The sequence below is a fragment of the Necator americanus genome, chromosome III (assembly GCF_031761385.1).
Source record: "Necator americanus strain Aroian chromosome III, whole genome shotgun sequence".
NCBI lineage: Eukaryota > Metazoa > Nematoda > Chromadorea > Rhabditida > Ancylostomatidae > Necator > Necator americanus.
The window spans coordinates 1659640-1720587 of NC_087373.1; the positions used below are offsets into that span (position 1 = coordinate 1659640).

The following is a 60948-nucleotide window of genomic DNA, read 5'->3' on the forward strand; positions in this document are numbered from 1 at the left end:
ATCTCTAGAAATGGAAAGGGCCTTATTTTAGGTGTATTTTTTAATTTAAATCATATGGAGCATATATATATATATATTTTCCTTTATATTTATCTACATTCATTTATGTTTGTATTTGTTTATTGATCAGTACGCATACACGCGTCAATCGAACACTTCTGGTACGGCTGTCCTCAGCCGTTCTTTCTCGGTTCATCTAGGTCATAGATCCATAGGTTCTCGGGTACGTATGTACGCCTCCTCCTCCTTCGTATACGCAATCACTTGCATAAATCATTTCCGTTGCGTTCGTCGGATATGGCAGGAGAATTTCTCTGCCCACAGCGTATCTATCTGTCGCATCGCATCGACGTCGTCGTCGTCGTCGTCGTCGTCGCGAGAATGTGATGACTTCTAACAGGTTTCTCGTGGATAAAGTTCTATTTCTGTTCGCTGTGTCGCTCAATGATTCATCCAATGATCGTCGCGCGCTCTATCATCCTGATCCTTTCTTCTCTTCTCTCTCTCTCTCTCCCTCTCTCTTTTTTCTCTCACCCTGCTCTCCTCATAGCGTTGATTCGTATCTGTCGTATTGGCCTAGGTGGTCACTTATCAACTCGCCGTCTCACTCACTCTCTACGTCTTTTAGAACCACTCGAACACCTTACGCGAGGCGCCCTTAGTCATCCTTGCTAATGTCGGATCCCGATAAAGAATCCGGGACACTAGTCATCCGATCCGAGAGACGACCTTTACTTGAACTTTCCTGGTAATCTACAAAAAATGTGCAGAAAAGTGTGCAGAAATCAAATTGAATTATACAAGAAATACCGGATGTACACATTTTGACTAGATCATTCCTTTTTTTCCAGAATATATGTGTCATATGAAGGTATCGCAAACAAATATATATCAATATAAAAAATATTCTACGTATTGAAAAAAACAAGCGGAATGAGTACAGGCCAACTAAACTGATAAATTATTTTCATACTGATCATTGGAGATCATTTTACTTCTGCAAAATGTTTTCCCTGGATCTGTCGAAAGCTTGAATTCTGTTGAAGAAATCTCATTCCATTTGTTTTTTTTTTCAATATGTAGATATAAAATGAGATAATCAGTATGAGATGTTGTAAATATATTTTATATTGAAATATAATAATTGTATAATTGCCTGCGATACCCTCATATTTTACACATATTTTTTGAAAAAAAATGTTCACACCACAACATATTTAAATGCTTGAAACTATGGAACTCCACTTTTTTCGGGGAGTATTAGTCAATGAAGAATTCTAGAAGCGGTGGGCGTATGCGTGTTGTAGAAGTTATTTCATTGTTCAATCACAAAATCAGCCAACTTCGCCAAAACTCATATTTGCAATATTTTTGAATTTTTTTTTGGTGTCATTAATCTGATAGCTATTGTCTCATGCGGGAGGGAGGTTCTATCATAACGATCGAAGATGGAATGGAGTCTTCATAGCAAAAATTCCAGAATAAGCGATGCAAAAGGTGGCAATACTCCAGAAAAAGCGAGACAAAAATGTTCCAGGAAGCGTATCCGCGGGCCTCGTCTACGCGGGCCTCGTCTACGCAACCGGCAGGAGATGCGCGAAGTGCGGAGACTGAGCCAAGAATTAAATCCCCCCACCAGCTCTTTCGGAGCTCATCCCGCATTGAACGTTCAACATTAAGTGTTTACTGGTTGCCCAATTGCACTATCGTTTCGTTGATGAAAACGGAGCACTTAGGACATGCATTCGCTGAAATTCTTCAAAGTACACATCATAGATCATAGGTAGATTTTTTCATTTTTATTCTAAGGACATAGAATCAATCAGTAATAGATGAAGTGAGAGAAATGGGAGTGCCATAAAAGTAGAAGCACAGATTTTCTTCGTAATTTCAAAGTGTAAAACCCTAAATAATATATGTTTTTAGATAAAAATAAAAAAAACCGCTATAATTGAGTTTACCCATTGGCGACAGAGCGCTTTTTTTACATATTTGACCTAATTGCGTATCCATGTTGACATTTTTCCTAGTCCATTTTGATTATAATATTATTCGAAGATAATAAATCCTTTGAATCCAAGGAAAAAGCTTCGAAAAATCTGAAAATCATGAAAAATAACCGTTAAAAAGTGCGTGATTCACCGGCGAGCAGCGCTGTCGTCAAACGGTTAAAAGGACAGGTACAGAACATATTTTCCTAGAACCTTTTGGCAAATGTTTCCCGGTAGGACCGAATTTTGAATTGGAAGTAATTGAACTGTCAGAAAAATAATCATAGAATACATAGATACGTGGATTATATCGATAATGAAATAATAAAAAAATAAATAAAAATAAATTAATAATAATAGTAATGGTAATAAATAATAAATAATAATAAATAATAAATAAATAATAAACAAATAATAAATAATAGTAAATAATAAATAAATAAAACCGAATATTGCATATTTCTCCACCAGTTTTTTTTACATGGAGTTGCTCCTGCTATGCAACTCCAATCGGTGTTGCTTTGGAAAAGCAACACCATAATTTTTTTCCTTGCCATTGCCAGGATATTATTTCTGACCAAAACCACACGGACATGCTTTACATGCCCTATTAAATTTTTTTTCTGGGAATTTTCTGGGAATAATCTTTTCCAGAAAAAAAATTAAGGCTGCCAGAAATAATTAATTTATTTGTTATTTGTGTGCATAGCTATTTTTTCCCAAATTTTCACAAAATATTTCATTTAAATGGTCATTGCTTAGGTGTTGATTAATCAGAGCGATTATAAAAGTCAGTGAAACTCGCTTTAATGACGACCTGTTCTCTCTCTCTCTCTACGATAGGTTTTTTTTTTGTCTCCGATGAAAAACCTTCGTAGAATGACTCACATTTCCTTCGGAGTCCATCAGTAATTATTAATGATTTATAGACTCTACTAATGATTTATTAGGATCGGACATTTGCACTTAAATGGACGTGCTTTTCGCTCCTAAGCGAACATCTCAAGGATAATTTGGATTCTTGTTTTGAAATATCTCGAAAAACTTTTCTTCCGGTTTTTTTAAGGAAGAAATACATTAATTATGAAGATCTCTTAGGTTACCAGTTCTGGAACTGGGAAAAACTAAAACTGTCCTTTAAAGGCATCACCCCACGAATCTGGGATGGTGCGGGTTTCAGGTGGGTTATGCCTCTATGGGGTCGTAGACAAGGAGGCTGATTCCGGAGAGGAGGGTGATTCCGTCCATTTCTTCCTAACTGCCGTAAAAAAACAGCCTGGAAGATGCGGCACGTGCACAAGGCTGGCGCGCTCCAATCTAACTCCCTGTAGAAAATAGCGTGCCGGAACGCCCGAAGCCGTATCTTCCGGGCCGTTTTTTACGGCAACTGGGAAGAAATGGACGGAATCACCCTACTCCTCAAAATCTACGACCCCGTATAGGCATAACCCACCTGAAACCCACACCACCCCAGATTCGTGGGGTGATGCCTTTAAAAGGCTAGTTAGTGTCACATGAAACTGTTTGTTTGAAAAAAAAACTTTATCTTTGATTTCACTCTGTAATAGTTTTTTCCCACTAATTGGCTACCACATCAAGTTGTTCTTGAAGGACAGTGAGTTTTTTTTCCCCTCATTTTAAAGGGTAGTAACCTAGGAGACGTTCGTATTTAATGAACCGCTTCAGGGAGATAAGATATATTACTATTTCATCTATAGTGCTTTTCTTCTCAATTAAAATAAATGCAATTCGCAATTCGGATCGTCCCTTTTGAGCTTCGTGTTCCAGAATGAAGAAAAAAATCTCTTCGTCTCTCACGACTTCTGATCATTTCTCTTCTTCGGCTTCTCGCGTCCATATTAATTAATAGTATCGTTGTATGAAAAGATATGGATGGTGTAAAGTGCAAATTTAACACTGTAACATTTAAAGCTGCGCGTTTTTAAGCACGTTTTTTGTCACGAAATCTGACTGCAGAAACGTTACAGCCGTTTCGTGCAAATTCTAGAAAGATCCAGTGGAGTATAAAATAAATAAATAAATAAATAAATATATATATATAAGAAAATGGAAGAGGAAGAGGAGAATAAATAAAGGAAAATATATTATGTAGTTACTCTACTACTATTTTCAACTTGTATGCTTATTTTCTTTGTTCTCTGTGGCCAGGAAAAATTTTTCACACATATTCTCGAAAAGAAAAGAAAGTTTCGCACCACAACATGTTTAAGGAGGTTGGAAATGTGGAGTTCCATTTTTTTTTTCGAACAATATCGGACCATGAGAATCCCCGAAGCGGCGGGCACTTGATAATGTAGAAATTTCTGCCTTGGGCCAGAAAAAAATTTTCTTTTCTTTGATCTCTATCTTTAATTTATTACTCTATCTTTATTCTTCAATTCAGATTTCTTTTAATTTTAGTTTCTTTTTTAATTTAGGATTAAGTACAGAAAAATTGGTAACAGACGTGTCTAGGATGTAAAAAGCGCTGCTTCGTTTTATCGGCTAGACCCCGTAAATCATTGTCTGCGCCAGACATGCGTTTTTTTTTCCGCCTCCGAGAATGAGTCCGAGTTGAATTGGATCGCGTTGGTGGGTCTTGAACGGATTAACGAACGCCGGTCGCGTTCTCCTTTATCGTTTACGTCGTCGATACGTTTTTCCACAATTTTCTTTTTGCCGCGTTAAATACGTAAACCTATGCGGCTGCGGGATTTGCTGATGCTGTTCTTATCTATCAACTTTCATTCATTAGTGCCACTATGTTGCTGATTACAGTTATCAGCGATGTGGTCAACACAAACCATTTTATCTCTTCTCTACGTCTCAACTCTCTCTCTGCCACCTTTTTCCACTTTTTCTAATTGAAAAATTCAAAAATCCCTACCCAGGTCAGAATCCAGGATTTGTCACGGAAATTTCTGTTGGATTTTTCCTCATAAATAAATCCCCATAGTCTCGTACGTGGTCCTAAGTTGAGGATTCCACTATATGCACTGTCCTATTGCGTCATTCCGTGATTCCCTTCACCTCGTGTCGTTGGCTCCGCCCTGTCGCCGTACGAAATTTCGTCACTCGACGAGCATCGCGATGGTTCTATGAGCGGGGCTATATAAACGCCAACGGAGAGCGCAAATATCATGTTTTCTCATCTTTGCAGAAGTGTACGGTATCCGTCCGTGTCGTGCTAGCTACGGTATTCTCACTTCCATCTACATTTTTTTCAGAGGATGGGAGGGGGAGAGGGGAGCGGTTCATTTCCGCTTGTGTAGGGTTTCCTTATTTGACTAGTAGTCAACCTAGTAATTGTTTATTCCTACGGCTCCGCTTATTTCCGAATTTATCTCCTCAAAATAACTTATAAACTTATAGCCTGGAATTTGATACTTTCTTATTCCCGTGGCTCCGCATATTTTCCCTATTTTTCTCCACAAAGTTGGTTATTCTATAAAGTTATAGCCTAGAAATGAAATCATTTCCAGCCCAATAATAAAGTTTCACCTAAACCTCATTGTCATAACAAGAAAACATAAATACACTTCTAAATGCCGTGGATTCAAGAAGAGAGGACTTGGAGATTGTTGAAATGATCTCTATTTTGAATTTTGAAAAATTCCACCCCGAATACAACGATTTATCGTTGAGAACTTGCTGAATTAAAGCGTACCCCATTGATATGCTTTGCACTTCCTGGATCCGCCAACAATGAATCCAACAACTCGGCGGACGGGGCGGCGCAAAGTACAAGACAAGTCTCATTTTTGTCTACGAAATAGTGTGGAATGTTCTCGTCAACTTCTCTGAATGCGTCTGATAGCTTACACTTTTTTTCGATAAGGACAACAGGTTTCGGTGATGAATGTACTATTTGAAAGTGAGAGAATGTGAACACCAGTAGACATTTATCATGTAGTAGTCTGAAAATTAGAGCAAATGTGAGTATTATCGTGGGTAGCGGATATTCTGCGTAGTGTAGGGAGTGCTTGTACTCGGAAAATTTGCTTGTAAATATTTAGGGTGTCGTAATAATGCATTTTTATTAATTTATCTTTCCAGCTACCGTACTAGAGTTACCGTATTAGGAGTAGCAATGGAGTTGCATAGTGGCAACTTTACATGGTGTTGCATTGCCAAAGTTGCTGTTGCTTTACCGGGCGCAACTCCAAACGGTGTTGCATTGCCATAGTTGTTGCGGTGAAGGGGCAACACTCACCCCCACCACGGTGTTGCTTTTTTTCCTGCACCCCCCCCCCCCCCCCTTCCTCCGGGAACTCCCCCTTATCGTAAAGTTGTTTTTTTTTTTGTTTTTCTCTTTTTTTTCACGGCAATGACCCCCAATTGATTCAGCAAACATTCGCGTAGTAACAATTTTTCCCACCACCTAATTCCAGTTTGGAGGACGCGAACAAGTTTGCAGAAAGTTGCTGCCTGGAACTGTTTTTTTTTCGCTAAAATCCTCCAGATGTAGTTTTTTTTCCAGCAACTCAATTGTTTTGCTTGATCAAGTCATTCTTTTTTTTTTGCTGGTAAAATGCTGCATAGTTTTTTTTCCCAGCAGTTTTCCAGAATATTCATTTCTATTCCGCATCATTTAAATGTTGCATGGATTTATTGTAGGAGATTAGTGGGTAATAGCAGCAGCAGTTTTTTTTCCTTCTCACTCACGAGTGTATCCCTCTTCCTGGCAGTGTATTCTCGGCAAACTACGATGTGAAAAGTGCGCACAAATCGGAGCAGTCTATTCTAGTCTTGAGTTTTCTCAGAAAGACTCAATCAGACTCGTTATCGCTCGTATTGTACTAATTCACAAGGGCACGAGCACTTTTCACAAATTCCATACCGCTTTTTCCGGGCCTCTTGGAGTATCCGGACTTCAGACAAATTCTTAGAGGAACTGTTTTTGTACGCTTTTTACTCTTTTTTTAAACCTAATTGATTTCCTCTAGTAATTCTTCTCAGTCGACATTTCCGTGGACTCGATCCTGTTTGATTTATGTGAATTTTTTTTTAGAGAAAGGGAATTTTCTTTTTTCTCTTATCGCTCGAATATAATTATGTGTAATCACCTATAATTAACTTCTCAGGTTATTACTGTCAGTACAGTATCAATTACTAGAATCCAAGAATCTATAAATCCTTATAGTTTCCATATAATCTATAATTATAAGGAATTCTAAACTCTTAGATCGTCCTCAGTGACTGTGAGAAGTGACGAATAGAGTAAGGGCGATTATCGTCGTCGCGCTGTAATCTCGGGTGCGATGCGATTTCCTCCACCCCCCAATTTCCCGCTCAAAACGGTCGCTTACAACGCTCCGCCCATCAGAGCAGCTCATAACGACCGGAGACGTCCGTCGCCGGTGCGATTAATCCGCTCGTGTCTCGTGGGGCGATTCACTCATTCTCTTCGAGACTCCTATCTGCTCCTCAACCTTACCTCCACAATGGACTTAGACTTCCAACATTTTTCACCAGATACTACTCATATTTTCCTTAATTTTTTTCTTTCAAAATCACTTTTTCATTTCGGCGAACAGCACCAGCACGAAGTCCGTCCATGTCGGATTTATGTATCTATTTCTACTGTTTCTTAGACCCCACGTTGTCCTAATGAATCTGTGCACGTTTTTCTTCCCGTTCTTTTCGTTCCACGCTTTCGAGAAATTTCTCGTCCACGTGCTATGGATTCCCTTGATTATCCTGTGTGATTTTAGATGTCACGAAGACGTGCTTCCGATTTTGCTCACGATCTATTCCGATCGATATTTCATCGATTTCGAAGAGATGATACTAAACGATCCCTATCAACTGGTGATCTAGTTGATAATTATATGGAAATGGAATTCACGGAGCCGACTACGGTAAGTGCTACGCGCCTAGGAGCTAGGATTTCAGCGTTTTACGGATGATCGAGTAACGCTAGAGTTTCAGAGTACACTACCGGCACATTTTGACGATTGTGATCGTGTTCCTATGCAGTTCTCCTCATCCACATATCCACGACTTTTATCACAACACGACCGTACAGCACAGAAACTGCTCCGATGTGGAAGTGATGTGGACAGCAGTTGTGGTTAGTTCATCCGAGATCATACTACGTAGGAAGTTAAGGTCACTCCCCCTCTAAAAAACCTCAAATATCTGGAATTTCGAAATAGGTATTTGAAAATTCGCGCCGTTTTTGGGTCCAAGAAGTCTCGGGTCACCGATGACCTGACTTAATTATGATGCGCAATTGCGTAAGCGATTACGTTTCAAACGTCGCGACCTCACTCGGTACCGCAGCGCGATTGGAGCTCACGGACGGAAAGCGCAACAACTTACGCAATTGCACCACAAGTCAGGTCAGGTTCTGATGGGACGGGAAATTCAAAAAAAAAAAACGTGGAGATTTATCTGCATCCATTAGTGGAAAATTGGAATAAAATTGAAATGTCCCTCTAGAATTTCCCTCTGGAATTCTTCCTTACTTTTCCTCTCTGGATAGAATTTTTCTTAGTTTATTGTATTTTAGCTTCTATTGCTGATTACAATCGTTCACAAATATGGTTCTATCAAGGTATGGATTCAAAGAAAGCCGAAAGATTATTACAAAGTGCTGGATGTGGTGAAGGGTTAGTCGATTTTAGGATTTATTTTATGCCTATCCATAAATTTACCAATTATTATCGTTTTTTTTTTCAGATCATTTGTTGTCTCGCAACAATCGATGCAGTATGTATTATCGTTCATACATGCCGGTACCGTACACCATATCCGTATCGGATATTCGGTTAAAGAAAGTGGTGAAGCGAAATTTCGACTCGATATTGATCGCAGTTTCAAGTAGGTGTTAACTTTGCAGAGTGCATAATCTTACGCATTTGATCCGAAAATCAATCGATTGATTCACGTTTTCAGAAATCTTCACGATCTCATCGCTTACTACACGAAACACAGATCATTCATATTACCGATGAAATTGAAACGTGGTGTCGCTCGACCGCTACGTATGCAGCACGAACGAACGCGAGCTTAGGCTCCCCCACGGATTTATTATCTGATGATACTGTAATAGAAGTGGTGTTCGGATAGTGGATCTAATAATTATGTAGTTAGTGAAGGTGTTAATATTTAAGTACAACAATTGTGCAAAAATTCACATCTTTCTATGTATATTTATGGTTGTGTTTGTATTCTAAGCATCCGGATACTGTAGCTCATATACAGTAATCGAATTATTATATTTCCTAACAAGGTATGGACATATTGGTATTGTTTATTTGCACTTGGTGATAATAATAACTGTACATATACATTTGTTTTGAAAAAAAATAAATCTCTAAAAGAGTTGAACATTTGTAACTTCAATTGTATGAATATCACAGTGAAGTGCAACCCGGAAAAAACGAATATATGCTCTCAATAGCCAATTGGACGGGGAAATTGAAGAATTAAGCAAATTAATACAGTAATTAATACATATATTAGCATTCACCAATAGCGTAAACGTCTTGCACGCATTCCGGAACTACTGGATGCAATACATTCGGATAATGATCGACCATATTCACAGTTGAACCTGCAAAACTTTCACCATCACAGAATCATCCATCAACAATTAACTGAAATCCTTGAAAGATTGACAATTTTGCTTAAGAACGAATAAAATACGTTGCTGAATGCTTCAAACTTCATTTTTTCCACTCAAAGGCATGCGAATGGAGAGAATTTCTGTGCTCTCACAAATCAAATGACATCATTCATATTATAAATCATAAGTTTTCACTGGCGATAAGGCTATAAAACAGGTTTTCCAAAAAATTTTTTTTTCATAACACAAACCACTTTGTAATAGCATCACATATTAAACCGCTTACTTCAGGAAATAGATGAGAGAAAAGAGAAAAAACAAAGTCACTTTGGAAAGTTCATGAACCTGTAGACAAGGGAATCCTTTAATATTAGTACCACTATAAGTATCACCTTAGTTAAATTATTTGTTTTTTTTTCTATTTCCTCCTTCTATTTTTTATTTCTTCATTCGATGTACCATCATTAAAGACGAAATGTTAAAAAAGTTTGTCACATTCATAACAATTATTTGATCTAAAATAAATCAAAATTCAATGGCAGGTTTAGTGCAATCGGTTAGAGGTCCATTGTAGCCAAACGGTCGATGGTTCGAAACTGCCTTAGTGCCAACTATGCCGTTCATCCATAAATTGGATAAATGTCGATAAATTGGTACCAATCTTGTCTGCGATGATAAAAAACACTGACTTGATCATCGGGGATTGTATACCCAACAGCGCCAAAACTCAACGACCAAATTGTAAAGTTGGCGCATCCCAAGTGGATTGATACGCCAGCGATTTTATCCTTTACTTTAAAGTTTAATTGCTGTAATTCGATGCTCTTAACGAAAAGTATTATGGTATATCATATTATATTACATCATATTATGTCATATATTATACTACACTTATCATTACATTACACTAAATTAAATTAAAAAATATAAATAAAAATTTAAATAAAACTAATCATATTAAACCATACTTTATTATATTGTACTCATATTTATATTATATTCATGTTATTTTCGTATAAATAGGAGATTATACTATAATGTAATATCATATTATATTATTATACTATTATATTATTTTAAAAAAGAAAAAAAATTACATTGAAACCGCAATCGTCGATTTTGTATTGGTATAAAATCGTACTTTGAATGATGCAATACCAAATTAGGGATCATGTTCCCACAAATAAGGATCCACGACCTTAACTTTCAACTGATTCTCCTAATTTACCGCTAAACAGTTCTCTTCTTTAACACTTACACTCCTCCTACGTCTGTACTGACAAACGTGAGTTCACTAACAAGTGATTCGAACTTTCTTCCCAGTACGAACTATGTATAAATGTACATTTATAGTAGTATAGATATATAAGTTCTGAAGAGGAGATTATTCAAAGTCACTTACAACTTAATTACGACTCTATAACTTGTTCGTATTCTTTGGATTACTAGTATTACGATAATGAAGCTGCCCTCAAGAAAAAAGTACTCATTCAGCTTCTGAACAGCAGACTTTCAAAGAATCAGAGTTATGTAGTGGTAAGTTTCAAGTTCTTGAAACTTACTACTAATTACTTTTTTTATATTTTATTTTTATAAATATACACTATAGAATTTACTTAGTAAGTTTTGGTTTTTGAAAAATATAACACATAAAAACATAAAATATATAATACATGTACTATAGGATGAGTATGTCCCGGAAATTGAGAAAAGACGCCTCAGTTTCTCAAAATGAAAAGGGAACGAAAGGTCTTGCCCTAAGGGGCAGTGGCCCATGGCCAATAATCAATAAGTCATCAATGATGTGATCAATAAGGAAATACTAATACTACTACTACTACACAAATGGAACTTCGTTATTCTCAGAAGAAAAACGGAAAGGGTGTAGTGTAGCTGATAAGAGGCTGAACTATGAGTACATGAATCTATGGCTCGATTCCGCTTCAGACTTGACCTTTTGCGGCCTCCACCCACCGGAGTCGATAAATTGGTATCAGACTCATCCAGGAGGAGAAAAACACCCAGCAAATACTTCAGCTCGCCCCCACAAGTCATCGTAAGACCGCACACGCGTTCAAAAACCACAAACAATTATAAATTGAAGTTTTATCCCACGTGAAGCAAGTCTAAACTATAGAAACATACAGATAGTACCCTTATCGACGTGAACTTAAGGTCTTAGCACTTTTTAAAGTGAAATTGAGGAAATTAAACACATTTGGCCAAACGATGTTGAATAAATGCGTAGGCGCATCTCCATAGGGACTGATTAACGCTGTGCCCTTTATTTTTTCCCTTTTTCTTACTTCAAAGAGACCCCAAACAATGTGCCTAATTTAATTTTTAGTCAAAAATAAATCTAATATCAAAATCCAAGTCTATTATTATTTATATATTGTTTTATTTATTATTTATGATCTCAATATTTATATTATTTATTAATTATTTATATTATTATTTATTCTGTTCTTATCATTACTATTTATTTATTTCTTATTTATTTGTCTACTAAAGGAGCTTTAGCCTTTTAATTCAAAACTGATTACTAGACACTGTGGTGATAGAAATCCACTGGATACGTAATGTCTCGGAGGGATTTGCATAAAAATCTGCGGGAGTCTCTTCATCGCTCTCCATGGCGATAGAGCTGATGTTCGTCCAGAATTCCATGCGTTTAGGAAAAATCTATTTCTACTTCTTTGCAATTGCCCTCTTTATTACTGAATGGGATAGAAAACGAAAACGAGCGAAAACTTTACACATCAGCCCTGCCCTTCATTTCCTCTTCTCATCACAGTTAGTTTTAGTTTCGTTTCAATAAAATAATTAATAAATTTAATTTAAAAAAATAAGTTTAAATAATAAGTAGTAAATAATAGTTAATAATATGTTTAAGTTTTTCTTTAATAAGTTAAGATTTTAACAAGTTTAAATTCTAATTTAATAAATTCTTAATTTTAGTAAGTATTCACTATTACTATTACTTGTAGATGAACTAGTACTAGAGTGTAAAATGTGAACACCTTGTGATTTCTAGGAAACCTAAAACGTAAGTATAGTACAACGGGGGCACAATATTTCTTTAAGGTCATCTCATGTAAGGATTAGCCGAGAACAACAGGAATTAATTAATCTAGAGGATATAGGATTGAAGAGCTTCTTAGGGACGGAAAGGTTACATCGGATACACTTAACATTTTCACATTATCCAAATATCACCTTAGGATTACAGCTTTCGTAAATTTTTCACATCGTTTTCAAAAAATCATTTGTTGACATTCTTGAGTAGCCATATTTTTTGCTCTTTACGTATGAGTCTTTAGAGTTCTTTATTCTGATTTTCCCCTTTTTTTAAAGTAATTTTCAAAGTGAGTGAGTTAATGCACCGATATCCTTAAAACACTCACTCTCTAGAATTGTTTTCTGTCCTTTCAAATAGGGATATAAAAAGGACAAGCAGGAGGGGGGAAATTTGCTTGAAAATAGAAAAATAAATCTGAACCTAATTTTGAAGCTGTTTTTTTTTCTTCAAAACATGTCATTATTACTTCCGAAGAAATGCATTTACTACTTAGACTTACTACGGTTCCACTACAGAAAAACTTCCTAAATCAAAATTCGTTCTTTTTTTTTCTCGAATAGTAATCCCAATTATATCGAATGGAAATTTCTCTGAATAAGAAACCGTGGTTTACACAGCATGATTTCTTGATTTTGTGTTTTTTTCTTCTCATCTTTGATGATTTCCATAAAGAAAGGCATTTGCGCAGTTCTTTGATGCCTTTTTGTCTTATGCCCTAAGAAGGGATTCAGACAACCTTTTAAGGAGCACTTTCTGAAAGTGCATTATCGTAAAGTCTCGTGAATTCTGAAAATGTTTGATCATTGAGAAAAAAAAGCGAAGGCGTGATAAGAAGTACGTGTTAAGTTCAAGGGAATTACACGGAAATAAGTGATAATTCGAGGTGCACAGGGAATTTGCTTCCAAGCTATGAAATGGAATAAACGTCAGCTTTACGGCTGTACGAAGACTTCACAATCACAAACTAATTTACAATTTTTTTCTCAGGGAAAATCTCATGTTCTAAAACGTACAATATTCGCCTCAATGAGCATTTTCCAGCCGTTACCGCAACAATTACATTCATGCTATGGGAAGCAAATATCTCCCTGTGGAAAAAAAACCTGGCTGTACAGTTGTTGTGTTAAAAAAAAAGCCAAAATTTCTGCTCTGAACTAAAATCGTTGGGGAGCACAGATCTGTCAACAAAAAAGGAAATCTATAGAATCAGTTTCCATGCACCGCTTTCAACAAATTTTGTCTCTTACTTAAGGCGGACATTTGATTTCGCTAATCACCTCATCCCAGGTATCAAGCAGCAACAGGAGACTCATCTTATCCTAAGATATGACCTACACTTTTACTTCTGAAACTATGTAGCTACAAAGCTATGTGACTCAAACAGAGGACTTAGAATTTTCTTTATTGGGTGCATGGGACGTTTCGTCAGATAAATCACAATCGATTTCACCCTTTCAGGCTCTGAAGAAGGGGAACTCACCGAAACGTTAACCATGAATAAAGGATTATAAGAGCTTTGGCACTATTTAAGAAAACAAATCCATAGATTTTTCACTTTCCTTACATTATTTTCACTTTCTTTTTATTTTTTTACAGTGTAAGCAAACTTGTTCTCTTCGCGATCGCTATCCGTAAATCATATCCACAATCGTAGGCATCTATGGTACAATTGCACTTGGGCTGTCAATCAGTTACATGTTTCCAGTTCCAAACTGAGTACACTCGAACAATTGCCCTTAGGAAAAAAAACTTGAAGCGAATCGAAAAGTTCGCAAATCTTCCGAGAAACTAATCAGTTTTCTTATGATCCTGGGATTCCATACGCACTTAGCGATTCCAAAACCACAAAACCATTGGTTATAGAGTTCAGAGAATGATTATGTGATGCTTAGAAAGTTATCGAAACATCCATCAAACTAATAATCTGTGACAATAAATGAATTTTTTGTTTACATTTTTCAAAGTGCAAAAGTGAGCATGGAAAAGTAGAGCAATGAAAGATGAATTCAAAATATTCGATGGTGCTTGCACTTTTGTTGTGCAATCCGCTTCATTTGCTGTTTTTTTTTTGCAGTATTTGAAATCTTTGAGAATTTAGAACAAACAGCCAGTTTTTCTATGTTTTTGTTTCCGCTAAATGATAAAATGTGGTGTGTTTTCGAGTGCGAGTCAATTCATTGAAATGAGAAATCCTGCGTTTTTTCGTTCTGCGGCTGAAGCGTGCTTTGGTCTAAACAGCGCATGAGAAATTGTGCAGATCTCTGGAGTTTGTGTCGGGAACGATCGGATCAGCACAAGCACATGCGGTTATCGTTTGTCTTATCACCGCCAATGTCAAGTGACTTATACCTTAAAAAACGAAGATCCACGAGAATTTAATCTGTCAGCTGCAATTAGAGATACCTGATCAAAAATCTTCTACGCTTATGGGGAAATATTTGTGATAAGGGAGCAATTTTTGATTCCCGTGTTGCTAATCAGACGATTATCAGCACTTTAGCACACCGAGTCGGCGATAAATAAAGATTCGTTGACCAATTACTTGAAGAAGGTTTCTTTTTTTCAAGAGATAAAAGTCAATAGGAATAGAGAAATTGAAAGAATGTAAATATTTCTCCATGATTCCTTTCCTCCACTCGTACATTCTGGATTTGCACATCCACTTCCCACTGGCGCAAGAACAAATTTTTAATTTCTAACAAGTTCGAAGTTTCAAAAATGGGCCTAAACAGCTTCTATCCTGCAGATTTCTCTGTATACGAACGGTCCACAGTGCATTCGAAAGGAAAATTACGTGGGAAGATGTGAAAAACAGGATCTTATCTATTTGTACGCTGTCACCTCTTAGACAGAATCCAGAAAAAAAAAATATAATAGTAGTAGGAGACTGTTGAAAAATAAGACGTTAAGCATAAGATCCTATTTGTTCATTTATTTCACACCAAAATACGAGAGCTAACTATGAAATTCTGTCGTCATTTCAGCATTTTGTGCAACTTTGATCTCACAATGACCGGTCAGAAATAATAAGGTTACAGATATCTGGTCATCTGCGATGAAATATGCATGATACCACCCGTACTGAACAATAGGTGGTGGCAGGGATTGAAAAGCAAAAAGAAAAACCGAAAAAAAAAACTTTTAAACAAAAATGAATTACTATTATTCTCATTCAACGATACCTTCTTCATGTGATGGCTGTTTTTTCTTCAAGTATAGTGGGACCATCCTGTGTGTACTTGACAAATACACCACCAGTGTTTAATTAAAAACAAATAAAATTTGTTTTAATTAAGCATTGGTGGAATGTAGATGGGAACGGTTGGCTTGCACTTTCTTATTTCAGACGGTTAGTCTGGGTGAGTCATAGGAATTTGTTCGATGAACTGCTTCCAGACACCCTATACAAAGATTTCTTTAAAATTACGAAACAAAAAGCGTTCGCACTATGATCGATGCGCAAATGTGGAATGAAAATGCCACAATCATTAGAAGCAAGACAAATATGTTCCCTTTCTGTTTTTTTTTGTTCCCGAACTTGTAAGCTCTCTCTCTCTCTCTCTTTCTCTCTGGATTCCACAGAAATGACTCAAGAATGAAAATAACAGGAAAAGGTCAAAAAGGTCGTAGAACACAATTCTCTTATTTCTGAACTCACTTGTGATAGAATGTTGTGGTATCAACCTGATAACATCTATGAACCATTCCATTCATAAGTAGATCACGTCCAAGATCCAAAAATAGTCCTTCATCCACACAACCTAAGAATCGTCGAATGAACCTCAGTTTAAAAAAAAAGATTTCCTATGGCTACTGAAAAATTGTGGAAAGTATCATCATATCTTGTAGTACCGTAATATCAAGAATCTGATATAGTATCGTATTATTAGCTGAGTTCTACGACGTCTCCGTTTAGTTAAAACCAAGCACCGAACTCTATTGATCCGCTATTCGCGGTATCGGGATCAAAACGACATGAAGCACGGTGTAGTTGCGTAAGCGGCTACGCTCCAAGCGACTCGATGGAGATAGCGGATCGAATCGAGGTGGGACCATTGCGAACTGCACCGAAGAAAGGTGCTAGCGTGGGTCCCCATCCGATCCTAACCGCTACGCTGCACCGCACCGCTTTAAGCGCAGTCGCTTATGCACCTGCATCGTGCTTCATATCCTCTTGACCCTACTATAAAAGAAGCACAGACATGAATGAAGAACAGCAGTGAATATTTTCCGGCAAAATTTCTTAAGCTAACAAACCTAGTACATCCAATGATCCATCATTCTTGCATTGATAACGCACGTGTTTATCTGTGAACACCTGAGCAATGTTGTAGTGTTGACCTTCTCGAACACAACCGATCACTACAAAAAATGTTGGGTAATATTGCAGTATACTTGGCAACATAGTACCAAGTAAATTTATCCATGAATCACCTTTAACCTGATATCGTACTCTGCCGTCACTAAGAACTTCACATTCGTGCCGTTGTCGACCGACTATACGAGATTCGCCAGCCATTAAATATTCGGCGGAGTTCTGGAGGTAACATCCTGAAACAGTTCACTTAATAACGAAAAAAAAGTCCTATGTATGGGGTCTGGTCCTAACCCACTGAAGTCATTACGACCAACGGGAAGATCATAAGCATTAGGCGTATGGGATAATGTTTAATACGTAATTACACAGAAAATGGATGAGAAACTACGAAAGGCAAGAAGAAAACAGCTAATACAAAAAATCCTGGGAAGAACATGATCCACGACTGGTTGTGGTTGCGGGAGATCAAAAATAACTCCGGTACCCTATTTCACGAGAACTGAGAGGCGCGCGGTTGGTCATTGAGTTAAAAGTGGTGCGGTAATGAAGTACCCAGAACTAAAAACATTCGGCTAACGAATTCTGTAAGAAAATAAAACGCTCCCTCCAAAATTCTAGTAGCACCTATATGAAAAAATCGCGCAGACGACGCATTTAACTTATTTGAGAGAATTTAGTGATGGTTTGTTGCATTCAAGGCACTCATAGTCGGGTCATAACGACGTGAAGCTGGGTGCAGTAGCGTACATGGCTGCACACGAAGCGGTACGGTCCCTGTAGCGGTTGGGATCCATGTGGGACCATCGCTTACTTCACTAGCACTGTTTGCGATGGTTACGCTCGACCCGAAACGCACCGCTTAGTCCCAACCCGACTATAATCATGCATAACTGCCTAGAAGTAAAGAATACGAAAGCGTCCTTCGCGACAATGGCCCCAGAAAATTAGAGGTAATTGAAAATAGAGTTCATACAAAGACTTCCGAACGTCTTTTTAGCCAATTTGAGATCATCGCTAGCTCTAATCGGGTCATGCAGGTGACAAATCTTGTGACCGCGTCATATTTATGCACAGCCGCATACGCAATTGCACCACCTGTCCTTGAATGTTGTCAGGACGTTTTGAGTCTACTGAACTAAAGAAAGTATTCGTTTACGACAGTAAACTAACAATAACATGTCAACAATAATATGTCTTGGAGTGAATAGTATAAATTAAAGATACAGAGGATAAGTACAGAAAACAAAAGTGTAGGAAAACATTGAGCAAAATTAATCGAGCAACAATCAGAGTCCATTTTTACAACTCATCACGGTGTCCACGATATTTTACAAAGAAGAGCGAAGCGAAAAAAAGAAAAAAAAACATGGTAGGATGTACCCACCTTCGATAATAATCCCATCTTGTCCGCATGTGAGTCGGAATGAACCGTTACGGAATGTATCACCGATTGAGTAGTGAATACCATTGTCGAAGCACATCGCTTCTAAAATTATAGCACTAATCCTAAGATATTCCTAAACTAAACCAAGCCGTTGACACAAATCCAAACAATATTTATTTGCAGTACTAGTTAGAATCGAATACAAATCCTCCTTGACTTACCCTGTTCATAAGTAACTGAATCTCCAACTATATTACATTTATGCTTTATTCCATTCTTTACAAATGTCCGGCCAAGTTGGATTACTGATTGATCGTCTGCTATGCAAGCTAAAAAAGTACGTGCCACACGAATCGATCGATAATGGGCATTGATATGTTTGAACGAAGAGGCTTCCTACTTACCTACAACTTCAGCCGTTCCATTCTGACATTGATAGTGGAAATTGTTTTTTGTGAAAGTCTCACCATGTTGATGTGCACCAGCGTTTGCCATTACACACGGTAATGGAGGAATTCGACCGTCTTGTACTAAACATAAATAACATATTTTTAGAAGAAGAAAAACTGTTAATTTTTCGTCGTTCAACTCTATTTCCATAGGCAAAGGATGGAGATCGGATGGGACCCCACGATCTCCAAGTCCTCTATTCTTGAGACCTTAGCATTGGGAAGTGCATTTGGGGTTTAGGTGCAAGTATTCTTGTTATCCCAGCGAGGTTTAGATGAAAATCTATTATTTCCTTTCGATAAAGACGAGTTTGGAAGCTCGACAATTGTTTTCCATCGCGAAAATTGGAATCCGGGCAAAGACTCGTCCCGTCTTGCTAAGGTCAAGTTTTTAAACGAAGTATTATGGCAATGCTTTTATGGATCCGAACGGAGTTAATGACAAGAAAGAAAAAAAAAACTTAATAGGCGCACTTACTTGGAATGACGACACGATTCTCCACATCGTCGACACTCATTCCATGAGCGGTGAGGATGATCTGACGATCTTCATGATCTACCACCGATTGGACACCGGTGGCTAACAAAAGTGACACAAGCGCATGTAGCAGCATATCTAAAGACATTGTGAAATAAACAATAAACGTAAACATACAAACATAAAATGGATGAACAAAAACTGCTCCAATAACAAAGAGAAGGGCGCTGCAGGACCAACAACAACAACAAAGTGAGTGCTTTCAGAAAGAAAAGAGAGAAAGGGAGGAAAGAACAGGTGGTAAATAAATAAGGAAATGAAATATCCTCGGTAAGAATTATGTTTGCGCGCTTTTTCCGCCTGAATCTTCTCCACTCGCTGAACTGCGCGAGTCAGGCGTGCGTCGCGGTCGTCCGGGTAAACATAAGTCCTGGGTTTTGTACGATGAGTTCATTGAATATGAGAACGTCCAAACAACCTTCTCCTATTTAGTATATGCTTAAATTTAAATTGAAACTCAACTAAGCGAAATTAAACAGTTTGGCGGGGAAAGCCACTACAATAACGAGGACATTTTTTAAAGGAATCACAAAAATGACGTAGGAACCCCATTTTGTAGCATAGCTTATATGTTTTTCAGGCAACGACTATAAACGTGAACACTAAACAAAGTGTTCAATAGAATAAATCAATAATCTCGTGTCGATATATCAAAGGCAGCTTATCACGAAATTGACGTAGTGCGGAAACCCCGATATAGTTCGAATTTTAGAACCTGGCGTGACTCCTCTCAATCTCCCCTTAGAAGTCGAAAAAAACGCCGTGGGAACAGCGTTTTTTCCTACGAGGTACGTTAGAACACGTCCCATTCTACACGCCCAGGCCTCATCAGCAGCCTTGTTCATTACCTTCATCTGAATAGGCTGGCGAGAAGTACGGCGTCTTCCATGCTGTTTTTTTTACGGCGATTAGTGGAATTACAGCCTAGCCGTGCTGGGTTCCGTTACCTACATCTAGAACTTCACGGGTTTCCTGGATTTCCGCACCACCTCAGTTTCGTGAAACGATGCCTTTAAATATTGCAATGATTCTGCCTTATCAAAAAGTGACTGGCGCAAACAGCTACTTCAAAGACTACATATGTGCAAAAGATAAGTATTGATCTGAGCAGAGATGCGAGAAAGGGAAAATAGAACAAAGAACAGAAAGCGGTGCAAAGTTATGACATTTCCAAGAAAACGACCCATTTTTACAACGTCCAAGGTCAAGTGAGTGGTGAAAGTGTTGGTGACATTTGAAGAAATCCTCAATCCACAACATCACCGCTAAAATGAAGCAACGTTAGCCGACATGAAGCCTTTTGTGAGCGCTCACAAATGACTGAAGACTCGTTAACTGCGGAAAAAAAGACCCCGTTCTAAAACTGGATCACGATCCGTAAGTTTGTCGAGAATGTTTGGATCTTATCCGATAAAAGCCGGATGTATCTTTAGACAGAATCGAATTATGTAACATCGGAGAATCTCAAAGTCCTCGGCTTTCTAGATCCGTGGATGGATAACCACTGAAGTAAGGCGCCGTTTTTGTCCGGAGACGAGTTCCTTGTCTTTTTCTTATATTTTTAAATTTATACTTGATCTTAAAAATTAAGGTCCGGTGAGGACTGACATTACAGAGCACCAATTTCCATGCAGTACATATAGTAAACGTGCTCCTATAGTAAACGACTGTACTCTTTTCGGGACCAACAGAAGCCGGGAGGACAATATCTGTGCAATGAAATGTACGGGAAATGATGGTCCAGATCGGAAAAGAACCTAGCAGTCAGTACCTATCTCCTATCTTTTTTTTTATCCTAAGGGCATATTAAGAGAGAAATAAAGAAAACCTTTTTTTTTGTTCCCACTCTTGAGGAAGAAAACATTTTTGGCGCTATTCTTGATTTCCAAAAAAAAAAATTCCCGGGTGAAAACTCCTCAACTGAATCAGAGAATCGAGTGTAAAGATTCCGAATAGCGTGTAATGGATCCATAAAAATCGGCCTCAATTTCAACTCGTGAAAATTACCTTCGAACTTTCCGAAGAGGAGGAACTTTTTCTACCCACTAAGACTCTAAGGATTCCAGAGAGAGGAACTCTATTGTACTACTTTTAGGATAGAGACATAAATACATCAAAATTATCTTTATCTTTCCAAGACTACAAATAAGCCTCTTTTGAACTATGCAATATTAAAAGGATAAAGGATAAAGTTTCTGGCGTTAATCAATCCGCTTGGGACCTGCGCCCCCACGTTCACTTCAATTCAGAATCGTTCGAGGTTCACGAATGTGTAACTGCCCTATACAATGACTTCTGGGGGCTAGCCGATGTGTCAAGTCAGTGCTTTTATCCTCCCAGACAAGTCTGGTATCAATTTATCGACCCCGGAGGGATGAAAGGCTTGGTGAGCACTAGGGCGGATTCGATCCTCCGATCGATTGTGCAGTAAGCGGAACCTCTAACCGCTACACCACACCCGCCCCTATGTGATATTACGTACCGTAAAACAAGTAAAAATACCCCACACAATCGGCCTTCGATCAGAATCAGAAGCGTCGGACGTGCAGAGGTTTCATTCTTGTGTACTTTTAATTCAGAATTTTTCCCTTCGTTTTCAGACGTATTCATCCTCTTTTTTTTAGCTTTTTACGTTTTTTTCCAATATCAACGCTTTCCTAGCAAATAATAAGCGGGGGGTCAAAAAGAAAAGAAAAAAAGGAGAGAATAGTAGAACTTGCTCCTGTTCCACTCTTTGGAAAGAACTAGAAGTTCATATAATCATGTTTTGATTTTGATGATAATTTGACGATTATTTCCTGAATTTCATCGATTTTGGTGCGGTGTAGCGAAATCGGTAAGAGGTTCCGTTGTGTCTGCAGCATGATCGATTGAAAGTTGGAATCCACCCTAGTGCCAACCAAGCATTTCATCGCTCCGGGGTCGATGAATTGGTGCCAGAGTTGTCCGGGAGAATAAAAACACTGACTTGATACATCATCTAACACACGTAAGTCATTCCTTGCGTGGACTAGACACATGTTCGTAAATTTCAAAAAAAATCGAAATTCTGAAAATTTAGAAATGAGCGGCACATCTCATGTGGATTGACGAACACCTGACACTTTATCCTTTATGCTTTATCATAGATTTTGCCGACGGTTCATATTTCAGTGAACAAGCTGGGCGTGGAAAAATGCGTTCAAAAAATATCTACAGGATGCAAAATCCAGATGATTTGAAGAAACTTGGCGAAAAATTGGAATTAGGAATTGACAGCGGAAATTTCTATTCGAATTAATTTTTATTTGTAAGAAAAAACTCTTAGATGGTCGGCTGGTTCTTACAGAGAAATCAATTAATTTCATATCAGGGATGAACCGCGTAACCCATATATTATAGTAACCGATGCGCTCTGTTCGGTTCAGAATGAAAACAATCGGGCGGATGACGTCACATGATCTCTTCCAATATCACTAAGGTATTCAAAAGAAGTTATTCAAAAGAGATGAGAATTTTGCTAGCGATAACTACAGTAGTAGCACACTGTATTTGTATGTATAATTCATAAATGAGTAAATGAGAAAAAAAAGACCAAAAAATAGAATGAAAAAGGAGCAAAAAGAAAAAATACAGTAGTGATATGGAAATCAGCGATTTTACCAGATTGATCATTGATAAATGTCGTTTAGCAGTTGAAATTAACCAAATATTTTCAGTTTTTTTTTCTATTTGATTAATCATTTTTCGTTAACAGAACCAGACAACGGACTATTTGATTATTATTGATTGCTCGGTAGTGCAAAAAGTTTCCTATTTCCAGTAAAAATGTCAGTATTTAGGAGAGAATTTAGCGGATTCCTTAAATAACAAAGTAATTAGAGGTTTTCTCGCTTGTATTGAGTACTGTATATGTAACACTTCTTTTACGGTAACAGTACTGTTAATTACTGTACTGTTACTGTAATGTATACGTATGTACTGTTACTTACTCATGTAATATATGTGTACTGTTACTCTCTTGTGGTGTATATTTGTGTTATTTATTCCTTGTATGCTGAATACACACATGAATAAAGAATGAATGAATGAATGAATGAATGAATGAATGAATGAATGAATGAATGAATGAATGAATGAATGAACAAAGAAAAAATAAATTATCCATACTTTAGAAGGGACAACCTATTTACCTACAAAAACCACCTATACTTGTCGCGCAATGCACTTTCAAGTGCTGGTCTGTAGGTTAATCGCTCTGAATGGAAAAATCGAGAAAGAGAAGAAAAAAAGCAAAAAGTCATATTTGGAACGCCAACGACTGCAATTATTGATTGGAGTTTTTTTTTGAATTCGGTAGGCATCGCCCATCGATTTACCTATTTTTAGCTCTATTCTTTTTTCTAAATCGTGAGAATCAGAATCAGAATCTCTCTGGATGCTACCTGATCAATTCGGAAGAAATTCGGTGGCACATACTGCCGGGAAACAAAAAACGAATAAAAACGAATACAAGTAACTGACACTAAAAAGCAAAAACGTGTAAAAAGTCTTCGAAAAACTATCTACAGTGAGCGAAATCCACAATATCCTGAGAAGTTGGTCGGAAGTTAAGAATCATGGATAGGGTATGGTTACTTTAATCCTAACAGAGCATCAAATTAAACCCTACCTTAAACGTGATCGACCAGAGTCGCGTCCTTCAGAGACGTTGGCCGAGACGAAGAAAAAAAACTCGGCTACGAAGTGGACGCCTCACGAATGATCCAATTTATGGGGAATGAAAGATTGAGAAAAACCGAGAGAGCGCCAAGAAATTAGACGAAATGCCCCGAGTAGACTTGGGGAAACGATTCTATCTTAGCATGAATCAGCAGCAGCTACCAACCATAGCAAGAGGGATTTGCTAAGGTAGGAGAGGACACACTGAAACGACTTAGGAACTAAGTATCGAACAACTTCGAACAACTGAGAAAAACTTCGGATGTGATCTTCCAGAGATCCAGAATATAATGCGAATTCTCCTCTTGGGCATGGATTATGAATAAATAAATCCTCATGATCGTCACCGCTTTAATTTCTAAAATACGATTTTTTTCTGTATTCGTAATATTTGTTATATTAGAGGCACTTTTTTGCACATGTAATATTTTTTGTGATATATCCATAACTTTTACGGATTTTCTATTTCTTCTCCAACTCTACAAGTGTGGTGGAGGGTCATCTTTCTTCATTTAATTTTCAATTTGTCTTTCAACCATGTTTTTTTTTCAATTATTTTCATTTTTTGTCGTTTCATTTTATTTATTTTTATTTTTTATTCAGTCATTTTCCAACTATTTCCTCAAATTTTCAATTATTTCTCCAATTATTTTTTCCTTTGGAAATTATTTAATTTCGATGGTAGGATTCGCATGTGAAGTATAGCAGTCGCAGAATATATTCAACCGGACGACCGCGACGCGTCTGTCGCAACGCACTCGCCTAACGCGCAGTTCGTATCCACTCCTTTGTTGTGCTCCAATCGAAAGCGCATCGCGCGCTCCTACTTGAACACATCACGCGTCGACCATAAATACGTTCGTTACGCGACTGAAGTTGACAAATAACTGGTATCGAAAATCGATATTGACATTGATCGAAGCACAAAATAACTATTGAAACTTTTGAAATTCCAGTAAATTCCAGAATGTGGTGGTCATTGAACGAGGAAGGATACTAATTACTAGCGCCAGTTCCCTGCAAATAGTTTGACTTGCCGGACTTCGTTGTGTTTCTCGCCTGGATGTCACTGTCTGTCGCTTCTTTATGAGATAGGATTTAAATCTTTAGAAAATGAGTTAAACTACTACATTAAACCCTCTTAACCCGAATGGACCACAGACGATATTAACAGCAAAGAATAAAGATAAAATGCCTCTTCTTGGCCATTTCCCTTACTATGGATCTTTAGTTCCAAGCCGTAGAGGTTAATGAACGAGTTATAGAATGACTCGCACAATCGAAAAATACAGATGCGATGTCCGAGCACCGATTTTCACACGGAGATTTACAAGTATTTTGGGATACGCACAGTTTATTCCGAGATTCCTCGAACTCTGTGTCAATTCAGCCCCGTAAACTCAAATCAGAGTTTAAAAAAATGAAGTTAGCATCACCAACGACGGAATTATGGTCGGATTAAAACGACCTGAAGCTCGTTGCAGTTGCGTGAGCGGCTACGCTCGAAGCGGCGCGGTTGTAATCGGGACGGGACCCTCGCTAGCACCATTCGTCGCCGCCGATCGAGTGAAGCTAGCGATGGTCCCACCTCGATCCCAACCGCTACACCAAACGCGTTCCTCATAGAGAAAAACCTTACTAGTACATCAACCACCATCCGCCTTATCAGTGTTTTCCAGTGAGAAGCCGTAGCCATTTTCCCTCAGTATAGCCTCATTTTGTAGAATTTGCGGTCACAAATTGGCGGAGTCACTATTTTGATGTGTGTACATTACAAAGGGAAAAGCAAAAAGGTATGCATTTCATGACGGTTTCGAGAACATTCCATCTATGGATCAATTCGTCGATTCAGGAAAAACGGAAAGGTGAAAAGGGAAAACAAGAAGCGCTACAAACACCCGAACCAATCGTTGATCAGTCAGTTACCACTGGGTCCCATGAAGATTTCACTTACGAGGTGTTCGTAATTTCAGACCTATTCAACCGATAAAGACCCCACAGGCAGTAGCTCCATCGGATCTTAAAGGATCAACTGGAAAAAGTAAGCGTCAGTCTGGTTGCCAGTTTGTGGGATTACGGTCATTTGTGAGTGTAAAACTCGAAAAACTCGTTCTTCTTGAGAGATTACAATAATCCACCAAAAAAAGGCGAAGTTTCTGTATAGTTTCCGTCAAATATTGCTTTCTTCCGCGTCACGTGGCCGTCACGTGAAGAGGAAAAGCATGATCGCGGACCGCTTCGCAGCCACAGCGCGTTGGTCGTGACGTAGCATGCGAGGGGACGGAAATCTTTGCCGGAAACGTATCTCCACCTGTGGATTGAAGATTCTATGATTTTCAGAGAAGCGTACACGCAAAGATGAGGACTCGGATAATACATTGACTGGTGTAAGTCATATTTTTGTTATTATTGGAGCTTTTTTTTGTGTGGTTTGGTTTTTGGTTCTTTTCGAGTAATCCTGCTTCAGCTTCCACCAAATATGCCGGATATGGAACTGGAAGAATTTGAATACCGCCAACAATTGATTTTGGACGAACATCTGATGTAGCGTATCGGAAAGATTTACTCGTTGATCGCGTAGATTCTGTCATTTTCGATCTTGTATTCATTTTGAGAAGTAAAAACTCTTACGTTTGTTCTTGTTTTCATATGGATATGTAGATAAAGTGGCCAAGGTAAAGGGACAAAATGTTTGGCGTACACAAATCTGCTTGAGACCTGCGTCACCTCGTTCACTTCAATTCAGAATAGATTCTTTAGAAAACGGCGATCTAAATTAAAATTCATGAACAAATTTAGAAATGGCATAAAATAACCTCTGCAACAATATATAGTACTTTATACAAATGTCTTTCATTAAAGTAAACGATAAATTCTTTACCGTATCAATCCGCTTGGGATCCGCGACCGCGTTCACTTCAATTCGAAATCGTTTGATGTCAACTAAAAAACGTGTGACTAGCCTATAAAATGGTTTGTGTAGGTTATCCGGTGTCTTTGTCAGTGTTTTTGTCCTCCCAGACAACTCTGGTACCAATTTATCGACCCCAGAGAGAGGAAAGCCTTTGATGACACTAGGGCGGATTCGAACCTCCGATCGCCCTGCTACTGCCGCAGAGGGACTTCTTACCGAGTGCGCTACACTACTATCGATGTCGATGGACAATATAATCGATTGTAGAATTCGATATCGACCCGACGAATCGATCAAGAAAGGTCAAGGATCGCGCAGTGTTCACGCCCGGATTTGCTGCATCCATTCAAATTCCGCCGGCAATTGTTTGTTTGTTTTTTTTTCTTTCTTTTGTTTTGTTACTGGACGAACATCTGATGTAGCGAGTCGAGAAGACTTTTCAGAACTTTATCTCATGGAAGAACTATTTTGTAAGAAGAAAAAGTACTTCACAATTAAACTCTACGATGCCAAGATTCAAGGAGGGTCGAATTTGGGACTATTTTGTAAGTCGATCAATACTGATCTCCTATGCTGGATTTATTTGTCGTGTGTGATGAGGAAATCGTTTCTTTTTTGTCGTTACTCGGGCGACATCACTGAAATGAATGAGATTTGTTTTTTTTGTCTTGGATTCGCTAGCTATGTGTAATGATCTCAGCTGCCGTGGACGACTCGGCCGGCCATTCGGGCACATGCGGTGGCTTTGGCGACTACTACTACTATTTTGTACCATGCTAACTATTGGTCGATATCGATCGATACGATCCTAACCTATTTTTCATTCCTTATTTCCACTTTTCATCTCTTATTTCTCCATCTGTGTATCGTTTCACAGATGCTTAGCTTATAATTTAGTTCTCGACATTTTTCTAGTTAAAAGAAAAAGAAATTACACCCGAGTTCAGCATTTCTTTTCGTACTGTTAACGCGTCATGCACGTGCATGTCACAAAAGCAGCACGGTTGAAAGAAGTGCTAGTGTAAATAAGCTCGTTGTTCTGCATATCATTTTTTCCCGTGCTTTACACATTTGTCGCTAGCGGCAAGCTTGTCCACAAATATGTGCGCTTATTGTCAACGTCATTACTGGTCGAAAAGGTCGGGTCCCACCACGGAAAGGTACGATAGGTGTCGTACGTGCTTTTGCGAGGTTTTCTTAGTCTACATTTTGTTATCTGGCTGATCCATCGTCCTATTCTCTCCGTTACTGTAATAACTACCTGTTTACCTTTATTTTTTGTCATGGGTAGGATGTACGTATAAAGAATTGAGTGTAGAGATTCTGAATACGGTGTAATAGATTCATAAACATCGGTCTAAATAGATCCAAGCGATGGTGGCAGTGTATTTGATCCATGTATTTGATCTAAGTGATTGTAGCAACGTTACAAGAACGAATGAGCGGACTTATCTTTTAAAATAAGTAGGATTTCGGAAGGAGGGATTCAGACCGCGTCCCTACGGCGATCGCTGACGGATCTCGTGTTCTTGACGTTAATTTTCATATATCAGTCGCATGTGACATGATGGTAAGTAGTAAAATTCATCCTATCTTCGTATTCGCCAGCTTCTCCATATTTTCCCTTGTGTTTGTTTATTTTGCGAAACTTTTTGCCTTTAACAAACTTAATTATTATCGAATAATTATCGATATTCGAAATATGACCGTATAATGTGATCTAAGCTTAATGTCAGTGGCTGTCATCCTTGTGTAGTTCCAGAGATAAGTATCATCTCTTTTCCTGTTCTTCTCGCCTCAACGAACTTCTCAAATTACAAAGATTTTTGTTTGTCGGCGACAACTGATTGCGGCAATACGACTAAGGTCGAAGAACATCGGCAAAGCATAAAATGTTGCTGGAAACAACGGAAAGAAACCGATGACGTATGACGTCATCGACCCCATAATGTAGGTCCAAGAAATAACAGCTAGTTTTTATAGTATCCCTCTTTGCTTAACTGCTGTATAGTCACAGATGTTCAAATGGGTGCGTGGGCAGAGAGGTGGAGCGATCGCATCACATTCCTAATGGGCAGACATGGGGGGTCTTTCTCTTAGTACTAGCTTTAGCTTCCATATCATGGATCCTCTAGCTGGCGCGCTGCAATCGAACTTGTAGAAAATAGCGCTCCGGAACGCTCGAAGCCGTATCTTCCGGGCCGCTTTCTACGGCAGTTAGGAAGAAATGGACGGAATCACCCCCTTCTCCATAATCTACGATCCCGTATACGAATACTCCAAATGAAATCAGTACCACCTCAGATTCGTGGAGTGATGCCTTTAATGTTTGGGTCTTAGGATCCCGAGTGATTTAGTTACTTACTTCCAGAAATAAGGGCGCAGTTTCCGAATTTTACCCCAGGCATGCAGATTTGGGTAAGAATTCAAGAGCTCGAACTTCTGTGCACTTTGCTCATTATTGTGATAGAGTTCAGAAATCATATGCTGCTTAGATCCACATACCAAAGGTCCTACAACGAAGAGCGGCCTGCACGCTGCATCTCTGCCCTGACGTGGTCTGCCTTTTGCCCTGGCTAGACATAGCTACAGTAAGGTTAAAACGGCATGAAGCACGGTGCAATCGCGTACGCGGCTTCTCTCGAGGCGGTGCGGTGGAGCGTAGCGGTTAGGGGCGTCCTGGAACCTCTGCTGGCACCACCCATCGCTGCAGTTTGCGATGGTCCCATCGCGGTTCCAGCTGCTGCCTCCACCGCACCGTTTCACAACTACAAGCACGGTACGCAATTGCACCGTGCTTCATGTCATTTTGACTCGACTACATCTACAGTAGATTCAAAATCTTCCTGAGATCAACATCGACAATCGGATGCTCACCGATATTTGATCTTTCAAAATCGGTACTCTACGTCTCCCACCTCTTCCCGACTTCTCTGCACCAATCAAAGATTTTGTTGTTTATGTTGATAGAGGCAACTGGTAAACAATGGCTCAACAATAGATCCACTTCCTCCCCAGAAGAAACTTTCTCTTCCTCATTGCTTATTTTCTCATTCGTAACTCGGTTCCTACGAGTTTTCTCGATTATTAGATGGCTTTTCGAACGAGTGAAACGCTGAAACCTTCCTTATCGTATATGTTATATAGGCGGCTCATTTTAACAGTGGAATTTCAGAGGATGACACTAAAACGCTCTTGTACTCTCAACGAAACGATGCTTACACATTCCAAGAAATTCCGATTAAAATTCGACCTGAATAATAATAAAGTGAGTTTTGTTGTAAAACTGTGGCTTTTCTAGAAAAAAAAGGTGTCAAAAAATTAATGGAATCAAGACAAAAAAAAAATTCTGTCAAAGAATCATCACTGATCGAGCCAATTCGCCTAGTTCCTAGTCAGCCTGACTAGGGTGATGTTGGCTACTAGGTTTACAGATTAACCAGATATAAGAGCTCATTTTATTTTCAATTTTTGTCAAAAGAAGAAATAAATCAGTAACAATGAGTAGTTTTAGCAAGTTATTTGAAAAATGTAGGGATTTTAGCCCATCCGCCAGTCCATCGAAAATCCCATGTACTTCCAGGTAGCGGATGAAGCAGAAGCCGACAGTCTTGTCGAGGAACGTTGTTTTATGTGGTCATGGCCGTTTTGTACCGACGGTTAGTTTTTTTTGTTTTTTGACGTCACTGTATTGTAAAGCCGAAATAATGATCTTCGTCCTTTACGCCGATCAGATTTCTTATCGGTCAATCTTACTTATGGAATCTATTTCTTATTTATTTATTTATTCACATTTACCAATTGCTATCACTTTAGGGATGGCTCATGGCGCTTACACGCGAGACAAATTCCTCGTATGCTTACCGTTCAACAAAGGTGGAACAGGCGAAAAGAACGGCACGGTTGGTTTATCGATCGATCGGGTTCATAAATTAATTAAGCCAGAATAAGTTATTAATAGTACCCTTTACATTAACATGAGGTTTATTAAGTCGTTTATGCTCTTCACACATGGTGGACTGAGTCCAGACGGAGCAATAAAAAAAAGACCATTCGAAACGAACATTTTGAACCAGACGGATGTATCCTTCATGACTTTCGTGTATTTTCGATTGGATTTTCGTGAAAACGGGATTCCAAGCACATTTGACCTTAGCAAAACGCAAAGTCAAAGATTCCTGGACAACTGTTACAAAAGTATGCGACATGTGACGACGTTCTTTGTAAAACTGAGAATTTGCGTCGGAAAAAATCGTCGGGGAATGATTATAACGCATATTGTAACAGGGGGAGCAGAAGATCAAAACTCTGACGTGAAGCTTGGCAGCAATCAATCGATATTCATCTACCATTTCAGACGAAGAAGTTTGAACGAATCGCCGAAAGCAATTATAGTTGGAGTATGGGGCTGTCGCATGACGCCGAACTTGGCTCAACGTGTTTCTGGCGACTGGAAATCGAAGTACATCGCAAGCTGAACGCCATTGTTCTTATTGCATCCAGGTATGACAGGTCCGGACGAGCGCTGGCGACACCAGGCGACAAAATCTCCGAGCATAACAGCATAGTCGAATAATTGGAATCCCAGTATATCCATAATTGATCCATTCATTTCTGCGCGTTTTTTGGAGGTTTTTGTTGTGAGCAATCTCTCCTTTGTTTTTTTTTCCGGCGTCACGAATTTTTCGTAGCATGCGTAGCCAAAAATCGATAAATACGACTAGCATCGTTCGTCACCATTGTTGACCCGTTTGAAAGGAAAGCAACTTTAAAAAAATCTTGTACAATTTGTAGTGGTTACTCACATACAGCATAGCAGCACATACAGACCTGCTGCTGCTGAAATTCCAAGCAGTGACCAATAACGTGTGATAGAATCAATATCGCTCTTCTGCATACAGTGCTCAATTCCAGTTCACCCATTTTTTTAAACTTTTTTTTTTCTTTCAGAGATATCAGTCGTTACAACGAGAACACGAAACGATTGAAGCGTATTCGAAAAGTGTACAGGTAAGAATGATTCCAGTAAATTGATTATAGGAATTTAGAGAAACAAAAGGAGAATGGTCATCATTTATACTGTTTTAAGAATCATAGTAATAAGTACCATAGTTTTTGTTGGATTCTTCATGAAGTACTGTAATCCCTTCGCCTTATAAAGTTATAATAAACCCCGCCTATCGCTGACTTTTACGGTATTCAGATTACCGGATCACTACGATGTCAGCACTACCACTACGACCATGTACGATTATGCGGTGATTGTTGAAGCGTACAAGAGGGAACGAGTCAAACCACTAATTCGGCGATGTTCATCCGATCTTTGAACAAAACTTACTGGTAACTAGTCAAGAACCCCACACGTGTACTAAAAGTCATGTTGTAGGATTATCGATTTTCTAGTCGTTATTTCAAAATTCCCGTCAGAATAATCCGTACTTAATTCACAGTTAGCAATACAGAGCCAGAACCATGAACTAATGTTTCTTACCAATCAATACGTCGATTGATTAGATTCACATTAGCGTGGTCCACATCCCCTCTGTCTCTGTGTCTTAAATTAGTGGTTTCTGATACTGTTTTGATGACGTCACTTTAGGATTCTTCCGTTTCTATAATCTTCACACGTTTTCTAGCGTAGACTATGCATGTGTTCCTTCAATATTCATGTAATAATGATTCCTTTTTCAAAGGAAAAATAGATAAACATATTTTTCACGTATTGTTTATTTAGAACATATATTAGACTTCTGAACAAACCTACTGAATTGTATCAATACAACAGAATCACCAACGAAACCAACCAGATATGTGGGATACAACGTATTTCGCGCGCACGTGCAGCAGTTGCCGGTCGCACGCAACTCAACCGCATCACAGTTGTGCCGTAGAATCATTTTGCCAACCAGCTAGTCAACAGCAGTCGAACATAAATGCTCGATCAGAATAGTAAAAAAAAAAATGATACAGTGAACAGAATAATCAAAATGACACAGACTCTTGAAATAAAAATGACATTTCACAGAAACAGAAACTCTACCGGAAATGAAAACTGAAACAAGTGACATACATGAGAGAGGGTTGTCAATGTCATCTGGTACTATAATGGAATGAATTCCTCATGCTTCACCGAAGATCACAAAACAAATTCCCGACATTCTAACAATTGTCATCGACCCTCCACCCCAGTGGCCACAAGAAGAAAACAGTTCAAATATCTGCCTTTTTCCATTACTCAACAACAAACAGATTACACATTCTTTGGATGCAAAGCGAACAAACGCAACTATGAAAATGATAATAAATACATCATGTTGTGGACATTGGTTTGCACACAATCGCTTTTCTCACGGGAAAAGACTCACAGTTGATCCTGCTGCTGTTCAATCATCATCAACAGCTCCAATATTGTCGTCAGGATCTGACGGTGGATCCTCTGCACAATCGTCATGATCCAAAATTATCTATGAATAAGGAGTATTTAGTTCTATTCTGGAAGTGCTACGAGTGAAACCAAAATTAATCGTGATTAGCAAAGGAGACAGTTCAAAGAAGGTGAAAATCGCTATTATACTTCTCGTCACATCAAACATTCCAAAGAGATGCAAACAATAACAAAAGAAAAGAAATATTGTAGAACAGAAAATAAAATTGAACTCACAGGTTGCGCATTAGCATTAGCAAGGCGATCTTCGAATTCCGCAAGCAGTTCCAGATAACTGGGCTAAAAATCACTCATTCTTTCATTTAGGCATCATTTTCCATGCAAACAACTCACACTTTCCATGATTCCACCGGGACTATCCATAGCAAACGCTTGTGAAGTGCTCCTTAAAAGATCTTTAATCAAAAACACGTCATTAAACAATTGACTTTTTTCACTAACACTTTCACTGTCGCAGGCAATGACAGGGCTGCCCGCTCATTGTTCGTCGCCCTACTGTAAGGGTGAAACGTGAAACGTGAAGTGATGTTCGCCGCATCGCGTCGATATGGTCCAAGTGGCTGGAAACCGATTATTGCTTGTACCAGTATGTCCGTACTGGATAACCTGATGAAAAATTGAGGCACCTGATCGTGTTCAACTGGTAACTCAGCACTGTACAATTGACTTTCAGCTTCGACACCACATGCTAGAATTGGAGGACAGCTCTCCTGGGTTGATTGCACGGCAACTGCCTGAATGAGAGCAGATTACGACGGCACGCTAGCAGTTTAGGATATGCTCCCTTTTTGTCGGCTGTGGACTTACCTGCCATGTCTCTAACGGCGCCCATTGAGGGAGGCGATCAGTTCTACGAATGATTTGATTAGCGAACGATAGCGATGTATCTCTTGCTCTGAAAACATATTTCAATACATATCTAGCTACATGTACATGTAAAAATAATAAACTTCTTTTGAACAGCTAAAGTCATATTCTAGTCATATTTGCAACTTCTTAAAGAACTATTTCATGCTTTGGTATGCATTGACAATCAAAATGTGCTCATTTGACGTTGATTGCACGCGCATGACCAACAAGTGGACGTAACTGTCTATTCTGTTGGTCAGAATGTAATCTCATTCGTTTATCTTCGGTATAAACATCCCCATAAATATATAGTCTCTGTTAGGATGGTAAGTTCTATAACATCATTCCATTTACGTTGCTTCGCCCCCGCCCCTCACCTAACACGGCAATAATTTTGATTAATAATGAGCACGCATGGAGTGTAAGGAGCCCAGATCGTAGAAATATTCATACATTGCTTACCCCACTGGCGCTAACTGATGGCCATCGCGCATTTCCAAAGAGCGAAAACTTAAAGTTTACCAAGAAAAAAGATTACTAATAAGAATATAATACTAATAAGAATACTAAATAAGCACATCAAATTCTCCGTGTATCTACAGAACTTTCTTTAAAAAGTATGAAAGCGTTAGCGATACAGAGTTACGATACGACAAGCATCTGCCATCAAAGCAAATTGGTGGACAACCCTTTTTATTGGTAACTGGTAACTGGACATGGACAATGATCAACACAAAATCCACCATTTACTTCATGTCCCTTTCTATCCATCTCAAATTCAACAATTCAGTATCAATTTGATCAAATTTTGTCACGTTAGTTACGTTAGGTAAGTTACGACTAGGTCCCCACACAGCAACCAGCTCTGTGAATTGAGTTGCTACAGAACACAAAGATTAGGTGCGGGGCGTCATCATATATAGTCGAGTCAAAACGGCATGAAGCATGGACAGTTGCGTAAGCGGCTGCGGTCGAAGCGGCGCGGTGGAGATGCCGATTGGAATGGAGGTGGGGCCATCGCGAACTGTAGCAATTTATGGATCTACTAAGGATCCCGTTGGTTCCTAACCGCTACGTAAGTGCATCGTTTTGGCCCTACTACACTCACGTGGTGAAGATACAAAATCTGGAGCAGTACAAAAAATAGCTATCTAACACTAGCGTAAGGCAATTAAACCATTTGGTAATTAGTTAAGCATTAGTGAAAGAGCAAACACACAACTGAACTGCATTTCCAGTACTGCAAATACTCAACTCTACACGAGTTACAACATTAACAAACATTTTTTGAAGCGAACTAAGTGCACTTTATCAAATTTACTTGCACAAGAAGCAAAAACTCAGCAGATGGATGTCATGCCAGATTACAGATGTCATGTCATGTCAGATTACAGATACAAAAAACTGTTTTCATTTAACAACAACAACAACGAAAAACCCGTACTCCCCTTGTCATCATACGACAGATGCCAAAAATTTGAATAAATGGCTTATAAAATAAAAAGGCGAAAGCAGTTGAGAAAATTCAATAACAGGACCGACCTCTTTCTTCTTTCCAGTAGCATGGCTATACTATCCATTTCCTCGCGTAACAATGCCACTTTCTGATCCAACTCGGCAAATTTCGCAAAAAGTAGCTCATCGAGGTAACTGTGATTCGGATCCTTTGAGGTCTGGAAAGTGCATTCATCACCATAACTCTACGATTCTTTCCTTATTGTTTAATATTCTTTGTTTGTGTTTCGTTTATTATTTGCAAAAAAAAATTGTTTTTTGAAGTGGCTTCCAACAATCAACGTAGGATTAAAACACTTTTGCTTCTTTCAACAATATTGAACAAAAATTTTGTGTTTACAAATGAAATCCTTCTTATCTTATCAGTTCTCTACGAGCTGTTATTTTGCAGACCGAAAGGAAATCGCTGTTCCTCTATTGGTACCACTCATGTTCTAGTAGTAAAGTCTTGGGGAAGTTCCGCAAGAAATCGCTAGCGGGAAAGATTAAAAGTGAGGAATTCCGAAACCATCGTGAGTGTAAAACTCGCGACTGAAACTGTGCTAGCTGTCACCCAACCAATATTTCTGTTAGAGTCCCATCCCCTACTCGCTCCCTTTTGACGAACCATATTTATCTGTCTGTACTCTTTTAATCTAATGGTATCAGCTTAGCGCAAACTTTAAAAGAGAAATACTTTTGAAACAAGGCAAAAAACGACGAGCTCACCATTTCGTGTCGACTGTGCGTTGCAAATCAGTGAGAGTACGAGACTCGAGGGGCTCGGCTCGTTCACACTCTCTTCTCCACTCTCCTGGTTTCACTCACGTTGCCAAGGTGATCAGCTGGGGCGGAGCAGCTGGGGATTACTGTATTGGCGAGTAGGCAACCGGCTGGCTCGTAATATCTCGCGTGTCTCGGCTCTAATTAACCTGCAATGACGAACGGAAATAGAAATGTGCAGGAGCACAGATGGATATCAGACACGCAGGTAAAGCGCCTAATTACCCGCATAATTAAAGTGAACATCAGAGGGATGGAGAAGCCGTAAATGACCACGGATTAACGTACGCGAGACAGGTACGAAAACAATGAAAAGGGTCCGTCATATGGAAAACACAAAATATCGTTCCGAAAAAAAGGGATGTGCAACAATCTTTTACATTTTAAGGAAAATTCCGAAGGTCAATTACTGAGTCTTAGCTCTTCAGTGAACTACCGTGACAATGAAAGAGCGAACTGCTGATGTGAATACATAGTGTCTTGCAACCAAAGCTATCCATTTGAAGGTGATAAAAAGCGTTAGCACACTGGAGCGCTTCTCAATAGTTTTAATCGATTTGTATGACCACGGATTAACGTACGCGAGATCGTAGAGGGGTACCTCTTTCAATGAAAACAGATTGCGGATCAACAATTTAGCGCAAAGATGGTACTCTCATCGGTAAACACAGAAAATAATCATCAAAATTACGGTGTACAAGTTCATTATACTTCGAAAAGTAGTTACGCCATCTCAGTACATCGAACGCATCAATTACTGAAGTCAAGACTGCGTTTAGCGTGCGCGAATTGGGCGAGCTACAGATAGCGCAAACTAGGTGCACAACAATATTGTACTGCAGAATTACTGCTCTTCAATAAACAATTTGTTGGTTAATTGGAATTAAAAACTACACAAAATTTTTGAACAAGCTAAACACTAAATGATATTAAAATTAGTAACGCGTAGAAGACATCAATGGTTTGTACGAAAAGACGTTCCATAGCGGTAGAACGGTATTTGCTTACAGTCTGAATCATGCAATTTCGTCACGTGACTCACTAAGGGCCCTTCGAGTAGGCGACATTAAAGCGCTTAGCATCCCATCAGTTAACGGAATACGAAACATCTTCTAGTACCGAAAAAAAAACTGAAAAATAAATAAAGAAAAAATATGTACTCGAGAATGGTGATAAGGTTGGTATAAAATCGTTACTCTGCCCATTCGAGATGGTTAGAATAAAAAGCAAAAAGGGTTAGACGTCACAATTTGGTGTGACAACTACGATTGGGATTAGTCGACGTTGCTACAGGATCTGGGACGTACAGCGTGTCAGTCGGTGCCTCTGCGAATTAATAGTTTTTATCTAGCTAAAAGTTAGAAACATTCAAGAATAGCAAAATAACATTCACGCATTTCACGAAGCGATTTTTGACAATATCCAGTACTGATACACAACTGATTGTAAGGTGTGTTACTAAACTCGCAATATTTCCATACTTTTCTAGCTGAAAAATTCAGTAAGCGCACTAATGTCGGAAAAAAATGTTTGGAGCAACCATAACATAGCGACTGCTTCCAGTTAAAATTGCAAGGAAAAACTCGTGCAAGGAACTTGTTCAAACTTTTAGCTATCCACGGTAATAATAAAATGTGTGAAAAATACAAATACGAAGATTACCTTTCATCACAACTGGCAAATTTTGGATGGGCTACTAAATACAAAAAATTGATCGACGTTAACACGTATTTGTTTTGGACAAGTTAAAAATTGGAAAATAGAAGAAAATAAATGAACAGAAAGTGAGTAAAAATAAATTTAATTTAATAAAATTAGAAAATGAAGAAGAGAAGAATAAAACATAGATACATCCTCAAACAGGTGGAGGATAACCCACATAACGAAACAAATACAAATTTTGAAAAGACCCTTACGGAATACATTGAATATCGGAGTGATGGGTGGGAACCACTTCCTAGCATTATACCTACAATTCGTCTCATAAGCGAGAAGAACGGCAAGAGCAACAATGTTAACAGCATTCTCTTGCAGAAAATGGGCAAAATCCACTAAATTTGATGGTCGGCTGCCCAGAAATACCCTTAGCCGAAGCCTTAATTGACAACTGTTAAATGATGAAGCGATAAGTGTTAAGATAACACCTAAACAACCACCGTAGGCGATCAATACGACAAGCGTCGGAGCGCGTGAGAGCTGAGAGGGCGGTGATAAGGTGGACGGTGTCGTCGGTCGCCCGCGTAGAGTCACTTAAATGAAGTCGCGCTTCAGGTTCTCACCGACTCTCGGTAAATCGATCGTACTGATCCAGTTTTTAATCCAACAGATTCATTCTTTTCAGATGGAGTAAATCAAGCATAGCTACTACCTACTTCCTGATTATTTTGACAGGTTATCCTCGTACCCATTACGAACTTGTGAAGCCAGCGTACATATTTAAGCAATGAACTAATGTATCAGTGTATTAGGTACCTCTAGCTACTTAGTAAATCACAATTAGATCAGAACACAACGAGATAAACAAAAAACCAAAAAGGGTCTGATAGCAACTATCACCGTTTGCATAGCGCAATCAAATAGTTCCCTGAAAATCACAGGACAATTTTATTAAGTAAAAAAAGCTCCCTCACCAGCATGAATGTCCGAGGTCCAAGCGACTAAATATATTCATACGAACCATCGTATTGAGGAAAAAAATCATTTCTAGAGAAGTTATAGTTGAACAACAGTAGACAACTATTCATACACAGGGTATTGTAGGGTCAAAACGACATGAAACACGGTGCAGTTGCGCAAACGGCTGAGGTCAAAGCGGGGCGAGAGGGAAGGCGGTTGGAACCGAGGTTCGAACATCGCGAACTACAGGGAGGTGTCAGCAAAGGTCCCCTCTAGATCCTTACCGCTACGCTCTGCCGTACCGCTTCGAGCGCAGCCGCTTATGCGCCTGCACCGTGCTTCATATCGTTTTGACCGTACCAATGAGCATGTTAGAAATGAGGTTGTTCTAGAATTTCAAACAGAGTGTGAAAACTATGGCAGTATAAAGCGTAAAAATAAGTGCTACAAAACGTTGTGGAATTTATTCCCAGAAACTTTTATTTAAAAGAATGATAAGAGATGAACAATACTTAAGAAGAAATAAAATCTAAAAAATCTCCGTGTAAATGAAAAAAATCTATAACTATCCTTACAGAGCAGTACCAAAGAGCATTTAAACGGTAAGAATACCGTCATGTGATTGGTACAAAAGCATTTTCCCGGTGAGTAACTACTTCATAAGAAAACATATGTTACTCCTGTGAAACCGTCATTTCCCGTGTTTTTTTTTCTTCTTCCTGCGGAATAGCGGGAACGGTGCCGAGAGATTCTCCCCAGGAACAGAGGTCTAGGAGACTTCGAGAACAATTAATATTTTCACTATTAGATATATGATTAGAAATAGAAGTACTCTACGATTACAAACACCGCATGCTGGAATAATATAAGAAAGTCGCTACAGTAATCGGTAGACATCGTCATCGAAGAACATCATAACCGGCGGAGACAATGCGTAAACAGCGGATGGGCACCACATAAGTGCGCAAGAGAGCAAACGTTAGGTGAACTCGCGGCGCACCACTCGATAAGATTACCCGACTTAACGTCCTCAAAGCAAACCACCATCGAGCTCGATTTCGAAGAAAATAGCATTAGATCAGTTGTCCACACAGTCCTAGGAACCATAGCAGAACCAACAAATTTGAGGAACAGAAAGAAAACGAACTCTGCATAAAGAAACTACCCTTTTCGACTTGATCTCTGCTGTCATATTTATCCAGCAACGACCTTGCAAGCTTTGGAAGAATAACTGGAGGGGTTCTACCGCAACACTGTGCTATTTAGACGTGTCGAATGTTCCGAGATTAGTAAATTATGTGGAAATATTGTCTCTTAGCTACTGTCCACTTATAATTATTGATACCTATCCAAAATAAAGCGCAAACCAAATAATCTCTCGATTAAAATAGTCCTAGAAAAAAGGTAGAATGGATAAAAAGCTAAGAATTAAAAAGAAATGTCCTATGTCGCTTTAGAATGGATAAAAAGCTAAGAATTAAAAAGAAATGTCCATTGTCGCTTAAGAAACCGGAGCCAAAATTAACTCCTGTGCTGACCTCACACTAGTTTTCTGCATTCTAAATTGACCAAAGATTGACAGTTCAAAAGAAACCTCCGCTGACTCTTAATGTGATGGATTTTCTACATTTTTACAACTATATTCAACCTCGAAGTTACTCAAAACTTACAAAGTACTAGTTTCTGTTCCTCGCTCATCGTAGATTTCCGCGCAGCGCAGCTGATTAAGACACAGACATTCGAATGAGATAAAAAAAAGAAGAGGAACGACGCATGATGCAGTCGTAACTGTCACTAAAGCAACGTAATTGAGTGAGGCGGGGCCGATTGCGGGTACCCACCGCACCCCGGTGAAGATCTGATAGGCAGCCGAGATGGCCTTCCATTCTGTCGCACCGCAATTAGGTCAACTCTAACGGCGCCTCTTACCGAACGGGTCCAACAAGGACTACTGTAGTGGATTGCCGCTTTGATAAAGATAAATGAACTCGCTGCAGGGGTTCTCCAGCTAATTTAGCCTTGCTGGAACAATGCCAGGACAGAAAACGACACTATAAATCGTTAATGCAGTCAAGATCAGTAACAGATCTTGACTCCGTCCGTTTACGAAGAAAAAAAAAAACGAATCAATCCATAATAACCATAATGTACGAAACAAAAACGTTAGTGTGGCGAACCTTGACTTCATCTTAAGTTCAACCTTTGATAAACATTTCCAATAACTACTTTTAGTACTTGAAATTCCTTACGGCAGCTCAGTGTTTCACAATTATCAACGTATTACAGTCTCCAACTTACAAAAATGTAAATGGGAATCTCGCTTAGTAATGAGGACATAGGAGAAATAAAACTTAAGAATTAACATAATAATAACTCGAACTGAACCTGCTAGAAAAATTATTGCATTGCCTGAAGCGTTTTGCTGTAAACAAATACATCTATTTAAAAAAAAGAATGTCTAGAGCAGACTGCTCAAAAACAGCACAAACAACGGTAGAAATCTACTTTAAAAAAAAAAAACTTAAAGATATTCTCGAAGTAACAGGAGTTGATTTCGTCGCATTTGTTGGATTACTGAATGGAGCGGTTAACTTTGACAACTAAGAAGAAAAGAACAAACAATTGTTCACAAATTCGAAATACTGGGTGTTGTCAAAACGTTTCGCTTACGAAATTCGAGTAGCTCCCAACTGTGAAGAATAGAAAACTGCAAGAATACGTCATTGTTGCTGGGGAAAATTCATTTGAAACATTGGAGTTGGTTCCATTATCTTTCATTTGGTAATACTGCAGAAAACCAGATAACAAACATGGTAAGTCCGGAAAGAAGTGCATTCCGAAAGAAATCTACGAACAAGCTCAGTGAAAAAAAAACACCCTTACTGGAATGGAAACAGACCGACTGCACAAAAATCAAAAGAAGAGCAGTATAAAAAAAAAGAAAGAAAAAAGAAATGAAATGAAAGAGAGCGCGAAAACTGTAGAGAACACAAACCTTTTCGAGCCATTGTATGCAATTCCAGAAAACGATGCAAAAGTTGTTCATTCTCCAACAACAACACGTCTACAGTGAACAGCTTCCACTCGCCAAGGACTAGGTTCTGAGTGGATTCTGAAAACAAGTCCCGTCTTAAGCCACCGTCTCACAAAAGACATAACGAAGGAAATATGGAAACTTCATCAAAACATAAAGAAGCATCGAGAAATTAAAATTCAATCATTGATTGAAAACCCCAATAGGGTCATAAGTGAGGATCCTAAACAAGGTCCTAAAGCAACATCAAAAAACGAAAAAAAAAGTTAGCTAAGAGGGAACAGCGGATTTAAGATGGAAGGCAAAACCTTCAAATATTTTAATGTAATCTCGCTACAAAATGATGTAAGAAAACAAGCAAATTAAAACAAAATCATAGTGCGATGTTCTTAGAGGGTTCAAGTAAATCTGTGCAGAACTTGCAGCCTATCACTGAACGGAAGGCGCAGTTATCCTCTGACTGCACGGGTGGTGCTTCGCAAATTGTAAAATTCTTGACTTCTCTGATTCTTCCCTAAGTCCTATTTTGGATAGGAACGTCAACTACTCTGTATTTATATGTATAAAGCAGGACAACACCTAACCTTATGTTCCTTGGCAAAAAGAAACCTCATAACGACGGAGGAGCAAAACAAAAAATATGTAGTAGAATATAAGAAATTTGTATTTGTTACTTAAATCATCACAGATAAGACACAGGAGCATAAGCATCTTCCTAATCCTAGTCACTAGAACATATTCAGTAAGAAAGATTGCCATTGTTTTTCTTGTCTGTTCGACGATTTCAGCAAAATGTCCAGACAGGACCCAAATGTAACCTATAAGTCCAATTACCGTCCAAACTGGACTCAACATTCATCTTTTTCTTGTTAATCTTTTGTATTTTAATGGTAGTTGACGTCTTGACGTCCCAAACAGTTCCTTCAAGTATTTCGATTTTCATTTTGCGCCATATCGCAGTTTTGTCATTCAGAAAACTCCTGTGTTGTACGATAGAACTGAAAACTATGACATTTGATGACATTGATTGAGAGCTCAGAATGTGGGGAAATACGTCCAACTATGTCCACTATGCCTGAACTACAGTACTCAGATAAGGGGTAAACTGAAGTAGATAGAGGGGCTGAGAGAAGGGGAGGGGTGCGTTCAATCGGTTGATTATTTCTGGAAGTGGATAACTGAGCCAGACAGAGTCCTAAAACCTAAACATTACTCTTAGAGGATCTACAACATGTAGGCTGAAGCTACTAAGAGAAAAAAAGGAACATAGGGCTTCCAGAAATAAATGCGGCTTCCAAACCACACTTTTCTCTAGCTAAGTCGAGAGATTAGACTTCATCGGTGGCTATGTAGTTACGTTGGGTAAAACGTAGTTGGGGATAGGCACTCAGTAGCGCCCTTATTTCTGGAAGTAAATAACTAAAGCAGTCGAGGCTCTATGACCTATGCATTAGTCTTAAAGGGTCTATGACATGTAAACTAAAGTTACTAGGAGAAAAAAGTAAGACAGATTGTCCAGAAGTGTGGGCGCCTCTGAGTGGTCCGCACAACTACAATTCCTCCCTTGTTTGGAAGATCTGGTGAAGTTAAAACTGTAGTAATTACTGCTCTGTTTTCCTTTTTTTAAGTAGCTTTAACCGATACGTCGTGGATCCTCTAAGGCTGATGCTTAGATTTTAGGACCCGGACTGACTCAGCTACTCAATTCTACTCCAAGACCTTTTTCGCGCTCTGACTTCAGGTCAGTACACACTACTACAGTAGTAGTACAGTCGAAGTACCCGCCCCGATGACACAAAGTACAGTAGTAGCGCAGTTCGATTTTGTCACGTCTCCTAAACCCCTAAAGTGACCCCTAAACTACATTTTACCCGTTATTTTCCAGTGGCATATGTGTTTTCAAAGATTTTGCGCACATTTGACACAAACGGCACTTTTTCCATGGACCAATTTCTTATAGCAGTACGCTCTGAACTCGCACTCCAACCGAATAACATTGATATCCTTAACGATCGACCTTGTCCTGTCCAGAAGAAGGATTGCTGTGATTGATCGATGAACCTCATGCCCCGCCCACCATTAGAATTACCTGCGCGCGCAAAAGGTACGCAAAAACGCGTGACGGCCGTGATTTATCGACAGTGGTAGGGATGTTCAGCGGCAACGATTAGTCATTGGAAATATGGTAGGCGTTTTTCGTTACCGTATTCGCTGGCGGTTCGCCAGATGGTTGTCGTCTATAGATTACAGTTGGTGCGAGATCGAAGTCAGCGATGTCCTCGTTGTGGCGGCGATAAGTTCGCGGTGGTACGATGAACGTCAGCTTTGTGAAAAACTGCCGCGATTACTATCGCATCATCTTCCGCAATTTTGTGACAGTCACGTTTTTGCAAAAGTACTCATCGACGGCGATCTTATCGCACTATTTCAGGTACGTTTTTTGGAACTGGAGTTAGTCTTTGTGTGATTGAATCAGTCCTAATAGGGATTTTGCTCGGATTCGTCACTCAACATGCGATCCTGGGAGATTTGTTCACACGTACCACATCGAGCATTGTCGCTGAATGTCGCACAATTGTATGAACGCGGAAAAATGAATGGAGAAGTGTTATGGAATTACGAATAGTCAGGTAAAATTAATGCTAAAAGAACTCTGAAAAGAAAAGAAAGAAAGAAGCTTTCTCTACACATTCCTGCTTTTGCCTCAATATTTCTCAAGGATGCTTTTCCTTCATTTTATTTTTTCTTTTAATTTCTTCAATTGAGTTTATTCTTTGAAAATAAACGTGTGATTTTCCCTCACATCTGTTAGTTTTCCGTCGTCTACCTCACAGAGTTTCGTATCGTTTAATCATGATTTATGTGAAAAACTGACGGTCACTGTCTGTTAGCTGCAGTGGTGAAGATGATGTTCCGTAGCTATCACCTGGATAGGGTGGTTGATATTGAGGAAATCTGCCAAAAAATGTGACTAGCCACCCGAATACTTGCGAAAATTTCCCCTCCCGCTTTGCAGGTTGGTGTCTGCAGATTCCAACGGTTGAATTTTGCTTTTTGCTCCCTTCAGGAACCCGATCCTGGGCTAATCGATCCTTAGATACTTCATAGTATAGACTGCTAATTATGGGCTGAGAGCAGCTCATAATTTAGCAATAAAATCGAGCTGATAACGCACATTCATTGCATTACTGTGTATTTTCTTGTTGAAGGACGTCGAACTTAATTTAGTCGGATTCAGACGTCGTCAAAGCCGGAAGAGAAGACAGCAGGAATGGATACCGTAGTAGATCAGAAAACCAGTAGAGATTTTGGCGATTTTTACATCCTCATTCTTTCACTTGGAAACGATCTGTTCTCAATTGCTCTCTTTCTTTTGGATCTGTTTCCAATTTTCCAGATAAATTTCCAGATATTCCTCTGTGGTTGCCGAAATTTCTGGACTCGAAGAAATAGTCGACCCCTTATCACCAACCAGCTTCACGCTCTATTTTTCGATAACTGTCCACGGGCTTATCACCTCTCGTACCCGCCTAGACCAACAGCATTGTGACTTCTATGAATATCGGCACATAGTTCCAGCAGCTGGTACTGAATGTATTGACTGGGCCTCGATTGATATTCATTTTTATTTTTACATCCTAGACCGTATTTTTACCTTTGCCCCTTTGCAATCAGTTGGCCATAGTTTGTCATTAGAACTTTTGATAATTACAAATATTCTCCTTGGACGTAATCAGGAGAATTTCATCCACATGTGTTTTTATGCCTCACTCTCTTACTAAATGTTTTTTATCCTTGGTTATTTTTTTGGATAAAGTTATTTTTTTGGATATTTTCTGCTCTAGCGGTCGTTTTTCTGAATTTGAAGAATCTTTCCGGATGTTTTCTGAAGAGCATAATTACAAATATGTTATGAGACCGTACACAGTTTCGCAATGCGTATCGACTTCTACGTTTGATCTATTGTACTTTTTAGTCTCGGTGCGCGCGCCAGACCAGCCCCATGTGGCACCGCCTCGTGGCTGTAGTCTCAGTGCTCGTCGTGGCTGTATGCCTAGTCCTACCTTCGTCGTATAGCAGTCGATCACGGACGATTTTGGACGTGCTGGGGATCCGGGAAGAACAAGTGAGTCAATCACTTGCTGCTAAGTTGCTGACGATTAGTGTATTTCCCGAAATTTCAGGATTTTACTTTTACTTCTCTAGCCTAATCCATGTGACTATGTTCACCCCATGTGATTTCCTCTCTGCGCATCTTTCCACGTGCTTAAAGGCATCACCCCACGAATTTGAGACGGTACGGATTTCAGGTGGAGTATTCGTATACAGGATCGTAGATTATTGAGAGAAGGGTGATTCCGTCCATTTCTTCCTAATTGCTGTAAAAAACGGCCCGGAAGGTACGCTTGGGGCGTTCCGGCGCGCTATTTTCTACAACGACTTCGATTGGAGCGCTGTGCACGCACCGCATCTTCCGGGCAGTTTTTACGGCAATTAGGTGGAAATGAACGGAATCACTCCCCTCTCCATAATCTACTATCCCGTATAAGAATACTCCACCTGAAATCCCTACCACCTCAGATTCGTGGGGTGATGCCTTTAAGTTCCTACTCGAAGACAATTTTGCTTATGCACTCATTCATTGCTGTGATGAATTCATTCGTTTATGTACTAAAAATTTCTATTTTGATTGGTTTTTGGCTGAATACTTAAGTTTATGAAATCGTTATGACAGTAAAGTGCCCGGATTGTGACAGAGACCAAGAAGAAGAAGAAGGCGTTGTTTCAAAACTCTTGTAATGGCAGCTGATCTAGAAAGTTGACGATGGCTCCAAATCCGAGGGCGTTGCGAAAGAAAATCGACTACCAAGCAGAGAAGAGCTGCAGGAACTGCTTAAAACATCGGCAAAAAGTGACGATGGAAGTACCGACCATGAAAGGTTAAAGGAAATTTATTGACATCTTATTTTACGTTTTAGTTGCTTCCCTATACTTGACAATTTATGAAAAAAAATCAACTTTAGGCAGAAAAGACAAATCTCACAACAATCGTACCAACAATATTTGGACAACCTAGGTCGCGCTGACTATGACGTGCGAATAGAAGAAGGTATGTGGTCCTACTAGTGTTTGCGTAAATTTGTGACAGTTGCCCGAAGGAGGTGAAGTTTGACGTATATATTCCACAACAGGTTGGCAAAATATTCTGTATCCTTTTGGCACATGGGCTATGGACGAGCAGCTAATGGGTCAGGCTGGTCGTGAAACACAGGCGAATCTCGGCTTCGACTGTCCATTCTTCGGTTTCAGGTTGTTGTGATTGCTGATTTCCAATCGAGTAACTATCTTGTTTCATTACTAATTAATGCAATCATGCAGATTCAACTATACTTTTGTCTATCCGATGGGGATGGTTTCATTTTCACAACCGTCCTTCGCTACACCACCGTGGACATTCCCTAATCCGTCGTGGCCGAAACAGAGGGTTGGGGATTTTCTAAAATTTAATCTAACTATACTTTACCCCTTATCTGTGTACGGTGATACAGGCATAGCGGATATAATAGTCGAACGTATTTAAACGTTTCCTGAGCTCGCGATCAATGTAATCGAATATCATAGTTTTCGGTCCTATCGTACAGTGCAGTTTTCCAAATGACAAAACTGCGATATCGCGCCTAAATGAAAATCGATATACTGAAGAAACTGTTCGAGACGTCAAGACATCAACTACCATTAAAATAAAAAAGATTACCAAAAAACTTCTAATTCTAAATTTTCTTTTTGTTGTGTACTAGCTATAACTGCTATAACTTGCTTAGCTCATAGACAGTAAATTTGTTATCAAGGAGCAACAAGCTCAGGGATACGTACCATAGGTGCGATACGAAGGAGCCGGATCTTCTTTAGGTGAAGGAGGTTCAGCTCATGGGGTGCAGCTCAAGTGAAGGGGTTCCTTTCGTCAACCGTCCAAAAGTCAAGGGGATAATTTCGCCGACCGTCCAAAAGTGAAGGGGGTAAGAGCACCGGCTCCGACTATCGCTTCTATGACAATGTTAATTTACAAACTCGATGTTGTCGTTCGATGTTGAATAGAAGGAGTGTATTACTTATTTGTTAAGCAAGTACTTCACCCATTTAGCTTATGCCTTTTTTCAAAGACATTCTTGCCATGATTCACCATCCGTCGAAAAATCTGATTCCCAACTTTATTGACTCGTCTTAGGATCATTCGTTCATCGCTCCATTCTACGCAGATTCGATGTATCAGTGGATTGGTAACACGAAGATCAGCAACACATTCTATCGTAGCGTACATCGACCAAGGGTAAGTCAGCTAGATCGAGAATTACGATGAGACGAATATGAGCTCATGCGGGAGTCCTGCTGTCATCACTCTCGAATTTGTGACAATGTCGTTCATAGTGTCTGCCGCTAAAATATTGTACACATTCAGTTTTTGCCTCTACATGCGCGAAAATTCTGGCATTTTTAAATTCTGCTTCATTGAATTTAGTATCCAAAAAATATTTCTACTGAAATTGTAGCAAAAGACTGGGATCAAATAGCTTTGTTAATGATTTTTACTTTTACATAAGCCCCGCCCATTTTGTGACAGCTCACCTTACTTCCGAGAAATTGTTGGCACCCTATCACCAGCACATTAACATACTATCTTGTGCGTGATTGTAAACGTGCGCTGACTAAGTCGTTCAGGTCAGCCGATAAGCTTCAACAGGGTATCAAAACAATACAGTCATTGTCAAAAATAAGAGAACTGGAGTGACGTAGCATAACTTCAAGTTATTTTAAGCTCGATGATGATGAAATATACAACACCAACACACAAGCTAACTTTGGAGCACCAAACTACAATCAAAATCAGAATCCATACGTTCAACAGCAGTACGGGCAGACGCAGAACGTGAATCCGCTCTATGGACAACAACAACAACAGCAGTATGGCCAGGTTAGTTTCTTGTGCTCGTGTAATGCTGCTTATTCTCGCTCACTATTGCTCACGTTTGTTTTCTTTGCTAAGTGTCTATAATCGCATGGTGCTGCTACTTCTTAGTGTTGACACCTTTTCTGACCACAGACCTACTTGTGGATTTTCCCGCTCGGGTACTCTTGCTTAGGTCTGCTAACCTGAAGCTCAGTTATTTGTGTAACTCTCGCAAATGCTTGCAATTCACGTATGCTAATATTTTTCATTCGTTTTTATTCATAGAACCTATCTATCGTACAAACTACTGTAATTATAACCACCTGTATTTTCTACTTTATAGGTGAACATATTCGGGGCTGACTTCTCATAATTCCTTTCGTGAAGTGTTCGCCTTCAGCATTATTTCTAGAGTTCCATCTATGGACAGCAGTCAACTTATCAACAATATCGTAAGAAACGTCAAATGCCAGGTAGGATCAGCCAGCCAGGAATGGTTGTCGATCCACTGCTGTTGGATAACATCACACAAGCAGTCCAGGTACGGTATTCGGGAGCATTACTATATTATATTCATTACTCAATAGCTAACTGTAACCTTATTCTAGGACGGTTACACCGGAGCGAATGGTTGGAGGGCAGAGCATGCCTTTATTGTTACATGGTACAGAGTGAGTTTTATGAATTCTATACTTCACATTTCGATGATAATGAACGTAAAGCCGTAGACGGGACGCGAGATAAGGATGTAAAGTATTGTGAAGTGCGTGGAAGAAGTATAACCCGCAGGAAGCACGGTAGGAGCATGAGTTTGTGTGTCAATAACATTTTAAACAGTGGGTGCAAACGAGAACTTGTTCAAAATTCAATGGAGCCATCTCCTTTCTTGTAAAGTTTACAGAAACTGGAAAATAGGTGGATTGAGAAACAGCACCACTCAAAAGTAAAGAGACAAGCAGGCAAGCGAGAGTGAGAAGCGATGAAGTGTTAAGAAAAATCACTTTAAAACTTAAGCGGATATGAACAGATCTGTGAGTTACGGTAAAAGCCCCTCCCATATTTAGATGGCCTACGGTGGAGCTCCACGAGCGCTTGACGTCTCTCAGTTTGAGCATGTCAAGGATTGGCAGAACACCTTCCAACTTGTCATTGCCACAGATGAAATCAGGTACTGTCGAAATAGTGGGTGAAGTATGTAGATACCGTATGAACATTTTTTTCCAGAACATTCGCCCTTTTCAACTATGCGCGGCTTAACTGGACAACCAGTAACGAAGCTGGAGGTGTTGATTTTCTACCGTATTTTTTTTTCTCAGATTTCTATTTCGTTTATTCGTTTATTGCATTTTAGGCCTTAACGGTTTCGGAGGAAAGCAAGCAGCTGTCGCTGGATTTAACGGCGGAAACGGTACTGGCTGGTACCAGTTACCATATTCGGGACATGGTAGGCCGCGAACGGGAATTTTCAACAACAGTATTTTCTGATTTGAAAAAAAAAAACGGGTGTTTCAGGAAGGATCTGGAAACTTGGCTATTTCTCTAATGTTCTAACTCCTGGCAGGTGGATTCATCGCATTGACGAGGTGATCATTCCAGCCGGATGTACGAATGCTTCCACCGGTGGGCTTTATCGATCTCTTCAGGCTACAATGGTGGGATTAATCAATTTCTATCTGTTTCACTTCAGGAGGTATGATCACCGCACCTCCATGGGGTGTCATGCAAGGTGGGATGGCCATCAACGTGTCTGGCCCATGTTTTAGACCTAATGATAACATAAAGGTGTGTTGATCTTCCTACTGTCGATAAATTAGTTAGTTTTTAAATGACCATGACTAGTTAAACACAGAATGAGTACAAGCGACAATAGCCCAGACTGAGCGTACATTTTTTTGTGAAATCAACATTAGAACTAGGTGTATGCGGACAGAACAGTTCGAAAAACTAATCTCTAATTTTTGCGACACCACACTAAGCAGCCTACCGGTGAAGAGAACGAATTCAGACTTTGATTTAGATCCAAAATTTTCATTAATATCTTGGGAAGAGAGAAAATATAGAAGCAGTGGACATATTCGACACCTAAGATAACGAAAATAAAATATTCTTCATTCCTTTCAAGAATTATTTTCTTCTTTAAACGAATAAAAGAATATTTGAATGATTTTGTATCTTTTATGGTGAAGACCAACACATTTCAGCAACAAAAAATCTGAGATCGTAATTGACCCGCACCTCTTTCCAATCAACAGAAAAATTTCTGTTAGTATTCTGATTGCAGGTGAATTTCGAAAATTGGCAAACGGACTGTAAACGGCTGGATCGTGTACGTGCACGTTGTATTATGCCTATGTTCCACAGAACTGGACTAGTGCCCATTCGTCTGAGCCGCGATGGCGGACAGAGTTTCCCATTCTTCGGCAAATTCTATGTTGGTGGGTACAAGCAGACTCCACCCACTTGTATCTGACCACTTCCTTCTTTTTCCTGTATGTATTTCATTTAGTCCCACCAGAACGTGCTCCTGCTCAAGTTTCGCTGAAGGACGATGTTGATGACGTGAATAACAGATGGTAGCGGAAGTTTTATTGATTTATAGATCAGATCATGGATAGGGATCATGAGTGATCATTCATGTCAGGTACCAACCATATGCTGAGACGTTATCCATGGGATGGCAAGCGCTGAACTTGACGTATAATTACGGTGCACGTATTGATATAAGCCTTTACGGGTATTGGGAAGATGCTGATCGGTCTGTCGACATATATTTATTGATTTTCTTCCTGAATGCAATGGATTATCGATTCTTCCAGATCGCATTTCGTGCAAGTGGACACCATAGCCAAAGGAATCCCGAATACTGGCTCGTACACGTTCAAACCCGCTTCGCTACAAAGACAAACCTTACTGAAGGTGGGTCACTCGTGCACATAGCGATTATGGATACTGATTTATCGATTTTTAGAATGCCTGGGAAAAATTCACTTTTGGATTCGTTCGAGTGTCATTGTCAGATTCTGAGGATGGTGTTTTGTGGAGCAAGCCGACACCTTTTCCCTGGTGCGAAACGTCAAAGAGCCACAATTCGTGTGCTGACCCTCAACCTAATTATTTATTGAAAAATACAGGTACTACTTGCCGGATTGGAAGAAGCACTATGGTCAGAATTGGGCTCTGGATATGTGCATTGAATGGTTCGAATATGATGGAAAACGTCGAAATTTCCAAATGGATCTCACAAAGGACGTGCCATGTCCATGCAAAATGTCACAGGTAAGAATATGTGGCAAAAGTGCAAGCAGTGGATGATCGCAAAAATCTCTTGGTGATAACTAGGCGAAAATATCTTCAAAATAAAATAAGTGCAAGTTTTGATACAGCTGTCGATGTAGTGTCTTAGCCAGATGTGTTAATTGATGAAGTCAATAAGCATTTGTTGTACAGGCCTTGCTCGATCTCGGACGATACATGCCAATTATGGACTGCGACAAAGATGGTGATACTTCATGTCCATTCAACAAAGGTGCTCAACACTGTATACAAAGTGTACAACCGAGGTACGTCCCAAACCTCAACGGATAATTCTCAGAGTAGTGTAGATGGGAAGACCTACATATGTTTCAAGCACTCATTTTACCGGTGTACTACCAAAGTATAGTTGGGTCAAAACGACATGAAGCACGGACCGTTGCGCAAGCGGCCGCGCTCGGAAGCGGTGCGGTGGAGACAGCGGCTGGAATCTAGGGGGACCATGGCGAACTGCAGATGTGTGTGGCGTTTGTGCGCAACCGCTTGCGCAAATGTCCGTGTTTCATGTCGTTTTGACCCGACTATATACTGGGGAGAATAATATAGGTCGCAGAAAACAGAATGTTAAACTGTTTTCTCTGCGGCTCTGATCATTTTCCTTGTCTAACCATACTGTGCTATTCATTTTCATTTTTTGTTCTTCCCTGCGTTTCTGACCCTACGCTACACTAGCTGTGTTGTTACATTACCAAGGAACTGTACGCATTAACCTATGATTGGAATAAACAACATATGCAAAAAAGAAGTTTTCGCGTTTATTTTTCATATCTTGTAAAACCCTACATGCATCGCACAGTCATGTGAGTGCTGTTTTTTTTTGCTGCGTGAGCAATTATAACACAGTCAAAACGTGCTGAAGCAAGGTGCAATTGCCGCACCGTTTCGAGCACGTACGCAAATGCACCGTGCTTCATGTCGTTTTGACCCGACTATAGCTAAGCCAAATGAAACTTTTCATGTATACCCTCTGCGCCCCTAACTAAAAAAAAAATTTAGTTAGGGGCGCAGAGGGTATACATGAAAAAAATTGTGTCACAAGAATCGATCAATTCAGTTCTATCGGCTCCTCTCAGCAGTGCTGTTACGACTACGAGGGTTATTTGATGTTCACAGACGATTGGGAACCCGATGGCGACTATACCCGGTAAGTTCACTTTCTTACGATGGTTTGAACAGTGAATGACTTCATCGCTACAGTTTCTTCCAACCGGGTACCCCTGCTCGTGCGCATAAATTTGGTGCACCACCTTTCCGTCAGCCACCTTTCATACCTACCATGTCAAACTATCAACTCGATCTGATGCCTTATAGGACCTGTTGCACGTGAGTTTAACAGTTTGCAGTTTGGTTACTGTGTTACTCTGAGCAGTTTATTTTAGATATGCACAACACTGCGAATTCTACTACTGGCGCAGGATGACTAATGGGTGTCAGGATTACAAAGCTCCCGGTGCAGGGTTGGTTCTAGCTCTAGTCCTGGTTCAATATAGCTTACTGGTTTCGGCGCTTTATCCTGCTTTCTTCCAGTTACATGTATGGTGAACCTCATGTGGTGACGTTTGACGGCGTCAAATACACATTCCCTGGAAAAGGCTACTTCGTACTTGTAATGAGTGACGATCCTACGCATAAACTGATGGTGCAAGTACGGCTGGAACAACCTGACGACACGTTGTGTAAGTACCGTAATGCCACGCTGTTGTGAGTTACCGTGCTTCGCTGTGTGTCAATGCTACAATTTTTTTCAGGGCATTCGCATGTTAACGCTACCGTAATCACGGGAATTGCTGTACAAGAAAATGATAGTTCTATAGTACAGGTGTGTCCACCAATACGAATATACGGTTACGCTGACAGACAGGGTAATTGATGGGGAAACTTCAAGTCGGATAAGCACAGGAACACAGAAAGAGCAGGAATTGTGTAGAGAAAGAGAGTTTTAGGCAGTCAATGCTACGAATTTGTACGGATTGACATAGAGGAGGAAAATACAATATGAAAAGAAAGGAGGAGAAACACAGAGGTAGATAGGTAGAGAGGGGCGGGGGATAGACAATAGATACAGGGAAGAGAATAGGGAAACGCTATGCATTACCGTAAACTTCCTGAATCAAAGGTGTTTGCGCGAAAGCCGATGCGACGATGGCGTTACCGTACTGATGTCTATGTGGATGGTGTGCGACGTTTCTTCGATAAACCACACTGGAAACATCAGCAATTCAGAAGTACGTCCGCAGATGCGCCACGAAATATCATCCGCTGATCTTTGATCTCATTTCAGAAGTCGATCTCCGTAATCCGTTACAAAACATGAATCAGTCCGAGATTATTATAATGCTAAAATCAGGACTAGGTATTCGTGTGCATGAGAGTTACGGTATGCTTGATGTGATGGTCTCATTGCCGCCGAGTTACAATACAACATGCAAGGTACGACATTATTTGGGATCTATTGACGTTATGAGATCAGTTATCGATTTTCAGCCGGGTGTGACCGCGTCATCATCGTTGAACACAATGGATGGGACAAATCGTTGTTATACAACGTTAGGATTACTAGGTGAGTACGTCGTCCAGTACTGCTTTCCCAATTTTCCTTGCCGTAGCCTCATTTCCTGTCAACCGGGCTCTACACTATTGTCTTACAAACGGATACTAAACAGATAACCCTTATTCCTCGTTTTTACTCGATGCCACAGAGCTCAAACAGAGTTAGTTACTAGTTACAGTTTGAATTTCTGGAATTATTTTATGGAAAAGAAATCCTCATATGGACTATTTCCTGCCTTTTGATTCACTTTCCGCTTGATGTCGCTTGCCTCTCTCTCTCTCTTTCTCTTTCTCTTTCTCTTTCTCTTTCTCTTTCTCTCTTTACCACTTGTTCTCATCGCTGTGCTTAGCCAAGGAAAGTCACCGATTTACCAGAATTCTCTCAGGCGTGTACAACAACGATCCAAACGACGATCTGACGTCATCCACCGGACAACTGGCTCGAGCCACGGGCGACACGTCCAATCCAAGTACAACGCAAATGATATATGAACAGTTTGGAGTGACATGTGAGTTATGTGCAGAGTTCTTCTTTGTTTTCCTTTCGTGTTTGTATTTTTTGTATTTTTTTTTTGTGTTTTGTTTTTGTATTTTAGTAAAAAAAAACCAGTTTAAGGGAAAGTGGACGGGAAAAACGAAAAAATCGGTAGTGTGTTGTTCGGAGAACAGTTCAAACCTATTTATAATCCACTCCTATTCGCGTCTACGGACTACACACCAGTTTTTTGGCCACAATACCTCGACATGAATGCGTCTAGAGTATTCACGATGGAACAGGTACTTTATACCTCATAAATTGGTGCAATTTCGGGCCATGCGGTAACAGCAGATCTCGCTTCACAGTTAGAAACGGATTCATAAGGTCAAAATATTAGCAGGCCTTGTCCCACAGCTAAGCTAAAAACGCAGCAAGTGTTAAAGTTCAGTCGTTTTTTTGTTACTTTCCTATTTTTATTCTTAAGTTGGTTCGACAGTTTTCGAGGTTTTTTCTGCTAAAATTTTGCGGACATACTCCAGCTTAACTCACTACCATCTGGAATTTCGCCGTCGTTTTCCGCTTCTTTGATCGACCGACACTAGTTAAGAAATGACTTTCTTGTCATCTGTTTTGTAGTTCTACTTATAGAGGAAGGCCTGGTCCAGAAATTATCCTTCAGCCACTTTGCAAGAAACTGAGGAGCGTAGACAGTGTCCGTCATAAAACGATGGGATTTATCTGGTTATCGGAAAAGCAAAGAGAACGATACGGTAGAGATGTAGGGACGTTACGTCTCCGCTCACCATAAACAGCAGAATCCACAAACTTGCTAAGTGGTTTCAGTGCCCTTCATTAAGACTACTAGCAGCAATTGTTGAACACAATATAATTGTGCCGATTACTATTGATTAATGCGAGACTTTTGAGACATAGGTTTTTAAACTTTGTTAGCCGAAACTATTTTTAGGTGACCAGTGCTTGTCAAGGAATTTCACAATGTGAATATGATTACATAATGACTGGTAGGAAGGAGGTTGGGTTGACTACGCTGAGGAAGCAGAAGCAATTCCTTGCAATGCAAAAGAGTGGCTCAAAGCAATGTAAGGAACAATCGATAAATCAGTATTGATTTTTTAATTTTGTGAGCAGTCAGTACCTATTTACGAAATTGAACAAAAGGAAGTTAAGGAAAAACCTTAACTAATCACCCCTCTCTTTTTTTCCTTCATATAAAAATACACTTTCAAATCTTCAATTTTTGATCGTTGTTCATTTTTCCTCAATTTAGTAATCTCCTGTGGCCCGTTGCTGAAAAAGGAAGGTGTCGTAAAAACACCACCGGCCGCGAACTACCTTGAAGGAGACACGGTAACTTTCTCTTGTAAGCCGAAATACTTTATCCATGGTGACATTGAACGCACATGCCGTAATGGGACCTGGTCACCTGGTTGGTGGGCGTGGTGTAGAGGTAAGGAAGGCATCTGTCACCTGGTCTACTCTCGCTGACGTAAATCTTTCCAGATCGTAATCTGGAATACGCTCTCAAATGGATGACTGCGTTGCTATCAATTTTTGGTAGGTATTATTCCCATCCTGGTGATAATCGGAAAACCCCACTAGTCCTCATTCTATCATGGTCTTTAGGATTTGTCATGATGTTCATTATCATTTTCTGTATACTGTGGAATATACGCAGGAAAAAACAGGAAGTCCATGCGCAGCGACAACTGGAAAAAGTAGGCCCCACTCATGCCGGTTTCATAGTTTCGGAACGATAACGGAACGTGATAATTCTTCGGGATGTTACAGGGAAGAGTCGCATCACTGCAAGCTGCCCCGGAAACAAAGAAAAGATTTTCTTGGCAGGCCGCATCCGCTATGTAAGTATTACGTTAGTGGATTTAATGTTAATGTTTAATCCCCTCGAAGTCGGTGTTTTCAGACCAGAGAAGCAACCGTTACAAGCTGATTTGCTTGATACTTTCGATGATAGTCCTGCATATATGCGCGGCGAGCGTCGAATGGCGCCTTCACTTTACGAGGTACATGGCAGATTACAGTAGAGAATCCATGGGAATTCTCACTCTTTCGGGAACGTACACACGAAACCATAAACTGATTTCAGGAGCGAAGTGTGCCACGACCAGCAGCGGCACCAGCTGTGAATCAACGTCAATTCTCAACACAACCCTCCTACCAAATGTTTGAATCCTCTGCTATTTGATTGAGTGATTTTTTTTAAAGGAAATTCTATTTCATTTTTGTTTAGTCCTCATCTGTCTCTATTCTTTCATTTGTCGGTTCTACCGATGAACGGCTCAAAGAGTTATTTCATGCCTACCTTGACCAACACTGCTAAAAAGCATGGTCAGCGCTAGTTGCATGTCTGTATTATATGATTTTTTGTTGTTGTTTCACAGGTTTGAATTTAAAGAATATGAAAGTTGTATGATTTTGTGGTTCGTTGCAATTTATGAATAAAAGAAGAAAAACGCTATTCAACATTGAATCATTGTTAAAGTCGGTAAATTGGTGGAAATAATTCCACAGTATTGTTCCAATTTTAGTATATGTCCAGGAATGAACAAGTTTATAGTCCGTAACTATGTATTAAGATTCGGTTCCGAGCGAGTGAAAAATTCCGATTCAAATGAGATTCCATTTTTTCAGGCCTAACGGACGAGCGTGACCAAAAGGTGTCTATGATCGTGTGATGGTCAGACGAGAAGAGTAATGAGAAAGAAAGGAGCGCAGCTTTCAGCTCCGGGATAAAGAGGACTCTTCAGAGCGCCACGCAGCAAATCGAAATTTAATCTGACTAAAAGGAGTAGAAGTCATGAAACCGCGACCTAATAATAGTCGAATACTTCATAACCAAAGTTTCTTTCGCTCCGATTTCTTAGGTTAAAGTGGCAGTGTATTATTTTTCCATTTCGACAATATCACTTATGAGATCCTTTTTCTTATGCGTGAGTGACGAAGACCGATTAATTAATCTTCAGGATAATAAACTGTTATTTCAGGCATCTCCATCTCTGCGCAAAGGATAAAGGATAAAGTGTGTGACATTAATCGATCCGCTTGGGATGCGCCAAGGCATTCACTTCAAGTAGTAAGTAGGCTAGTAGATGTAGCAAGTCAGCGTTTTTATCCTCCCAGACAAGTCTGATACATATTTGTCGACCTCGGAGGGACTAAAGGTTTTGTTGCCAATATTACGGATTCGAACCATCGATCTATCGTGCAGTCACAGTGGAACCTCTTACCGAGTGCGTTACAACCGCCCTTTTTACATACAGCTTGTATACGTAAGAGCAAATGTGTATACGCAAATCTCACCTAAGAAGCTCAACATAGTTTCCAAAAGCCGGTATCTAAAGTTTCCTGAACAAAACGACGTGTCTACAACAGCGTTTCTCGCGTCTCTACTGCGTGACATGCTCCGCTGTACTGCCCCAGTAACACATAACCTCACAGATAGGGAATCGACGGAGTTCTACAGCAGATTAGTATCGTGGAGCTGTTCGGGTACTGGATCACCACTGCCAGCAACTTGATTTTTTGATTTGAAAAAAAAATGAAGGTGCCGCCTCGTGGCGGTCAGTTAATCTGTCAACGCCGAAGTAACTGTCTGGAAAATTACGCTCTCTTCGATGGTGTAAACACGTAAGACGATTATGATAATGAGAACAACGCATGGACAACTCACATTGTTCATAACGTGATGATGCTGCTCATCGAACGATTCATCGTCCTTTTTGTTCCACTATTCTTTTCTAACAATGTTGGTGAGCTTCACTTGTAAAATCCAGCTTATTCATTGTGATGATGTGTAAAAAATTTCTCTACTTTTTAATTTGATCTGTCTAACTTTTTCTAAATCTAGTCAATGGAGTTATTTATCAATTTCTGCCATCATGGCCACCATGGGGAATACAAGTGCCTCAGCATAGCATGTTAGGTAAGGGCTATTCTGTAAAGAATATCTTACATTCATCAGTTTCATAGGTGCAGGAGATGCTCCCAAACGTTTTTGGGCGTTTGGATCCCAATCGCTTCGGGACTGAATTGAACCGTCACTTAGACGAATAAATCAATCAATTCCGAATTTTTCGAGAAAAAATCGTTTTTCACATGCACTATTAGTTGAAAATAAGTAGTATTAATAGTAAAATAAAGGTAAAAATATCGATAGAAAAATAAAAAGTAAATATAAAGTCGAGTATTGTCCATGTTCGACTAAAATTGAATTTTCGTAGGTTGTATTCGTAGCTAAATATGAAAGCACAATAGAAAAATCGAATTTTCTGGAATTCTCCAGGAAGTTCCACGTACTTCACCTAATTAGATCATCCAATCACACTATTAGCACCTAGGCAGCGTTAATTAGAAATAACATAAGGGAAATCCATCAGAAAAGGCATTAATCTGACCTATTGGCATCGTTCAGGATCCTGTGCCAGTCCTCAGTTGGCTGCCATTGTCGTTCTGCTACGATTAACCCCAATGGATCTGGCAGAGGCAAGGGACGCGATCACTTTATGGACATTCGATGATATTAGTAAAACTCTTCACGAACGTGCTTCACAAATTGAAGGGGATGTGGGTTCCAAGCCTTTTTTTCAAACCATTTACACCTCTACCTTTTTGTTTTTAGAATCTTCATAATTTATTCATTGTGGAACGTTTTCTACCAGCCGTTGAATTTATTGACGCAACAAATGCTTTAACTGTGGTGCAAAAGGGACATATCGGTGAATTATCGATTGCTGGTAGACAATTGGAATTAGATCAAATTATGGCCGGAATCATACTCAGTCTTCCTGAAGAGGTTCAAGTTAAAGTGAGTCTGAATAAGGAAATAATTTTAATTTAAGAAATTCCATTTGCTTTTTTAATAATTCAATAAATTTAAACAAGCATTCATAACTGTACACAGGATTATCCAAAAAAACGTGGTTCATTATGCATCGAATCCAGGGCGACGATGATTAAGAATTGTGAAAACTCTTTTTAAAAAATTGTGCTGTTCACGGTAAACAAACAGTTCCTTATTTCAGTCAAGTAACTTCATGGAACTCATGAAAACACTCGTCTGTCTGCACTCAACACTACAAGAACCTCCATACTACTAGGAACAGTTGTCGCCTCCCACCCACAACAACGACAACGATCGATACGCATAGTAAATATAGGAACGATCGATAACAACTATCAAAAGCAGTTTGGAATCCTTCATATTGGAATGTTACATCATTGAGCATTTTGGAAAAGAAATACATCCAAAAAAATCAATAAAAGTTCTATTTTCCTGTTTCATCATGAAGTCATCATCTGCTTGTTCAGTGACGAACTGTTAGTTACGAGGAGGGTGTACATAAATTGATTTGGCACATAGGTTGGGTTTCCATCCAGGAACCCAACAGTGTGATATATTTTTATGAGTCCACCGACAATAATACAAATTTATTGTATAGACTATCGAGCCAGT

General features: G+C 39.5%; 6 protein-coding genes across 11 annotated transcripts; 3 read left to right on the plus strand and 3 right to left on the minus strand.

Moving 5' to 3' along the window:
• Window positions 1–7705: 7705 nt before the first annotated feature.
• Window positions 7706–9009, plus strand: RB195_008319 (uncharacterized protein; the record flags this gene model as incomplete). The annotated part of the gene is made up of 5 exons (XM_013451317.2): window positions 7706–7852; window positions 7923–8064; window positions 8506–8605; window positions 8676–8816; window positions 8892–9009. The coding sequence occupies 5 exons, from the start codon at window positions 7706–7708 to the stop codon at window positions 9007–9009; spliced, it is 648 nt and encodes a 215-aa protein (XP_013306771.2).
• A 455-nt stretch (window positions 9010–9464) lies between these two features.
• Window positions 9465–19423, minus strand: RB195_008320 (uncharacterized protein; the record flags this gene model as incomplete). The annotated part of the gene is made up of 8 exons (XM_013451316.2): window positions 9465–9552; window positions 16305–16407; window positions 16904–17008; window positions 17081–17197; window positions 18349–18450; window positions 18570–18677; window positions 18753–18878; window positions 19276–19423. The coding sequence occupies 8 exons, from the start codon at window positions 19421–19423 to the stop codon at window positions 9465–9467; spliced, it is 897 nt and encodes a 298-aa protein (XP_013306770.2).
• Window positions 19424–25796: 6373 nt separating this feature from the next.
• RB195_008321 (uncharacterized protein) lies at window positions 25797–32277 on the plus strand (the record flags this gene model as incomplete). 3 transcript variants are annotated; one of them, XM_064194757.1, is made up of 14 exons in its annotated part: window positions 25797–25829; window positions 25889–25953; window positions 26010–26077; window positions 26377–26423; window positions 26504–26580; window positions 27020–27066; window positions 27218–27315; window positions 27394–27495; window positions 30126–30218; window positions 30534–30609; window positions 30767–30852; window positions 31308–31453; window positions 31901–31960; window positions 32154–32277. In XM_064194757.1, the coding sequence occupies 14 exons, from the start codon at window positions 25797–25799 to the stop codon at window positions 32275–32277; spliced, it is 1122 nt and encodes a 373-aa protein (XP_064045901.1). The 3 variants fall into 3 exon arrangements, with proteins under 3 accessions (XP_064045901.1, XP_064045902.1, XP_013291681.1); XM_013436227.2 differs by lacking the exons at window positions 25797–25829; window positions 25889–25953; window positions 26010–26077; ... (3 more) ...; window positions 27218–27315; window positions 27394–27495 and having other exon boundaries at window positions 30129–30218; XM_064194756.1 differs by lacking the exons at window positions 27020–27066; window positions 27218–27315; window positions 27394–27495; ... (4 more) ...; window positions 31901–31960; window positions 32154–32277 and having other exon boundaries at window positions 26504–26584.
• A 1056-nt stretch (window positions 32278–33333) lies between these two features.
• RB195_008322 (uncharacterized protein) lies at window positions 33334–38545 on the minus strand (the record flags this gene model as incomplete). 2 transcript variants are annotated; one of them, XM_064194758.1, is made up of 8 exons in its annotated part: window positions 33334–33414; window positions 33612–33674; window positions 33729–33780; window positions 33837–33955; window positions 34022–34129; window positions 34203–34290; window positions 35787–35917; window positions 38495–38545. In XM_064194758.1, 8 exons carry the CDS (start codon window positions 38543–38545, stop codon window positions 33334–33336), a joined length of 693 nt encoding a protein of 230 aa, XP_064045903.1. The 2 variants fall into 2 exon arrangements, with proteins under 2 accessions (XP_064045903.1, XP_013291680.2); XM_013436226.2 differs by lacking the exon at window positions 38495–38545 and adding an exon at window positions 36468–36470.
• RB195_008323 (uncharacterized protein) lies at window positions 36666–43114 on the minus strand (the record flags this gene model as incomplete). Its single annotated transcript, XM_064194759.1, has 3 exons — window positions 36666–36670; window positions 42133–42249; window positions 43006–43114. The coding sequence occupies 3 exons, from the start codon at window positions 43112–43114 to the stop codon at window positions 36666–36668; spliced, it is 231 nt and encodes a 76-aa protein (XP_064045904.1).
• A 3060-nt stretch (window positions 43115–46174) lies between these two features.
• On the plus strand, window positions 46175–60592 carry RB195_008324 (uncharacterized protein; the record flags this gene model as incomplete). Of its 3 annotated transcripts, XM_064194761.1 has the most annotated exons (43): window positions 46175–46297; window positions 46987–47111; window positions 47196–47281; window positions 47364–47481; window positions 47551–47656; window positions 48398–48499; window positions 48986–49141; window positions 49530–49658; window positions 49726–49788; window positions 50182–50285; window positions 50342–50400; window positions 50469–50561; window positions 50630–50737; window positions 50805–50899; window positions 51399–51552; window positions 51624–51690; window positions 51759–51872; window positions 51934–52033; window positions 52086–52180; window positions 52249–52393; window positions 52565–52677; window positions 53484–53573; window positions 53627–53752; window positions 53809–53886; window positions 53957–54105; window positions 54178–54248; window positions 54546–54654; window positions 54711–54859; window positions 54914–54989; window positions 55366–55488; window positions 55596–55756; window positions 56425–56557; window positions 56746–56925; window positions 56979–57032; window positions 57102–57193; window positions 57267–57337; window positions 57400–57499; window positions 57583–57659; window positions 57727–57824; window positions 59344–59418; window positions 59908–60059; window positions 60115–60300; window positions 60518–60592. In XM_064194761.1, the coding sequence occupies 43 exons, from the start codon at window positions 46175–46177 to the stop codon at window positions 60590–60592; spliced, it is 4680 nt and encodes a 1559-aa protein (XP_064045905.1). The 3 variants fall into 3 exon arrangements, with proteins under 3 accessions (XP_064045905.1, XP_064045906.1, XP_013291678.2); XM_064194760.1 differs by lacking the exons at window positions 57727–57824; window positions 59344–59418; window positions 59908–60059; window positions 60115–60300; window positions 60518–60592 and having other exon boundaries at window positions 57583–57681; XM_013436224.2 differs by lacking the exons at window positions 46175–46297; window positions 46987–47111; window positions 47196–47281; ... (34 more) ...; window positions 57583–57659; window positions 57727–57824 and adding an exon at window positions 59182–59245.
• Between the last annotated feature and the right edge of the window lie 356 nt (window positions 60593–60948).